This window comes from Rhinolophus hipposideros (genome assembly GCF_964194185.1).
Source record: "Rhinolophus hipposideros genome assembly, chromosome: 14".
Lineage (NCBI taxonomy): Eukaryota > Metazoa > Chordata > Mammalia > Chiroptera > Rhinolophidae > Rhinolophus > Rhinolophus hipposideros.
This window is the reverse complement of record NC_138060.1, coordinates 46,559,404-46,631,492: the sequence shown is the minus strand read 5'-3', so window position 1 is coordinate 46,631,492 and position 72,089 is coordinate 46,559,404. Positions and strand designations below refer to the sequence as shown.

Below are 72,089 nucleotides of genomic sequence, written 5' to 3'. Positions count from 1 at the left end.
TCAATCCCCTTAAACTGCTTAATTCTTCTTCCTGGCTATTATCGCCATCTGGTATTATTCTATATATTATTTTGTGTATTTGTTTGTTATATGTCTCCACTACTAGAATGTCATCTGTTTGGTTGATCTCTGTATCCCCCGAAATAGTGCCTGGCACATATTAAAGACTAACTATAGGCTGGCTTAAGTGTGAAGAGTTGCTGCCTCCTGTGCTTTTCTGCTGGATTAATACTCTTTTCAGATACCCAAATTCATCATAAGAGAGATTCTTACAACTTTTTCTCTCTAGTTTTGAACTAGGATTTCACCCTACGTACCTACTGCCTTCCTAGACTGGTAAATGGGGCTGATGCTATCAAATGCAACTCCAAAGACCCTGATGGCTCTCTGCCTTGTGCCCTAGGCCTTCAAACCAGCTGTAAGTCACCCAGCCTTCAGAGTCAGCTCTTCAGAGTCCTAGGAGTTTCCCAAGAATAAGACATGCTCATCCCTCAGGAGCCTCACCTTTCAAAAATGGAAGAAAAATGCCTTAAGTGGCTGAGAAGAGCCTTCTCATTAAAAGGACTATACAGTTGGGTCCTTGCAAAGACAAGAGACAGGAGAATGGGGGTCACTTCTACAGGAAATAGTGCTTTGCTTTTCTTTAACATATTCTAAACCCTCTCCAAGAAGGCTACACGAAGATGGAAAAAGGGATAGAGAAAGGCATACTGGGAACCAGGACAGTTGTTCTGTGACCATCAGGGCACATGCTCTGAAGAGTGGAATTCTGTGAGGTCACCAAATTATGGAGGCACTTGTCTTAGCATCTCAGTCGTTTGCCATGTCTTTCTTACCACGTTCACAGCTTTTGTCACATGTGGTTACTTCCTATGCTATCATTTATTATTACTTATTTTCTATAAGTGAATATAGTATTGAAATTATTACATTTATTTGAAAAGAAAATTTCAAACACAATAGCTAGGATCACTATATATAAATAGATATCAGTAACACACACACACTCAATGAAAACAAAATGTTATTAAATCCCAGATAGGTACTGTTGGCTGCCAAATTTCTTTGCCTAAAGCCTGTTCTCTTTGTGCTGATCTAAACGTTGTTTAGCAAGTGTCATTACTCATGAACTAACCAGAAGGGTTACAAGACAAGTGAAAAAGGAATAACTCTATGTGATATGATAATCAGTGTCACGACCTAAATTCATGGCCCATAGTTTACACAGGAAATCACAACTTTCAGGTGTAGAGATAGCCTGATACCAGAACTCACCTGCAGGTAAATATGGGATTTCCCAAGGCCAATCAAGCAGTTAGGTTTGGAATCTGTAACCGAAGTTTCTTACCGTGTTTCCTCAAAAATAAGACCTAGCCAGACCATCAGCTCTAATGCTCTTTTGGAGTAAAAATTAATATAAGACCTGTTCTTATTTTATTGTAATATAAGACCCAGTCTTACATAATATAATATAATATAATATAATATAATATAATATAATATAATATAATATAATATAATATAATTAATATAATATAACAAATACCCGGTCTAATATAATGTAATAATATATGACCCGATCTTATAATATAATAATAAATATAATATAATATAATATAATATAATATAATATAATGCCAGGTCTTACATTAATTTTTGCTCCAAAAGACGCGTTAGAGCTGATGGTCCGGCTAGGTCTTATTTTCGGGGAAACACAGTAGTAACTGCTGGTGAATGGGGCTAGAGCAGGCGAGCCTGCCAATATGGAAAGAAAATCTAGGGAGCTTTCTTGATCACTTTCACTGTAAATGTGTCTGTGGACCTTCCTACTGGCTGGGGCACCTCAGTTCTCCACATGTGGCCTCTCGTTCCCCAGTAAATTAGACTGGACTTTTTCATAGTTTAGTGATTGTAAGATTCCAACAGGGCAAGAGCAAAAGCTGCAAGGCCTCAGAAGAAGTAGGCCCTAGAATTTGAACAACACTATATCTGCGCGGTCCTGTTTGACAAAGCAAAGGATAGCTCAGATTTAAAGGGGAAGAAAAATGGATTCCATTTCTTAATGGAAGGAGTGGCAGCATCACATTGCAAAGGGGTGTAGATAAAACTTATTGTTATCTATTGAGGCTTACTGGGGGCCATTATTTTAAGTACCTACCTTCTGTGTATTTACTTCTGTGGGCCGCCAAAACTCTCAGATTCTTCTGGTCACACTGCCTTCTTTAAAAATGATTGGTACCATTGTCTTATGTATACATATAGTAAAATGAGGTGGAAGTTACTAAAAGAAGTTCAGTGTCGATTAAATTGAATTTAATATAAGCACTCTGACTCCCCATTCTGTTATCAGTAGAGTGAACGTATTTTTTTAAGGGTCGCACTGTTTTCTTTTGTGATAACATTTGAAGAGTCTGTCCCCTCCAGTTTGAAGCAGTATAACGTACCACAGTTATTCTCAAAGTGTGGTCCACCTGGAAACTTGTTAGAAATGCAAATTACCTACTGAATCAGAATCTCTGGGGGGTGGGGCCAAGCAATTTGGGTTTAACAAACTTTTCAGGTGGTTCTACTGCATATTAAATTTTGAAAACCACAGATATAGTGTAACGTACAACTAGATTCAAAATCCCATTTCTACTACTTTCCAACCTGCGTAACTTTGGGCCAGCTCCTTAATCTTTCTGTTCCTCAGTTTCTTCACCTAGAAAATGGTGATAATAACGAAACCTACCTGACAGAGCTGTTTAGAGGAGAAAATGATACTATTAATATATAATACTATAAAGCACTTAGAACCATTCCTGGCACGTTGTAAGTGTTGTGTGTTAGCAGCTGTCATTCTTGAGTTATAATTACTGAGTGTGCCTCTGGACCATGGCCTTTTAGAGGAGCAAACAGGATATGATACAACTAAGGACATTTTTGAAAGAAAAGAATATTGACCAAAGATCAAGGGACAGAGGGAACTGATGTAACCCAGTGCCTGGCACCTAATAAGTAATCAGAAACACTTATTGAGTAAATGAATGTTATTAATAACTTGCATCAAATGCTCCCTATCAAATTGAGAGAGAAAGTAAGACGATCTGGAGAACTGAGGTTTTTGACTTGGGGGACGGTGTCGGGGTTTGGAAGCTTAGGCCCTACAAGAAAGATACAGCCATTAGGCACCCAGGAAGTTCAGTTGGGTCTTGGGAAAGGAGTCATTGGGTGGAAGGGAAAGATGCAGACATTAATCTGCACCTTCTGTGTACCAGGCACAGTGGTAGACATTTTATATTTAATCTCTACCACAAGCCCATAAAATGGGATTCCTCATCTTTACAGATAAAGAAATCAAGGCTCAGAGACATGTAAGTAACTTGTCTAGGGTCACACAGTTCGGAAGTGGCAATGCAGAGATTAGATCTAAGATCTTTAACTCCAAGTTCAGCTTCTTTCTTTGTTGCCAATGCAGATGAATGCTCAGAAAGGTTTACTTGGAAGGCTAACTGAAAGTAAAAAATGGGCTCCACATTTTTCAGTTCTGTTCAGACCTACCCTAGTAATGATAATAATAGCAACAATAATAATTATTATTATTATTTAATTAGTTGGTACTTAGTATGTGAAGATACCTTACATGGATTATCTCACTTAATTCTCAAAATGACCCTGAGAAGACATTTTTTTTGTTATTTTATAACAGAGTTCACCTCTGTTATAAATGGAATTGGTGCTTAAAGATCTAAGGACTTACTTACCTAAGGTCCCACAACTACTGAGTGGTGAAGTCAGGATCCTTTATTAGCTATTTGAAATAATAGCATAAAAAAAAATAAACCTGCAAAGATTCATACTGGCAATGTAACCAGGTTACACTTAATCTCATCTGCCTATTGGTAAATCCAGCCCTAAATACATTGATATTTGTGAATCTCTGAATGCTTTTCTGATTTCCTATCATGATGCTTACTTTTCAGATTCTCTGAAAAGTAAGAAAAAACACACAGAGTTAGTGAGGAAGAATACTTCCATGACCATCATCTTCATTTATAGGCACGACACCTTCTTTGTTTCTTTAAAAATAGGAGGTAATTTCAAATCAGACCTAATGCTGAATTTCTAGTACTCTCCGCTTATTCTGCCATATCTTTAAGAATCTCCCTAACCACGAGGATAGAAAGAGAAACTTCCCATAATTCTCTGCCCACCGTACCCCCCTGCCTTAGTCCCCACTTGCCAAATCCTTTACGTTGGTTTTCTGATGTGAGCTATTATCCATGAGACTCCCATAGCTGAGACGTAAACTTCATGTCTTGGAGGACTCAATCAGAATTCCCCGAAGTGAGAGCTTGGTCTTTTACCCACCAACCTCCCTCTTTTTTGTAGCTAATCAACTGTCTAAATCCTCTGAAGTGAAAAAAAAAAAAAAAGAAAGAAAGAAAGAAAATGCACATTTTGTTGTCTGTGACTTACTGAGGCTGAATGCTTCTTCCAGTGGCAAAGTCTATGAAACGACTATGTATTAGGGCTGAGTGATTTCTCACACTTAATCTGTTTCTATCCAAGATTGCCAAGTTGGTCCACCGGGCCTGAGAACTGAAATATCACATTTCCCACATTCCTGCCTTCCCTTCTACTTGTGCTCCATTATTTATTAAGGTCTTGAGTGCACCTGGGGTTCATCCCCAGCTGGGGTCAGACTTTGCAGGCCCTCCCTCATTCTCAGGAGGTGGGATTTTATAAAGGCGTGAAAGACTCCTACCCTTGCAATTCTACAATCAGGCTGCTATTAACTGAAATGGAGACACAAAAGCTCAGCCGAGGAAAGATATTTCCAAGATTTGAGGTCCAAAGGGCAATACACAACTTCATAAGTTCAGTTTTGTTCCCACTCTGTGTTATGGCAAAGGCTGATCAATTGTGTGTCTTGATCAGGACATTTTTACTTACGAGTAACAAGAAGCTTAACTCAAAAAATTCTCCCCATCTCCACCAAGTAACTGCACAGTCCAGAGGTAAATTAGGGTTTCAGGAATACTAGACACCGGTGTTCAAAAGTTATCCTCAGATCTCATGTTTTTCCCATCTTTTTCCTTTGTTCCTTTCTCTACGACTTCTTTCTCTAGTAGTGTAGCAGAAAATGTTGGTTTTCTACACACGGCTCTCATATGCCTTTACCTTGTGTCCTTTCACTTCCAACAGACCTATGCTTTGATTTCTGGCTCTGATGCCAGCATTGCCTGCTGTTGCCCTGAGAGCTAGCCATACCTGGGAATGTAAATTCCCCAGGGTCAGACCTTCTCCATGACTCACAAGTGCAAAGATATAAATACCCCAACTCCCTCTCCCCGGCTGGGAATGACTTTGTAGTTGAGGTTGTCCACAGAGCTGCCCCACCTCCTGCAGAACTTAGTCAAAACTGCAGAACGTGGCTTGATTGCATCCTTGCCCGGCCTCTCTTTCTTCCCATTCCAGCTTTCAGACCCCTGTTAGGTTTTTCTGGGAACAAAATCCTTGTATCAAGGCATCCCACCAAACAGATTCTTTTCTACGCTAGTCCACACATTCCAGGCATACATTTTTCTAGACTTAAATGCAGAGCTGTCCAGGCAAAAGTCCCTTAATTTAATTAGACTGTAACTGCTTTGGCTCAGGTATCCACCCGTCAGTCTTAGTACACATGCTGCACACGGTGTTTGGCCAGACCTGAGTCACCTGTCCACCCCTGGATCAAAAGTGTGCCTTCAACTACTTGAACCACGTGGACTGGGAGTAGAGCTGGGGGTGGGGGGGGGGGTTCTGAAGGAAAACTAGGGCCTTTCATTGGAAAACAAAAACAAAAAAAACAGGGAATGGATGCTTCAGCACAGTGTGGCAGGGGTCAGCACACTCTGGTCCACGGCCAACAGCCTGTTTGTCAATAAAATTTTACTGGAGTACAGCCATACCCATTTGTTGATGTATGATCCATGCTACTGCTTTCCAGCTGGAATAGCAGAGCTGGGTAGCTACCACGTGTACCGTGTGGCCTGCCAACCCTAAAATGTTTACTATCCAGCCCTTTAGAGGAAAAGTTTGCTGCCTCTAAAATAAGTGTAGCTTTGGGATATACGCTGATGTCGGTGTGGGCACATCCCAAGGAAACGCCATGAAGTAATTAATTAATTGGTGTCATCACACTTTTAGGCAGTTTTGAACTGTTTTCTGCAGACCTCCAAGTTACGGATGTGTTAGATGTGCTGCAGTGGCTGGCAAACTGCGTATCCTGAAACCCTGGGTTTCCTGGGAAGGTCTTAGGGACCAGAGGACGGCAGAGGGAAGGCCAGCATCCTACCTTGTTTCACGTTTATCTGTTTACCCAGTGTGTCAAGCATGTGGGACTCATAGGTTGTGATCACAGAAACTTTGTTTTAGTCTCTCAGTCTTGCCAAATGGGAATAGTCCTTTCCCACCTCTGAATGAAAAGTAAGGCAGTCCGTGACTTTTCTATTAATGCTTAGGTACCAGGAAATCCTACAGTCACTTTAAGTGACAGTCTTAATTCAGAGAGTGCACTGTAGAATAACAAGTCACATTTTAACAAAACAAATCGTCTCTCAAAGATTAGGCTTCTAACCCTCTCCCCAACTCCCACCGCTCCATTACTGCCTTCAGAGATGTGTTCAGCCTCCTCCCCTTTCCTCACTCTCTACCTGCCCTTCCTTAGCTCTTTCTGATTCTTTCCCTATTCCATTCTTCTGATTGGAGGGTGGAGAATTAAGGGGCAGTGATATTTTTACTTGCCTGCTCCTGTCAAAACTGCTATTCAAAACTGACTCTCAAGAGGCACTTTTCTTGGCTTTGGAGATTCCCCAATATCAGGAAACTTTTCAGATTATGTTCCAGACAAGGACCCACAACTATAAATACAAGAGGAATGTAGAACACGTGATATATATAAGGTATTAAGAAAGCATCTTACTTCTCGTCCTTTACTATTCCTTTAAAATTTATTCAGAGGAGAATATTCTTTCTCTGCCACTGGATGAAAACTAACCAGACTCTGCCTTTTATCATTGCTTGAAGTTAATAGAAAATTTTGTAGTCATTTTATATAGCAGTCTCAATTCAATAATTAAAAATATCTAGTCCTTTATCAAAATTCCAAATTTGCTTTAAAAATCTTTAAACTTTTGCCACTCTTTTTCGGTTTTATAATTTCTGTTTCTGGCCTTTCCAAAGCTGCAGTTTGGGAAGAAAAGAGGTAAAAGGAAAGCAGAAATTATTTTATTCAACTAGTATAAACAAAAATGGTTAGACATTTAAAGCGGACTCTCTCATGGGCAAATTCATAGGTTCTTTTTAGGTTCCTCTGATTGCCTTTTTTTAATTTTTAACCAGGGACTGGCTGTCAAACTATGGCCAGTGGGCCCAATTCTGCTCATTGACTGTTTTTATAAATAAAGTTTTATTAGAACACAGCCATGCCCATTCATTTACATAATGTTTATGGCTGCTTTTGTGCAACAAAGGCAGAATTGAATAATTGCAACAGAGACTGTATGACTTCCAGAAGTTAAAATATTTACTGTTTGGCCCTGTAGAGGAAAGTTTCCAACTTCTATCCTAAACCCTATTTTCCCTTTGGCTGGCTGTTCCTAAAGCCCCATCAGTCCACCTTAACCTGCTGGGGTCTCCTTCCTTAGCAGACAACCCTCTAGGGCATAACTCCTTTTAAAAAACCACATCCCTCCCATGAGTTCCATATCTGGTCCCTGATATTCACACTCCTTGAATGCCATCAAAGGGGAATGCAGCTGTTTCCCAATTTTAGTCATTGACCCTGCTGTTGTTCCACTGTGGCCTCAGCTGCAGAGATAGGTGTGAAGGGCTCCTAGCAGTCCTGCTCAAGGCCCTCTGTCTATCTAGCTTGGGATCAGAAAATGGCACACCTGATGTATGTGGAAGTGTGGAGGAAATTACCAAGGATTTTCTTCTACACCGTCCTTTTAATTTACACAACTGGTTAGTTTTTTTATATTTGGTGTGGATGAGAAGTTTTGTGGGTTAGGATACCTAGAAGCAGTCTTAAATAGAAATTCTTATCGAGGTAGCCTGATAAAGATGCCCAGTTAAATTGGAATTTCTGATGAATAATTTTTAAGTAAAAGTTGTTCCAAATATTGTATGAGATACACTTATCCTAAAATATTATACTTTGTTTAACTGAAGTTCAAATTTAACTGAGCATCTCATGTGTTTGTTTGTTTGTTTGTTTGTTTGTTTGTTTTTCCTAAATCTGGCACCTCCCGTTCTTGTTCAAGTGATTTATTGAAGGAATGCTTTCAGGAAAAAGGGAATGAGGAAAGAAAATGGGATAAGGAGAAGCTTAGCAAGGATGTGGTCTCAGCTGGAGTTACACTTTGACCAGATCCCACAGGGAGCTCTAGAACATGAATTGTACCACAAGGTGGGACCTACCATGAGATCCACCTTTGGATCTCCATGTGTATCAGTTATGCTTCCCAGCTGAGATGTGTTCCATTGGGGTTCAGGAAACGGCAAACCTCCAGATAAGGAAGCAGCTGTGAGTCCTTAGGAGTCGATATTCATAGCAGTTGGGGGAGGCCTGCGCCAGCCCGGTAAAGGGGACTGTGGTTGTGCACCAAGAGCATCTATCCCAGATCTCCAGCAGGTTAGTGCCTACCTTGAAAGTTCCATCTGACAATCTGCAATATTATCTGTATCCTTGCACTTGGGCCATAATTTGCAATTTAACATTCTGTTACAGCTGTTAGTTTATGCAATGGGTATTATACTTTCTAATAAGTAGGCTGCAGAAGAGATTAGAAAGCACTCTGGTCTAAGTGGAGGGTAACCTGGGTTTGGACTTTACTTATGCTATTTAATAGCTATAATCTTAAACAAGTATTTTAATTTCTCAGTGTCAGTTCACTCATCTATAAAGTGGGATTTTCGAAAATGTCTCTCACAAGGTTATTGTGTTTTATTTTTGGCTCCTGTTCACAGCATCAAAATCTGGTTTTCCCTTTTCCTTTACGTGGAGATGTCTAGTCATCATCTTCCTCCCCTCTGTCTAGGGATTTAAGCATTTCTTGGTAGCTGATGCATGTTTTAGGTGGTGAGTGAAGAGGGCAGATGCTGGACCTCCAATCTGCTTCCTAGAGCAACCTACTCAGTGCAATGTTATGGAGCTCACCTGTTGCCAAAAAGAATAAAGCTTGTTTTTTTATAATTGGGCACATTATTTTAGTGAAAAGGGACAAGACAGCTGATCGTGCTTTTTTTTAAAATTGCATGCCCCTTCCAGTGAACTCTTAGAGAATATCTTAGAGTAGTTTTTAATCTGGAGAACGACCGCCATGTTACATGATGTTAAAGGGTTCTTCAACAGTAACTATACTGGTAGCAGTCAGAGAGCTCCTACATAAGAGTCTAATCGAGGCCTCCCCCACCTCCCTGTCCACCTCCACCACAGACCATGAGAGTCATTTTACTTCTCAGAGGCTTCGTTTCTCCCTCTATTAAATTATGGTATTTAGACTATGATTTTCAATATGGAATGTTTGCGAAGGACGAGGGTTACATTTAATATAGCTTTCAATAATATTTCTTTTTATAACCTTTTCCGATTCCAAAAGATTGGATATAATTTAGATAACACAGATAAGCAGAAAGAAGCAGATAAAACTATGTCCTGTATTCATCCCTAGAGAGAGCAATGACTATCATATTGGTAATTTCTTTCAATCTTCTTTTCCAGTGTATGTGTATTTGTGTGTTTATGTGTGTGTTTTCCAAAATTGAGGACCTATTGTACATACAGTATTTGACCTTCCCTTGATATTAAGCAGTGTTTGAAAACACTTCCAAATTATTATTTGATGTTGAATTGTTCCAATAGCTACCCTTTTTTCTGGCCTGTGAACTTGTGCAGTGGAAGTGTTTTCTTTGGCAAAATCCTCCCAACCTGGAGGTTTTGTGAAGAACTGAGTTAAGTCTTGGGAAATGCTATAAATGATTTAACAGCTTGGGTGTCAAAGTAGCAGAGTAGGTAAGTGCTTCAGAAATCTTGACAGCCCAGAGATAAGCAGTGCTTCCTGTTTCTTTTCTAACATCAAGATGGTGGTTTCCTGTAGGTTGTTGATATGTAATGATTAGAATTTCTTTGATAGCACCGTTGAGAAAGTATTCTAATTAGACCAAAGTACCACACATTGGATGAATAAGGAGGTGAAAGCGTCCTGTACAACTCTGCAATTGAGTAGGCAAATATTATTTTCCCTGAAAAAGAAGAAAAAGGGAAAACAAATTAGAACAAATCATGAACTCAAAAGAAATTTTTTAAGCATCAAAAATATCTATTAGAATTCACATCTATCGGTTCCTTCATCAGATGGAATGGGAAATACTTGCATTTGAATTTCCAAGTTCTCTAACAATGTACTGGAAATTCATCATTAATAAGTGACTTATGAGCTAATTGGCATTTATTGTGTGATTGTGTGTTTTCAAACAGATGCGTGTATCATCTAGCTATAATTTTTTTCTACCCTGAACATGATTTCCTTGATACTGTTTCTTCAAAAGATATGCTTATTATAGACAAGGAGAAAAAGGCTCAAAGAAGTTAAATAAGTTATTCCAGTTTTAGGCAAAGCAAATGCCAAAACCAGAGCCTTTAGACTCCCAATCCATCATTGTTCCTCACTCCCTATTACATTGTAGCCAGGGGAATGTCTTCTGGGCTCTTCCAGATGTTCTAATTTCTATACATGGCTCCATAATATGGAATTCCCCATCTCACTCCATTCCTATAACAAAATAAGGATGGATTTGATTTTTGGATATACATAATAAAGTTATAGAAGTCAAAATAAACAAGTCAGGAGTAGGCCTCTTCAAAACTAGGCAAGATGGCAGCACCTATAGAGGTATTACTTTGTTGTGGGCCTTTCATAAAATTAGATGTAGCTTTAATTTACTCTATATTGGAACCACCAACTTGAAATATTAACCAGTCTCTAAGAATCAAGCTAGTCAGGGCTCAGTTTATTAGAGCATGGTGCTAATAACAACAAGGTTGCCGGTTTGATCCCCACATGGGCCATTGTGAGCTGTGCCCTTCTTCAAAAAAAACAACCTAGTCATATAATAAATAACTGCTGAATTCCATAAAGTCTAACTTGATATTTTAAGCTCCGGGAAGACATTCAAGTCTATGATTGTTTATTGAGCACAGACTAGACCCATATTCTGTACTACACTCTGGGGACATTATAGACAGGCACAGTTCTTTCCTTACCTCATTCACTTATTCATTTATTTATTAACCAGATATTTATATAGTCCCTACTATGTCCCAGGCACGGTGAGAGGAACTGGAGATTTAATGGTGGGCAAAAACAGAAGTGATTCTCCTCAGAGCTTGAAGTCCAGTGGGAGGAAAAAAAGAGGGCTAAATGATCAGGTATGATGTGAATCCAATTCTTATTTCTCTTTTTTCTGAGTCCAGGCACCAAGGTTCTGTACCACCTTATAGAAGAGCCTGGGAGACTTGATAAAATGGATGCCTGACATCTGTATTACTAATACAGAACCTTTAGTGATTGCATAACCATCAGTACTTACTGTAAAAGTCAGCATCTCAAATTGTGGGGAAAGATGAAATTCTGAAAAACTATAGGTGGGAAGTGTAAATAGCGTGTTTTTAAACAATCCATGAAGCATACGCGTGAGCTGTTTGAAATGGCTAAAGGAGGAGAATAATTAGATGAACTACAAGTATGTATCCACACCAATACTTTCTCCTGCAAGTCAGCAACAAAATACTCCCATTTTCAGTACTTCAATCACGTCTATAAATTGCTAGCACTGGCAGAATCCCCAAAAGAATATTTAACATTAGGATGTTAAAAATTAAATAAAAGTCCTTCAAAATCTGCCAGTTCTTGTAGGCGGAGAAATAATGAAGTGAGGTGGGCTGTAGTCTCCACCTTCCCTTTCTTCTCTGCTTAGTGACACAGTTATAGAAAGTATAACACCGTATGTAGTAGGATGGTTCTTTCTCTCCCTTAATCTCCACACACATAGTTGCAATTTTTTTTCTGAAGAAACTGAAGAGTAGTTATCAAACTAAAGAGTTACTGAATTTTAGATATACTTGTACAAGCCAGTTGTCTTTTCGTACCTCTGCAAGTTGCTGAGGTTTAGGTTTTTTTAAATCTATATTGCAGCTTTCAGCATCTCGTAATTGCCCTGTTCTAAGACTATCCAGTAAGTACCATGATGAACCTGCTTTTCAGAAGAAGCTCCTGAAATCTAATCTGTTCAAGCAGAGAACATGACCCCAGGACAGGACTCAAAGGCTCACTCGCCTGCCTTGAGTTGTCACTTCATATTCCTTTAATGTGAATCAAAGAAGAGCTAGAAGATGATTCAGTTCTTTGGTGCAATTAAGATTCTAATATATGCCATGGCCTGGAGCCTCTGCAAAGGTTTTGAGTTTTCTTCAGTGTTCATTTTTAAGTGGTTTAATTCTGCCTCTGATTGCCAGGTGCTAAAATATGAGCCTTCACACTTGTGAGTCACCCGATTTAACCAAGCTGTGGCTTTACCCTCAGAGAGTTTCCTAGGTGTGAACCTAACTGTGCCCTGGACCCACAAAAACATTTTAGTCAAGATTTCCAGGGTAAATTCTAGCCCACCATTGTCAAAACCACACAGACCCCCACCCCCACCTCCCCACAGAGAATTACTCCTACTACCCTGGGCTTAGCAAGAAGACCCTTTCAGAAAAAAAGTGGGGGAGTTAAAAGGCATGATTTGCCTTCAAGAGACTCTCTCTCTGTTTTCTTTTTCTATTCCTGGCAGCTCCAACATACTCAAGGCATCCCAAACCATTTGAACCAAAGAGAGAAAGTAGAAACCAAAGTTGTTCCCATGCCAACTAGATTGCTCTATAAAAAAAGGACACCAGAGATGTCATTCACTCAATTGACAAGAATTTCTTGAACACCTACAATGTGTATAAAATAAGAAGCTGTATGGGAAATCCAAAAGTGAACTAAGGCATGATCTATGACTTTGAGAGAGCAGATGCAGTGATGGCACAGTTGAAAGAGAAAGGACACTCGAGTCAGACAGATTAAAGCGTAGGTCCTGATTCCAGTACTAAATTGGCTGTAGCGATCTTTGGCAAGTAACCTCACCTTCTTGAGCCTCAATGACCTTGTTGGTAAAATGAAAATAATCTATCACACAGAGTTCTTGAAATAACTCAGAATAAAATAGTATATATAAAGTGCCTGGCACCACTAGGGACTCTTGTCTCGAAGAATTTACAATTCTAATTCAAAAAACAAAATATAGACATAGGAAGCACCTGAAAACATGATTGAAACATATATAAGACAATTAGCAAAAGAAGTATGGCTTTAGTTATGGGGTGCTTGATTACCATATTTCATTTATCTAGGATGTCATTTTTTGTAAAGACGAGTTTTAATTTCAAAGGTATAAAATATAGAGGAAATATGGGTATTAGAAAAAAATAAGTTATATACGTGGTAAGATTGAAAAACAACTTTCTGGAAGATAAATTCAAGAAAATAGGAAGCTATTTACAAGCTGTAGACCCACAAAGCTAACTTTATTTTTCCTTCTCTTGTGTTTCTCACCTGCTTTTCTTTTTCAGTATTGGTACAATTCATATATTTTTATAAGACTCCTTAAAACTTTCTTGGAATAAGGTGGGAAATAGATTTCTAGATGGAGAAATGGTCTAACTTACGGAACCAACTTCAGCCTTGCTTTTGGCATTAGGAACCCACAGACTGGTTTCCTAAGTCCCAAATGGTCTATGATTTGTAGTTTTCCAAAATCTCAGGCAAAAGAAAACACATGTAAATTTTTTGCCAAAATCAATTTCCACCTAATAAACTTGTGGCTGAAAGGAAGCATAAAGCTTACAGAATTCTTTTAGATCCACCTATTTTTCCCTTAGTTCATATGTATTATTACCACCAGACCTTTAGCATAGTCATACTACCAAACCTTTAATTTCTCCTTAAGGCAACCATACTTGTTGCATGCACTGAGTACCATATTGTGTATTAAGGTAGTGCCTCTGTGTTCTCCATCTGATAATATCCTATCGTCCCATGACCTAAATCTTATTAAATGAACCAGAAATACTTCCTTTCTCAGCTCAGAGACTATAATGTCATTGGGCATTTTGAATAAATCCCTTTATCAGAAATAAAGGGTCAGGGACTGTGGTTTTGAATGGGAAACTAGACTGTGAGCTCCAAAAGGAAAAGGACCAGGGTCTAGTCCTGAGCCTGACCTGTGCAAGGTGCCTAACAAGTATTTGTTGAATGCATGAATAAGGTCAAAGACAGCTGGTGAAACAGAAGAAGATTGTGAGCAATGGTTTAGTAGAGATTTGGATTTCAAGTAAGCCTATCAGAAAAATGTAGTCAAAATTTATCCCAAGCACCAAAGTATGACAAAGTTAACTGTAGCGAACTTTGTGAAGTGTGTTTTCAAAAATGTTTGCCTTTTGGTGAATATTCTGAAACCCTTGGTCAGGCATGTTATCTGTCTTATAGGACTTATCAAGATCTATTTTCGGGAAAACCTGCTAATTTTACGCACACTAGGGAGTTAATAACTGAGGGGTCCTTCAACTTGTTCTCAGGTATTTACAACTTCAGAAGATCTCACCACACTTTGGTTTCTCAAATGAATGAAATTTTGAATGTGAATATCCTCAGAAATGGCTGAAGGGGGATAGTAATGATAATGGAAAGATGGATGGATGGATGATAGATAAATGGTTGGAAGTTATGTCTCTGTTTAAGGTTGTGGGGCTATACACTGTGCTACTCCAGAGGTTCTCATTTACATAGTCTCAGATGTGAATCATGGTGACTCCAAGAATGGAGGAAACAAAATCAGAGAACAGAGAATCTACGTCATCTAGAACTTTGTAGGCTACTAAAAGAACTTTGGTTTTTCCTCTGAGTGAGATGGGAAGCCACTGGAAGATTTTGAGCAGAGTCACTCTTCCTCTCTTCAGGAGGCCCTACCCCCAGCCCCAGAACTCTACTGCATGGCCCCCCCTGGCCCAGCCCCGAAGCCTGCAAAAGCACAGAAACAGCTGCTGAGTGACAAGCCCACAAGGGCCAAGCAGGACCCACAGCCCTGGCTCTTCTGGCATTCATCCCTGGCCTCCCAGTTCAACCTGCCCCAGGCCTTCTTGAACCTCACGGCGAAGTAGGTCAAACAGGAGCAGAGGCTCAGGTCTAAGGTAGTGCAGCGCCTGGAGGGCCTAGGCCATGTGGGGAAGGAGGAGCAGAGATGGTTTTGCTGTTGCACATCCACTTCTGGATGATAGCTCCTCCCAGGCTCTTGTATGATTCGTCCCTTGAGGCCTTGCAAAGCCACTGTCAGCCTTTTGAGCTGATAGTCTGGGGAGGGCAGTAATTGTCAGAGGACAAGAACCTGGCCTTCAGGAGTGAGTGCTGGCTGAATATAATATATAATATATATTCCTGACTTATGCAGGAGACTACACACGTAGAATTAAAAGGCAGAACATAATAGCCTTTATTTAATAAGTCAACACATCTTTACTGAGTGCCTACTATGTGCCAGACACTGTGACACTGTGATGCAGCTGAGTGTAAGTGATACAGAGTGGAGAAGGAAGTCATTATGAGATGGCATTATAGGCTAAGAGGAGGTAGAGTGGACCCTGCTCTTGAAGGAATAATAAGGAGAGCTATTTCATCCCAGTGTCAGAGCTGCCTTCGCTTTAGCCCAGGAGGCAGTCATGCCAAGGTGAAAATGTAACAGGTAGGTGGAGAGTCCATACTGAGGAACCTTTGCTGAATCATAATCAAGACTAACCATGGTATTCGTTTCCTTTTCATCTGTTCACCCACTGTGTTAAACATACGTGTGAAGAAAATCATTTCTTTCATGGTTGCTGAAATCTGGCATTGGATTGAGTTTATTTCAGCAACTTATTAACTGCTTTCTTTTCTGATTCGAATTACTGAAGCAACTGAGAGATTGCTGGTTTCCTTTGATGCTTGCAAGAAAGCTATTTGAAACCTGAGGACCCCATAAAGCTTGGCCCACCTTACGTTGATGCATTCACTAATCAGGGTCAAAAACTGGGTTTGGAGGATCCTATAAGAATTCTGAAATGTGTAGGAGCAGAAAATCCATTTCTTTTCCTCTCTTTCTACTCCCCTTCTGATGTGGAGAAAATGCTAAAATGGTGACATTAGGGTTTATCCTGCAGAATCTGAAGTGGTTTGAGCTTTCAGCTACTATCATCAATCCCAAATTCTTCCTGTAGTAAGGAGAAGGCCATGGGAGACACCTAGATGAGGAAACAGCACGAGGAAATTAGTCATCTTGCATCTACATCCAGGGAATTTTGTTGTTAGAGTTATTTGGATCTTTTAGGTTTTTAATGAAAAACAGAATTGATTATTGATATTGGAAATAAAAGGAGGAAAGTGCTGAACTTTTTTTTTTATTTTCCTCAGCTTTATTGAGATACAATTGACATACAATGTTGTTGTTAAATTTAAGGTGTACAACGCATTGATATGATGTGTTGTGAAATGATTACCACCAAAGCCTTGGCTAACACCCCCATTAAAAGGGTTATAAATCTTTTTCAGAGTACGAATGATATTCAGTGGGTCTCCAGAGTAATGAGTGCTTTCACAGTGGATGACCTACAATTGTAAAAGGGGAGGACTTTCTCTGTATGTTAGGGAGATCTCAGGGTATATTGTTAACTGAAAAAATAAAAAATAAAAAAAGTGAAAATTAGTATATATAACATGCTAAATTTTATGAAAAAAAGGATAGCTATAAGAATGTAAATTTATGTTTGCTTGTATTTCATACATATATAACAGAAAAGTAAACAAGAAACTCCTAAGCTGAATAATATTGTATGTCAACTATAATTTTATATATATATATATATATATATATATATATATATATATATATATAGTCACGTGATAGACGGTACAGAATAGGGAATAGAGTCAATGGAATTGTAACAGCTGTATAGAATGCCAGAGGAGCAATAGATTGGGGGAGAGGGGATATCACTTTGTGAGGGATGAAATGTCTAACTATTACATTGTTGTATACACCTGAAACTTAGTAAAAAATGTAAAAATAAAAAATAAACTCCTAAAGTGTTCGCCTTTAAGAGTCAGGGTAGAAATGGGACTAGGTAGAGGGTATAGGTGTGGGATCAAGGCACTTCTCTCAATGTGTCTTTTCATATTTGACTCTTTTTGTGGTAAAATTCACATAATATAAAATTTCCTATTTGAACATATGTAATTCAATGACATTAAGTACCTTCGTGTCACAGCTGTCTAATTCCAGAATTTTTTCATCACCCCACTAAGAAGCCATACCTACTATGCGGCAGTCACTCCAACTTCTCCCCTCCACCAACCCCTGGACACCACAAATCCATTTTCTGTCCCTATGAATTTATTCTGTACATTTCATATAAATAAAATCATACAATATGTGGCCTTTCGTGTCTGGCTTTCACAATGTTTTCAAGGTTCACCTGCATCACATTATGTATCAGTACTTCACTTCTTTTTATGGCTAAATAATGTTCAACTGTATGAATATAGCACATTTTGTTTGTTCATCTGTTGATAGATATTTGCATTGTTTCTATCTTTTGTCTATTGTGAACAGTGCTGCTATAAATGTTTGTGTATAAGTTCTTGTTTGCATACCTATTTTCAGTTCTTTTGCATGTATACCTCAGAGTGGGATATCTAGGTTATATGGTAATTCTGTGTTTAACTTGTTGAGAACCATGTGTGTGTTTGTGTGTGTGTGTGTGATTCCTTCATTCTATTGATATAATGTATTATAATGATTGATTTTCATATAACCACCCTTGTATTACTGGTATAAATCCCATTTGGTCATGGTATATAATGCTTTTAGTATGCTACTGGATTCAATTTGCTAGTATCTTTTTGAGGATTTTTTTGCACCTATTTTGTGTTCCCTTTTCTTGTGATGTCTTTGTCTGGCTTTGGTATCAGGCTAATGTTAGCCTCGTAGAATGAGTTAGGTCATAGTCATTCCTCTTCTATTTTTTAGAAAAGTTTGAGAAGGATTGTTGTTAGAATTCACCAGTGAAGCCATCTGGTACTGAGGTTTTCTTGTTGGAATGTTTTTGACTACTTGTATAGGTTTACTAGATTTCCTACTTCTTCTTGAGTCAGTTTTGGTAGTTTGTGTGTTTTTAGGAATACATCCATTTCTACGATGTTATCTAATTTGTTGGTTTACACTATTCATATTATTCTCTTTTAATGACTTTTATCTCTCTAAGGTAGGTAGTATTGTCCCCATTTTCATTTTATTTTAGCAATTTGAGTGTTCTCTCTCTTTCCTAGTCAGTCTAGCTAAAAGTTTGTCATAGTGGTTACTTTGGGGATTACAATTAACGACTTATACTTATAACAATCTAGTTTGAATTAAAACAAACTTTGCTTCAATAGTATACAAAATTCTTAATCCTATATATCTTCATCCTTCCCCTTTATGTTATTATTGTCACAAATTACACCTTTATACATGTGTACCCATTACATAGATTTATAATTATTGTTTTATACCTTTGATTTTAAGTCATATAGATAAAACAGAGTAGTTACCAATAAAAACACAATAATATTGGGCATTATGTTTACCTATATAGTTACCTTTACCAATGTCTAGTGTCCTTTCATTTCAGTTAAAGGATTCCTTTTAGCATTTCTTGTGGGACAGGTCTATTAGCAATGAACTGCTTTATCTTTTGTTTATCTGGGAATGTCTAAAATTTTCCTTCGTTTTTGAAGGGTGGTTTTGCCAGATATAAAATTCTTGGTTGACAGTTTTTTCCTCTCAGTATTTTAAGTATGTGATCCCATTGATTCCATGGTTTGTGATGAGAAAATGGCTGATAATCTTATTGAGATCCGTTACATATGATGAATCACTTCTCTTTTGCTGCTTTTAGGATTGTCTCTTTGTCTTTATCTTTCAACAGTTTAATTATCATGTCTCAGTGTGAATCTTTTTGTGCTTATACTGTGTAGTTTGGAATTTGTTGAGTTTCTTGGATGTGTTGATTCATGTCTTTCATCAAATTTGAGAAGTTTTGGTGCATAATATCTTAAAATATGCCTTCTGCTCCTTCCTCTCTCCTCTCTTTCTCTGGGACTCTCATTATGCATATGTTGATTCATTTGAACCACAGGTTCTTTAAGCTCTGTTTGGGTTTGTTGTTGTTGTTCTTGTTGTTGTTGTTGTTTTTCTGCTCCACAGACTAGATAAGGTCATTTGACTAATCTTCAAATTCACTGATTCTTTCCATCTACTCAAAAATTCTATTGTTAAACCCCTCAAATGATTTTTTATTTCATTCTTGTACTTTTCAGTTCCAATATTTTTATTGGGGTTTTCTTTACAATTTTCATCTCTTTATTGATATTCTCTATTTTGTGAGACTTCATTGTACTGGTTTCCCTTAATTCTTTGTCGTTGGTTTCCTTTAACTCTTTGAGCATATTTAAGGCATTTGATTAAAATCTTTGTCTAGTAAGTCCAATGTGTATGCTTCCTCATGGGCAATTTCTGTTAATTTATGCTGTGTTTGTTTGTTTTTTTTCCCTTTGATTGGGATATACTTTCTTGTTTCCATGTATGTTTCATCATTTTTATTGAAAACTGACCATTTTAAGCATTATGATGTCATAATTCAGGAAATCAAATTCTCTACCCTCCCTAGATTTTTTTAAGATTGCTGGTTATAGGCTGCAGTAGATTGTTTGCTCCATGACTTTTCTGAACTGTTTTTGTAAAGACTATATTCCTTGTCATGGGAAGACTCTGAAGTCTCTATTCCTTTAGCTTAGTGTTCAGCTAATGGTTTAACGGAGATTTCCTTAAATGCCTAAAGCCAAGAAGAGGAAGGGTTGGAAAAGTAAAGAAAAACAATTATCCAGGCCTTTGCAGATTGGCTACATGTTGGGTCTCTTCATCCTTAGCCAGGTCATTTTACAACTCTGTGGTAACCTTCATTTCCTGCTCACACAGAGCCTAAAAATCAGCCAGAGATCAAAGTGTATGGTTTCCTCAGGTCTTTTCTGAGTATGTGTCTTGCCCTGGGCATACACATGTCTTTCTAGACCCCCTAGTATATATGGGCACTTTTTAAAGCCTTTATTCTCCTCAAAAATCTTATTCCTCACTTTTTCCTCCTCTTGGTGTATCTATTGTTTGCCCCAACTGTTACTTTTTGCACCAGACAACAGTGGCTCGCTCTTTGTCATTCAATGTTTTAGGGGAATGTCCTCCTTAAAATCACTCAACCCTGATAGAGTTCCAAGTGGGGTAAAAAAAAAAAAGGAAGCCCTTTGCATTAGTTATTTTGGAGAAACCCTAGTCAGGTCAAAACAGATAAATCCACTTTTTGGGAATAAGATTGTTGCTCTCTCTGTAATCTGGTACCTGCACTGGAACTGTGGGCTGCTGCTATCTTTAAGACCACTGCCACATAGGGGATAATCATGGTACTAGAGTAAGGGAAAATGCTACAAAAATGTCCTACCACGTTTAGTGGCCTTTTCTTAGTTAAGCATTCATTTGGTTCCTATAAACCTTTGATTATCTGCCAGTGTTCAGTAAGGTTGATATTGGTAGTTTTTGCCAGGTTTTTCTATATTTTTGGTAAAGGACAGATCCTAAGGGTCCCTATTCCACCATTTTCACTGATTTCCCATATTTATCTTTTGTACCAGGTGACTGTGTTACTTATACAAAAGAATTTATTTTAAAATATTTTCTTAAATGTGTGTTTTAGTAATTAGTTTCTTTTTTAAATGTCTTTAATTATTTTTTATTTATTTATTTTTCAATTTATTGGGGTGACAATTGTTAGTAAAATTACATAGATTTCAGGTGTACGATTCTGTATTATATCATCTATAAATCCCACTGTGTGTTCACCACCCAGAGTCAGTTCTCTTTCCATCACCATATATTTGATCCCCCTTACCCTCATCTCCCACCCTTCACCCACCCTTACCCTCTGAGTAATTAGTTTCTTATCATCTAACATCCTGGCATGCTGAAAGTTGGGTCCCACCAAATAAATTTTGCCAACAAACTCTCTCATTTGCTCTCATTTTAGACGAATACATGAAGAATACTCAACTGAGAGCCAGGATTAATTTGTTAGTTGAGGGCTTACACTAGTTGAAACTTTGAAGTATCAACTCGACCTCCCTAGAGATATCTTCTTTGCCATTCCTCTCTATCTTTATTCTTTTCTATTCCCAAATCTAAGCTCCTATTTCAACCTCTCTCTCACCACTCTCCTTGATGCAACACTACTTACTGGTTAAAACCTGTTAACTCTTTAAGGGGGTGAACAATTTTCTATTCTATAATTTGTCTTAAAATTCTAGTATTCCAAGAGTAAGTAGTACACAGGTGGCAATTCATTCACAAATATGAGTGATGCTAGTGAGTCAGTGCTCCATGAATTGTTATCTCCAGATGTACTGACTTAAAATCTGAGTGGGACCCAGGAGAGCACATGTATTAATAGCTCTCCAGAGTCCTGATACATGCTCAAGTTTGAGTCCCACTGGTCAAATTTACACTTACTGGATTTTTCTTACTTATGTAATAAAAATAATAATATTCCTTTGCATTTCTATAGCAATGTACTATTTACAAAGGTGTTTGGTTTTGTTTTTACAGACAATAACCTTACCTGTTATCACAAAAGCCTTAGGATCAGTTTCCTCTTTTAATAAATAATAAAACTGAGTTTCAGAGAGCTTATCTGACTTTTCCACTGTGGACATTCAAACAGAAGTCTCTTAACTTCAAATCCATAGATCCTCCAATTTTGCCTATATGCAAAAATAGTAAAAATAAATAAAAGCAGAAAGGGTGCACCTTTCCTGATACAACTATATCATAATTGCTCAGCTGTGTCATTCTTTTGTTCATTCATTGTTTCCTCCACGGTTCAGTCCCTTTATATATTCAACAAATATTTATTACACACTATATTAAGCTATGCTCTGTGTATATCCAGGGCTACCTGAAGTCATACTCACAGATGGTGAAAATTTCTATTTATTGGCTTGGCTAGAGCAATATACTTTTGACCATGTAAATTCTAACATACATTTTCTGTAGTAATTTAGTCACTAGTCTCTTTAGGAGCTTTTAACTTAGTGATTCTCTAACACTTCTGTCTATTAGAGTCATCAGGATCTTTCAAAAATTCCCAAGTCCAAGCCTTCCTACAGACCAATCACATCAGAATTTCTGGTGGTAGTCTCTGAATGACTGCTTAGGGAAATGACTTCAGGGCCAGGAAAAACTAAGTTTGAAACTGGTTCTCTCAATTACTGGTGGTGGAACCTTGATCTTATTACTGCATCTCTCTGAGCCTCAATTTCCTGTTTATAACATAAGGGTAGTAAAGCTTTGCAAGGTCACTGTGAGCACCAGAGGGAAAATATGTAAACTACCCAATGCCTGGCACATTGGCCCCCAACAAATGCAGTTATATTGATGATGCTTCCTCTGTCCCACTGATCTTAAGTTCCTTTATCCTTTTTCAAAGCATCTTTGCCTTCATTATCTCATGTAATCTTCCCCACAAGGGAGCTAGGCTAGAAGTTATCTCTAGGTCACAGAAGAGCAACTGAAGTGCCAGACAGTTAATGGGATGGATTAAAGAGACAATTATGCATTCTCTTCATAAAAAATGCTTATAAAGGGAAAAATCCTAAGCAGCAATCTAATTGGGGAAGAAAAGAAACACAAGGCTAAATGCAATCATCTACTTTGGTAGATCTGAAAATGAATACCAGTGTGAGCAAAGTCAACAGGAGGAAAATATGCATTTAGTGTTTAAAACTTGCATTGTCAGTTGAAGGGTGCTATTGTATTTGGATGGCAGGATGGTGAGCGATGGGTCTTTCTCTTTTCTCTAGTTTTTAAATTTAGTCTTTTTGTCTCATCCCTTTCCTTATTAAATAAAACTTGTGATGCCAGAAATGAGATGGCATATGAGTATATTCATATTTATTCATAAATATATATGATTGTTCTATGCATCTAATGCTGTTTGTTTTTTTTTTAAATAGCAATTCCAAACTATCTTGATTTGGACATTCCCCATGGAAAAGAAACAGGAAACCCAATCCTAGTTTGATGACTCAGTTTCTCCCAATTCAAAACATTTGGAGAACAATTGGTATCTAGAACAATTGACATAGTTTTCATATTTAGCTGCACATTAAAATCACCTGGGGAGACTTTAAAATCCTAGTGTCCAGTACTCACACCAGACCAAATGAATCAGCATCTCTAGAGATGAAATCCTTTTATTAATATTTTTTTAAAGCTTCCCAAGTGATTCTGACGTGCAGCCGAGGTTGAAAAGCATAGCATAGAACAGCTTCTGCTGTAATAGGTCTGGGATGGTGACTGGGATTCTGTATTTCTAACACTCTTCTTTCCCAATGATGCTGGTTCTGTTGAACCTTGGACCACATTGACTGAGTACAAGGCTATAGAGGAATTTGTTTGCCTTTGTTTTGGTAGTATTAACACATGGGTTATACAATCTCTTTAGTGGCCTGATTCATTAATTATAAAAATGAGCATTTGGGCTGGATCATCTGTGAGCTGACTTTGCCACTCCAAACTTGTATGCTTCGTTTCTAGCCAGGCCAGGAGTTTTTTGTGTTTCTCAAGGGGTCAGAAGACTACTGCTTCCACTCAGCATCTACTGAGCATGTGGTTTTTAGGCTGAGGAAGACGGATTCCTGATCTTATGATCAGCAGAGCTGATTCCTGTTCTTAAGGGGCAGCCCTGAGGCAGGGCTGTCCAAACCTCTGTGTGCGTCAGAATCACACAGAATGCTTGTTTTAAATGTTCCAGGGCCTGACAGGCAGAGATTGATTAATAGGTCTGGGCTGAAGCCTAGAAAATTGTGGTATTGATAATAATAATTATCAACATTTATTGAATGTTGGCTATATGCCAGGTGCTTTTCTGCTAATTTCATAACCTACATCCATTGAATCTTTACAGTGATTCAATGAGACAGGGACTAGTATTATCCCCAATTTACAGACTAGAAAATTGGTTTTTAAAACAGGCAAGTAATTGACTAAAGTCATATAGTTAGAAAATTGCAGACATGGGATTCTAGTGTGAGGACATTCAACGCAGTTAGATATTGAGGTCCTTTTCTCAAGGAGTTTCTGACAAGAAAATAAGAGAAAAGGACAAAAAGCAAGCAGTTACCAGAATAGTAGGCAGTAGAGTCAGGATTCACAGCCCAAAAGGCTGGCTTCAGATCCCAGACTTTCATCCAGGTGTTTCCGGTGCAGGCGGTTCCCAGATCACATCTTAAGTTCCCATTTACAGGTCTGCTGAGCCCCCAGACTAGCTGCATAGGACTTTCTCAGAAGCTTTTTAAAGTACAGTTTCCCAGATTCCCTTCCCCGTATTTTGACTCCTTAGGTCCAGCATGAGGCCCAGGAATGTGCGTTTTAGCAGGCAGACCCCACCCCCAGGTGATTCTTCTGCACAGCCAAGTTTGAGAACCACTGGAAGAATAGGAGTTTGAGGCTGGAGACTAGACCTGTATCCTCACTCTGCCAGTTAACATCATCATTTATTCATTCATTCATTCAATAATTAAAGTTTGTTGGAGTATTTACTATATGCCAATACTAAACTCTGGGAATTTCATAGCAAACAAAACAGACAAAAGTCCCTTTCTTTCTGGAGCTTACATTCTGCTTTATCAGAAGGTAATAAATGCAAAAGGGGAGCAGTACAGGGGTTTGGGAGGATTACAGCTTTAAATAGAACAGCCAGAGAAGACCTCATGGGGCAAATGACACTTGAGTAAAGATTTAAGGAAGGAGGAGTTTATGTGGAGACTGTGGGAAGGGTATTCCTGACAAAGGGAACAGCAAGTGCAAAGGCCCTGAGGCGGGGCTGTGCTTGGCGTGTTCTAAAACTAGTGAGAAGGCAAGCGTAGAAGAAACAGAGCAAGTGGGGTTGAGGGGGGAGTAGAGGAAATGAAATCAGAGAAGTAACAGAGGCTACATACTCTAGAACTTTGTAGGCTACTGAAAGAACGTTGTTTTTTGCTCTGAGTGAGATGGGAAGCCACTGGAAGATTTTGAATGGAATCACCTGAATCTTCTCTTTTTAAGCTTTTTCCCTGTAAATTCATTTTATTTTCTATTACATAAACATCTTTCTCAGGTAATATTACTAGAAAAACCTGTTTTGGGTGTTTTATAGTTGGGGTAAATATATTATTTAAAAATGTATCTGTATTATACAGAGTGGTGATATAAAAATGATTTATAGGCTATAGTTTTCAGAAAACAGTTAGCTAGACTAATCCTGCTGAAGAAACTTTCCTAGTTAAGTCTATAATATGGAATGAAAAGATATGATTTAAAAAATCTTCTGATCCAAAAGCTTGAGATCATCAAAGGAAAGTTCACTGTCTTCCACAGAGAGCCACCAGAATTTTTTTCATAAACTCCTTTCTTTGTTTTCATTCAGGATGGCTTGGCAGAGAGCGATACCACACAACTTCTGATAGCATGCTTTGGCATCATTCATGTCGCTTTCAGAAGGGGAAACCATAATTTTGACAGATGTCCTATGCTGAGTTCCAGCACCCCTGGTTTGTTTGTGGCACACTTCACAGTCGTTGTAAAGCTTTCTCAACGTCACCTTTCATCTCCAGCTCCAGAACTTCGTTACTGTCATGGTGATTGGACGTGTACTTCTGAAACACTCTGCAAAGACAGGGATAGCTTCTGGTCGTAGGAATAGTACTGAACACATTCACATCTGTCCCTTTTCTCCTTTCTCCTGCTTCATACAATGCCCTGGCCTCTGAGTCAGCAAAGTTCTCCTTTATGCCAAGATCCTCAGACCAGTCACCCTTAACAAAAGAAAGAAAAGCCTTCTGATAACTCCAGATGTGTCTGAGGTGATGTCTTTAGCCAGATCACACTTCAGTTCTTCTCTGCAGACTCTGTTAGTGCTTGATGCCAAAATTTCATTCAGAGTGTCTTCATCAGTCCAAGGGCCTTCATGGCAGCACAGAGTTCTTCAGAATCCAACTAGACTGGAGTTTTTAATAAAGTCAAAACAACTTCCTCCAGGTGACCTATAAGGGCTTTCTTCAGAGCTTCATCCAGCAGCTTTACATTTTCCTGGAGTTATGCTGCTTTGATCTGTGGATGCTGTGCATTGTTTCTCTTAGTTATTGCTTTATGCAAGGCAGCAACCTCCAAGGATGGATTGAAGCTAAGATAGGGGCTGAACGGGACCACCTTTGTATACTTTCACAGTTGTAGTGTATCCTGCTCTTCTTGTTCAATAAACCAGGTCTGTCTGCTTGAGGGATTCTGATACCACTGCCATTTTTAAAGAAGTTGCTTTCTTTCCACCTTCTTCCCAGGAACTAAAGAGAGATTCTGTTCTAATCATTTCACACTCTGTATCTTCTTGAAGGATCCCCTGGTTGCTGGGTTGGTAACAGATCATAGTAGGATGAGGGCAAAAGCATGGAGACTGTTTCAGAGACTATAGCAATTACCCAGGTGAGAGATCACACTGGCCTGGATCAGGTGGTAGTGATAAAGATAGTGAGAAATAAATGTATTCTGGATATATTTAAAAAGGAGAGAAAACAGGATTTGCTGAAAATTTGGGTTTGGGTTATGAAAGAGAAAAATCAAAGATCATCAATAAAATGGATTCAATCATTGATTCAGTTTACAGAATATTTACTGGGCAGTGTGCTCTGCACAATTATATGCTGGCCACTGGGCAAAGCCTTGGGGGTCCATTGGTTAACTAAACATACGGTACCTGCCTTCATGGAACTTACATTCTTGTAATATAAGGACAACATACCTAACTCTCTGGGTTGCTATGACACCATAAAGTACATGATGCAGAGCCTGACACAGAGTAGAGTTCATGGTGGGTGTTACTATTATACAGACTGCTTTGCAAAGCAGTAATGTATTTAGGTATAGAAAACATAGATTGGTGCTAATGAAATACAGATGAAGGGAGTACTCAAGATAAAGTGGGATGAAGAATTAAATTGGTTCATATCTTGTGATTTCCTAAGTAACCCAACATTCTTGGTATTTAACTTTCATTTCAATATGGTAGATGGTCCAGTAGACTTGTACCAAGAAGTTCAGGAAGTCAAAACCCAGGGACCTGGGCCCAACTCTGGGAAAGGCTTTGGGTGCCTTTGGGCTTAGAATGGCACCACTTTTTGGTGACTTGCTTGTCGGGGCTAGACCTCAATCAGGAACACTTGGTACTCTCTAGAGATATTTTTAGTTGTCATAAATGGGGAGCATGGGGGAGGAATGTGCTACTGGCATCTAGTGGGTAGAAGCCGGGAATGCTGCTAAATGTCCTATAATACACAGGACCCTCTGCCACCACCAAAGAATTATCCAGTCCAAAATGTCAACAGTGCCCCCAATTGAGAAACCATGAGATGAAGAAAAGAAAGGTAAAGTTAACATTTAAAAACTATGGCCATATGGTCATACACAAAATCAGTGATTTGAGAGGAAAAGTGTCCACATTAATAAATATAATGGACTCTGGAAGACTGTCATCATGTCAGTAATAAAAGAGGATACTCTGAAGAACAGTGTTTACTGCTTTAGCTTTATTTCCTGACATGGCCCTCTTTGGAGGCAATTATCCATTCTCCCTGCTGTCTTCACCAAAGGATGTAGAAGTACCTTTTCTTCTCTTTAAAGGTCCTGTTTGCCTAGACTGAGATGCAGCACATTCTAGGAGCAGGGAAAGTCTGTTTGAAGATGTTTTTTATTCTGGGACAATTAATGGGGCAGGCAACGCAAAAGAAAAGAGACAAATTGTTCTTTAGTTCCAAATAAATGCTTGTTTTCTGACACTGCCTGAATTTAAATGGTCCTCAGTTTGACTGTGAAATTAACATCTCTTTGAGGATAATTGTGGGGGTGGGGTGCCATTCACACCACTTCCAGAGCTATTGTCTGTCTGGAATGCAGAGGGAGCAGCACCACCCGTGGTGTACTCGCTTAACCAACACTTGCTTCTGTGTCTCTTAAACTTTCATCCAAATATCTAACCCAGAGAGTCAGGCATGATTCACATTGCTGACCCATTTCCCACACTGGTCTCCCATTACTTCATCCAGGAAGTAATTAAGGCAAGTCCACTGACTTTGAGTCAGATCATTTCATCTCTCTGCCCCTCATTTTCTCCTCTTTAAAATGGGGGAATTGAACGAGCTCCTAAGATCCTTTCAACAAGACTCTGCCTCAACCAACAACTCACTTCTGACCCTGGAGGTATTCCTGGGTCTTCCTGGGTCAGAAATTCCAAGCACCCTGGGTCATTACTGAGTGCTTGGGTTTTGTGTGAAAGATGCATAATTCATAATTACAGAACCATCAACTGTAAACCTGGCCTCTTTAGTTACTACCTGGGAGATCATAGGTAAATCTTTTAAATTATTTATGGCCATCTGATTATATTTTTCGGGTTTTTTCTATTTCTAAAATTCTGTAATTTTATGGATCCTAGATTCAGTAACTCAAAGCTGGAAGGAGTCTTGAACTCTATTTTGTAGTGCAGTTACTCTGAAGTTACATCATGAAAGGATAGTAAACAAATGGTCTTTTGATAATTTTTGTACAGATCCTCTTTTTCTTTCTTTGGAGAGTGAAAACTCTTTTTGATCATGCTTACGTATTGTTAGGACTCTTTCCATAAATACTGAATCAGTTTTAAGTGCCATCATCAATGGGTACTTTTGCCAGTTTTTCCATGTCCCATAAACCAGACAGCATTTTATTATTTTTAATAGCAATGGTTAGTTTGCTATACTAGTAATTGTAGATTTATTTAAATTTGAGTATCTTCAGCTGTTAAGGAACACATCCCATGCAACCATCTTCACTTTATGTGCAACGTAAGTTGGACATTTTGAAGTTGATAAGAAGCTCATAATAAATAAAGCTTTTTGCATCGACCATGTAGTTTTTCCCCCTTACAGTGAAGGTTGAAAGAAGAGATGTTGAAGCTGCAAAGAGGATGTTATTTAACAGGAGATTTTGGTCTCCTCCAAAGTAAATTAAAATTGAAGAGTCATTAAATACCTTTCTTAAATTTATTATCAAGGAAGGCTATCAAATCCACCTCATAGGTCTTCACTGGAAGCATAAATTCTCCATAGACAGTGAAGAAGTAATAGCAGAAGTCTTTTAAAAACAAAAAGAAAACTGGATTATTCACTGCAGATCTCTAGATATTTGTGCTTTTAAGTTGGAGAACAAGGGTAAAGAAAATGCACCCAAAAATTTCAAAATTGTTCCCAGATAAGTGTTATATTAAACTTATTCCCCCATCTTGTCTTACTCCTCAATTCTCTTACTCATCTCCCAATGTTTATTCTTAACGCAAAATCATGACCCAAGTAAACAAAACCCAGGCACATTTCTTTGTAATTATTTTTGTTGCAAAAATAATGTGTTCATTGTATAAAAATTAGAAAGATAGATGACAGAAGAAACAAGAATCCACCCATAATTCCACATCCAAGAGATAACCACTGTTAATGCCTTGGTTATGTCCTTCCAGATATGTTTCCATGAATGTATTTTTAAAACAAGCTATACTCTTTAAACTATATTTCACCTCACTTTTTTTTCTTTTAACAGCATGTTATGTGTACTTTCTGGGAAGAATTTTGTTTTCATAGAAACCCACTCTGATTTACTTAGCAAATCAGGTTACTTCTATTGTAAAATCCTGATGATGTTCCTTACTTTCTACTGTTATATATACACTTAGCTGCAGTTAATATCTTGTCACTTCATTTCTGTGCACATAATTACTTTCTTACAGTAAATTCCTAGATGTGGCATTATTGAAACAAATGGGGATGCCCACTCAGGCCCTTGACACATTCTGCCATGTCTTTAAAATTCACACTGATGTTGTTTCATTTCTCCAACTCTAGACAAATGAGTCTGAAAGGGCCTTTTGTGGCCTTCCAAGCACAGAAAGTCTTTGGAAATAAGTGGTGATTTAGGTAGTGTAGGTGGTTCTGTTGACCCGTAGCCCACAAACCATCACAAAAGTTTCAAAGGTGACAGAGAGTGACTTTATCACTGTCGTATTATGATTTCTGATAAAGAAGTGGGTGAAAGGCAAAGCAGAAAGGGGTTTCCTTTGAGGAAGAAAAAAAAAATCTTCACACAATAACAAATCCAGATTTCACCCATAACACTAAAAGCACCACTAAATACAAATTTAACGAAATTAAAGAAACAATAAAAATTGAAAATGTAGATACAATACAACCTAATTATCCACTCCTAAATTCAGAGTATTAAATTAAATTCTAAATATTAGAGAATTCTTGCTTATAATAATATAAAGCTGAAAAAATGAATTGGAATCAACCTAAATGTCCATCAGTAGGGGAATGGATAAATTAATTATGGTATATTCATACAATGGAATATTATATATGAGATAAAGTAAATACCTCTATATAAATCATGGGTCAATTAAAAAATATAATTGTAAGTGAAAAGGTAGATGCAAAATGATATATGTAGAACAATAGCACAGAGACCAATACTACATATTAAGAAAATAAACAGGGCCGGCCCGGTGGCGCAAGCGGTTAGAGCTCCGTGCTCCTAACTTCGAAGGCTGCGGGTTCGATTCCCACATGGGCCAGTGGGCTCTCAACAAAAAAAATAAAATAAAAATAAACAACAAATGCAGAACCTTTAAAAAAAAATAAATAAAAAAAATAAACAAATGCATGCATATATGTAATCACAACTTGAAAGATATACACCAAAGTTATAATAGTTTTTGCCTCTGGGGAGTGAAGAAATAATGAGACTGGCAAGGGTGAAGATGAGGGGTAGGGGAGAAGAAATTTCTTTCGATTTATCTGTAATGTTATTTTAATAGTAAAAAAAATGCTGCTGTATCAAATATCAGAGGTCATTGATAATAAAACTCACTATTATTTTATGTATCACCCAGGAAGAAAGTTGCCACAATATGCCATTAATTTTTCAAGGCACCCAATTTCAGAGATAAGATGTGGAGGAGGGGGGAATGTGTGACATTCTCTCTACATAAGGCAAAAATGCAAAAGGTTAAGATCTGCTAATTTCCAAAGCAGTTGAGGCACAGTTATTGGTTATTTAAATCTGTGAACTTTTAAAAACTTTTCAAAGGGGGAAAAATACCTCAACTATTATAGGAACTCCTCCATAATATGTAGCATTGTAAACATATAGTGCTCATGTAACCAACACACTGCTCTAAAGCTTAGCTACTTTTTATGTGTGCTCCCCCCCCTCCCTCCGATGAATTAGAATGTGGTGAAAGTGGGAGACACATCCTTAAAGGTTTGTAACCAGAGAAGCATCTGGCTCAGGACTGACATACTTAACATTTACTCAAGAAATACTTGTTCACTGAATTGAAGTTCTCCCAGTTTAAAAGAACAATCTCAAAAAATGAAACCTCTGTCTGTTCAATAACCCATGTGCTAGGAATTTGACACTGCTGATTTAGGCATCTAGTTTCACAGCTCTGCACATCTGTGCAGAAAACGGTGAGTGTCCATTATAAGGTTGTTTCCTGGGAGAAGAGGCAAACTTAAAACAAGTGTACTCACCCTACCATTTTTAAACTGCAAACTGAAACCATTCTAGCTGTTCGGTTCAATATGAATTCATCGTAGAAGGTCATAGTATGGGAACTAACTTGCCTGTACTCCTTTATTTCTCCCCTTGATTTAAAGAAAGCCTTTCTCTAGAAAATGTTCAGAAGACGAGAGGAAAAAAGATCTAGAGGGTAGCATTTCCAGATCAACTATGAACTCCCATTTGAATTTGAATTTCAGACAAACAATGAATAATATTTTAGAGGGCTTGTCCCATGGAATTTCAGAAAAATAACAAATAACCTTTTGCTATAAATATGTGCAAATATTACATGAGATGTATTTATACGAAACATTCATTGTTTATCTGAAATTTAAATTTAACTGTGTTTTATTTTCTGAACATGGCAAACCTACCTAGAGGACAAACCTGATGAAAAGAAAAGGAGAAAAATAGGACTAGAAGCTAAATGGGGGAACAGAAAATAGAGAATTGGTTAGAAGTGGCTACTAGAAAAAGAAAGAAAAAAAAACTCAGGAGCTACCCAGATGGGGCATATATTTAATTTGTCAGCCATGTACATTTTTTCTATTTTCTATTTGCATAGGAAGTTCCATTCCAAATTATGTACATTTTAGGACCACTGAGCAATGACTGTGGTCTCAGCCGCCTCAGCCATCAGTTTGTCCCTGCCTAATCAATGTGTCCCCATGAAGCTGCTTCCAGGAGACCTGGATGGATCTGGCAGTTTGGCTTAGGGGTCACTCTCTCAAACCTGAGCTCTGCTGCAACCTTCTTTTTCTGATAAGTTATAGAGTCTTAGAGTCTTGTTTGTTAACTTTGGGTTGAAAACCATATGCATGTGAACTAGAGCTCTCTGTGCCAGGGAGAGGAGATGACAAATGTCCCCCAACCTGGTTAGCCAGCCTTTCCTTTGACAACTTGGAGAACCTGAAGTGATTGCTTGCTCCAGGTAAGAATCATTTTCTGTAGCAACCTCACGACCTTATCAACTTCTAGAGCACAGGCCGACCCTGAGTGCTGAAAAACATTAAAAAAAAAAAATACCCCTTCCTGTTCCTTTCTAAGTTATAAAAATAGAAGGAAGTGGGGTGTGGGGAGGCAGAAAGAGAGGTGTCAAGCAGACATTCCCTGGGTCTGAAGGAAGCAGCAGACTCCACCGTGTCTCACACCTTCCCTGGGTTTGTGTAGAGAATTGCTGCTTGCTTACCCTGTTGCCCTCACGTCCTTGGTCTAGAGAGGTTAATATCTTCTCTCTCCCCTTTGGTTTTACTTGCAATATTTGTGGAGGTGAGAATTTAGTTATTGGGTGTTTTTCACCTTATGTTTTGATCTCAAGGGGTTTAAAATTACTTTCACTTCTGCGAACACTGTAGCCCTGCTGGGAAAAAGTGCAAACCCTCACCATAGGCCCCTGGTAAAGGAGGCCCCAGGAGAAGGTGTTTCCATTGTGTTTCTCGTTTGCAGAGCTGCCTGAGGCAGAGCTGCCCATGAAGTGGCCGACTCTGACCAGTGGCTTTCCGATTGACCGCATTTAACTTCCTGCTCCCAGTGGGGCTGTGAACGAGGCAGTATTATTCCCATGTTACAGAGCAGGAGACTGAGGCAGAAAAAAAGACAGGGTCATCTGGTTATCTACATTTAAAAGACACTCAAGTCTCTGGAAAGGTAACGAGATAGAGGAAATACTATTTTCCAAAACTGCTTTCAGAGAAAGACTTGCAAGTGGATGAGAGGGTTGCTTTGATAAGCTGCTGAAGGAAGGAAGAAGGAAAGGAAAGGAGTGATAGATACCCCCAGGGGCTTGCAATAGATGGGGCTCAAGCTGTCTTCTAAGGAGAGATGGGACGTTTGAGGACAGGGCTTCTCTTGTGCTGAGTGGGGTTTGTAAGTCTGGGACTGGACCAGAATTGTTCTGCCCAAGAATACCCCTTCTTTACTGTCCTCCTGCCGTACCACTGCTCTGCCTCTGCTCTAAATAGCATATATCAACAAGAAGAGGCAGAAAGAAAATTTATCTCTCTTCTCATTGACAGAAGTCTCTTGTCGAAGAATCTCTCCTTTCTTGGTAGTGATGAAATTTTGGAAGCTGGAAAACAGAAAGACAAGTATTATCTGACTTAAACGTAAGAAAGCTGGATTCTTAAATATGAGCACCGTATTTGGTGAGGACCATCTGACATCTGGGGAACACCAAAACATGAAAGTCAGAAGTCTAAGCAAGGAGATGACAATTAAAAAAAAAAAAAAGAAAGAAAGAAAAAGAAAAAAAACAACTATGATTTATATTCTCTGAGAGAAAACATAATGTGTTCATGAAATAAAAATGTTTAAAAAAAAGAAGATGCAGATAACAAGAGTGAGCTTGGAAAAAAATAAAAATCTTAAAGCAAAACTGAACATCTCAGTAGAAGGGCTGGAAAATAATTTTAAGGAAATTTCTCAAAAAGTAGAGCAAAAAGACCCAGAGATGGAAAAAAAGAGAGAAAAGATTTGCAAATCAATAGGTACGCAGAAGGCTAAACATCCAAATGAAAGAAATTCTGGAAAGACAAAACATATCAATGAAATAGCTAAGAAAACTTTTCCAGAATTTTTTTTTTTAAAAAGTCTCTTTGAAGTTCACCAAAATAAATTACCAAATAAATACATTTTCACCAACGCTATGTAATTTCAGAACACTGGGGTCAAAGAGAAAACCAAAAACGCTTTCAGGAAACAAAAGTTTACTTACAAAGACTCAAGATTCAGAATGCCTTCAGACTTCTCAATAGAACAGTTAAAACTAAAAGACAATGGAGGGATTCTGAGGGAAATGATTTTCCATTTAGAATGCAATGACCATGACAATTAATTTCCGTATTGACAATTAATTTTCCGTATTGATTAGAGACATTTTTAGATATACAATTTCTTAAAATTTTTATATCCCATATACTTCTTTCTCAGGAAGTAATCACAGGAGGTGCCATCAAAACTAGGGATTAAACCAAAAGGACAGACACAGTGTACCCAACTCCCAAGAGATGGCGAGACCCAAATCCTAGACCATTATCTCAGTTTTAGGGCACCTTTTATTTTATTTTTATTGTTTATCAAATTGTCATGCACATAATTTAACAACAACCAACAAGATTTCTTATGATAGTTACCAACCCCCTAGGCCATCTTCTTTTTCTTATTACTTCCAACTTCCAGAAGCAAATAAATGCATCTGTTTTGGGTATCTTTCATGGCATTTCCCTTCAGATTATTAAATAACATTCTAATAGTCCTATTTCTTGAGTTATCCTCTTCAGTCATTTCCTATATATTCTCTATTCTGAAAGTTAAAAATGTACTCCACTTTCATCATCACCACCCCACACTTTTTTGGATGGGTCTGCTTATTCTGAAAGTTGTTTCTTGACTTGATTTCCACACTGTGCTGAAGCTTTGGCTGTGTGTGTGTTTGTGTGTGTGACCTGATAATTGAATCTATAGATTTGAAGTAAAGCAAAGACAAGGAATAAATAAAAATAAAAATTTCCATAATCGAGACAATTACACAAATGTATGAATACAATTTGCAACAGAGACATAACAGAGACTATGCAGGATATAGGGCAAAATAGAGAAAGTGATAATAAATAGATTTTATCAGGGCAACACATGTGTGAAAGAAAAGTAAATTCAAGATAAAAGAAAACATTCAGGCTTCTTACTTTAGATACAAATTGTCAGTTAGCCTGAACTCCTTACATTGAAGGGTTGGGGATCCAAACAGGAAGTATCAGCCTCAGAAATCCGAAAAGCCCCTGATGCAAACTTTTACTCTTTAATCTATAGATTAAAGAGACTGGCCCAATGCCAGTCTCTCCTAGGGACAGACCCTCTTCTTTTGTAGAACTGCTCTTTTCTCCAGGCTAACTATAGGGTTCTCATAGAAACTATTTGTCCTAAACATCTTATTTTCCAGCCATGTCAATGGATCCACAGATGAACACATGACCCAAGGCCAGGAAAATTTGAATCCTTCCCTGGGATATTTCAAGACTCTTACCAGGGACAGAAGTGCCACATGCCACCTAAAAACCAGACCTTCTAAAATATATAAGAAAAGGAAAACGGATGTTGAGGGACAAGTAGTAGCCTCTGCCATAACTGCCCACTAAGACAATGCAACAGGACATTGTATCTGGTACTTCCCCTGCCTCTTGTTTGACTGAGACACTGTCAAGGAATAACTCTGAGACTTTTCATGGCTATGCTATTTGTTGCTATTGGTTATTATGCACACAAATTGTTACTTCACACGTGAGGAAACTGAATAAATGATGGAGTTAAAGTACAGGCAAAAGCAGGATTTTAGAGAGAAGAGGGGGAAGGAAAACCTGTAGAAATGTAGAAACAGGGAATCTTGTTTGCATGTTTGGGTAAACTTATTAGCTGACAGTTAGCTAAGAGGTTAGAATGGGCATTTTGTGTTAGAATAAGTCCATTAGAGGTATTGAAGGGAACAATTTTAATTATTTATGGATTCTTCAGAAAACATTGAGAGTTTAGCTGTGGTGCACACACAACAGATATCTCTGGGTAAGGTCTGCCTATACTTCCCAAATGCCTCAGCATTAGGTAGGGGAGGTCTGCACCCTTTTTTGCTTTAGAATTTCTCAGCACTAATAGGATGGATTTCAGATATGCAGCTTTACAAAAAATGAATTTGAAAACTCATTCCATGGCATTTGAATCCCTTAGGTGGTTCAAGGATGTAACAAGAGAAAAGAGAAAGAAGTTGGAAGGATTTGGGGAGGTGGCTGCCACTGAAGAAAGCTCTGCTGTGAGCTCTGTGGGGCCCTCCCCACCAGGGGTGTGTGTGTTGGGAGGTGGTGGTGGAAGGGGACAAGCAGTAACGCCATCTTCACCTCAAGTCCAGTGAGGAGGCTTCCTTGGAATGGTGTGAATGCAACACTGGGTAAGAGCTTTGTGGAGACAAAGCTGGTGTCATTTTCAGTGCCCTTCTCCACTGTCCTGTTTTGGTCAAGTGTTGGAGGAAGGTTGCTCCTGTGTAATCACAAAAGCATGATGGAGTCTTCCAAAGAACCCCTTGGAGAGCCTTAAATTAGGTGATGGAGGAGATAGAGAGGACTAGTGCTTGACTTGAAAGGTTGAAAGCCGCCCGTGGACTGCGGTCTGACTCCCTTTCAGAAAATCTAGGGTGAGAAGGGTTGATCTAACACTTTGGTGGCTGCTCTCAGGAGTGGCTGCTGGGTTGAGACAGGTCTGCATTCTATTGCAGCAAGAGATGTGGGCTGTGGGGAGGAGACAATCTTCATGAAGTCACCTTGAATGCCCTGCAGGAATCAGCTATAGTCAGAGGTATCAAAAGAAACCCGCCCTGGGTTCAATACATGGTAAGATAACAAATATGATGATCGCTCTGTGAAGCTTACTGGAATCCTAGGTCTTCTCATTGGGCAAGTGACACCTGTCTATGCCTCAGACTCGTCATCCATAAAATGAGAATACTGATGCCTACCTCATGTAGTGAGACACAAAGCAGAGCCCCTGGAGCAAGAGGGCAGGTCAAGATGTAGTAGTAGCTTAAAAACTGTAGCGTTCTCATGTTTTCTGGCTCTGAGGATACGGAATCTCAAGATCAAGAAGGAATCTTTTGCCTTCAGTCTCCCATGTCTCTACAACAATATGCCCACCTGCTATGAAAGAAAGAAGTTTTAGTGTAGGCTTTATTGTTAGTTGAGTGGTTATCTCAACACAGATTGCCTTACCAGTTTGTGCATGGGTTGGCTTCTTCATCTGACTTTTTCTTCCTAAAATGTGTATAATACTGATGAGTAAGATGTTTTTAAAAAGCAAAATTTCTCCCATTATTTCATCTAATTGCTATTAGGGTAATTTTTCTAGATAAGTTCTTCTGCCACCCCTTTAATTTTTTCTTGCTTTAAAAGGCTACACTTATCTCAGTCTCATTTATTCATTTAGAACAGTGGTTCTTAACTTGGGTGATTTTGCCCATCGGGGGCATTCGGCAATATCTATAGACTGTTTTATTGTCACAACTGAGTAAGGGGGTACTACTGGCCTCTGATGGGTAGAGATCAGGATGCTTCTAAATATTCCATCATGCACAGAAAAGCCCCCACAGCAAAGAATTATCTGGCGACACATGTCAATAATGCTAAGGTTGAGAAACCCTGATTTAGAGGGAAGCCGTTCAGCTCCATTCTAAATCTGCTCAGCTTGTCAGAATCAAAAGAAACTTGGCTTGAATTTGGCAGGTCAGCAGCTTCAGTTCTAAGACAGGCACCTCCCATTAAACTTCTTTGTTTCCCTCCCTCCTCTCCAGTTCTGACAAACAGCTGCTTCAAAATAATAACATGCAAAGTCTATCTTAAACACACGGAGTCAAGAAATTCAGAGTTAAAGTTTAAAAATTCTAGGCTGGCACTCTGCTGTTAAAAAAAGACAAAGCCTGAAGGTGCCAGGGTGTGAGTTGGAGACAAAGTGTCAAGCCAAGCTTTCAACTCCAACCCTGCTACTTTTGGCTTTTGTGGCCTTGGGTCAGACTCCCTGCTCTCCTGGGGTGGTTCTGTGGTTTCCTTCTGAATTCTATAGAACTTAAACAAACAAACACTGACAATATTGAGAGCAGGCATCCAGAGATAGAGGCATGTGCTATTTAAAGTTTGGAATCTAAATTTGTAAACAGTATTTCTTTGATAAAATCACTAAGATGTGATACTTTCTAGATTCTTCACACTTAAAACACACTATTGTTCATGCCCTTTGTCTGTTTGATAGATCAATTACCTATTAATTTTGTAAGATGCAAAAGCTGAGATGGCATAGCCAAAAAGCATGGTACTGAGAGATAGAACAAAAGTGGATTTCAGCCCCACCTCTACCTCTACTGTTTACACTTGGAACACATTATATAACTTCTGAGTCTCACCTTCACCTTTTATAAAATGGGGGAAATAATCTCTGCTTCACAGATAGACATTATATATAAAGTACCAATCAGAGTTTTAGAATCACTTAATAAGCATTAACGTCTAACCAAAATGCAAGGGCTGTCTCTGCAGTTATGCAACCATATTATGCACATATGAGAAGGTAAACTAAAAAAACTTGAGATCATGAATGGCATGAAAGCCTGCCTTGTGAGTCAAGAGGATTACAGAAAGATTACCCATAGTTTAGCCCAGTGCCAATACCTATTAGCTGTGTGTATATTTATCTGAAGACAGAAAGAAGGAGCAGGATACCAAAAGTAGAAAAGCCATGGATATATTCAAAAACCATCAAGTTGTCTTAATTAGCTGGACTATAGCATATTCACTAGACGAAAAAAGTAGTTGGTCTGTACTAGTCAGATATCACCATAATTATGAAATGTATAGTAAACGACTCCAAAAGTCACTGTACACATCAGCAATCATTTATGCTCATGCTCATGGGTGTACAGGTCAGCTCAGGTTTGGCTGATCTCGACTGGGCTGGCTGGGTAGCCCTGATTCTTCTGTGTGTCAGGTGGCTTGGATCCAGGCTGTGGGTTGAGCTCAGATCTTCATGAGTATTCACTCTGGGGCAAAGGCTAACGGGTCAGCAGGAATCCAGGATATGTTCTTCTAATGGCAGATCCAGAGCCAAAGAGCCAAGCCAACCCAAAAATATATGTAAGACTTTTGCTCTTGCAACATCTACTCACATTCCATCGCCAAAGCTAGTCACATGAAATAGGAAAGTATACTCCACCTGCAGTGGGAGGGCATAACAAAGTTACAAGGCAAATGTATGAATGGATAAGCCTATTACACAGGAATGAAGAATTGGGACCAATAATTGAATCTATCACAGATCCATGAGGGCAGATTTTAAATGTGGAAGTAATGAGCTGTTAAGAAAAAAACTGGTTGCAATAGGAAATCTTTGTAAGGAGTGCTATGTTCAGAGCTGTAGCTGGCAGCAGAGTAAGGAATGGATTGGAGAAAAAAGAAAGAATACCAGAGGCGATTATAAAACACTTCTGTAGCCGAGAAGGAAGGGCATAATGAGTTGCATTTCAGAGGAGACATTGGAAAAGGAGATGAGAAGGATTGGGAACATGGCATTTAAATGATTGAGCTATTGATTGGCCATTGGGTGGGGATAGTGATAAAAGAAAGGAGTCATCACAGATAAATTTGGAATTGGAAGGTGTGGGCCTTATAATCTAGGGGAATGGTAAGACTACTTATAATAATAGCATATATAATTTACTCAACACATAGTGTTTACCAGACATGATGTTAAAAATTGTATAGACATTATTTCATTTAATCTTCACAATAACCCAGTGAGATAATACAGTTTTTATCTCCATTTTGAAAATGAGGTCAATGAGGTTAAGTAACCCACCCAAAATTTCATAGCTAGGGAGTGACAGAATCAAGATTGAGAGTCCAGGGGTCACCTCCAGAATCTGTACTACGTTATCATTCATTTGTTTCTCATTTCCTACCCTGTTATATAACTGAAATGTTCGTATTTTGTGTCATATTTAATTACATTCCAAACTATTTCTCTGTGACCAAGAAAAGTCTGAATGGCAAGTGGAATTCACTGAAATGTTGCAGATTTTTAGGACTGAAAAATGTAAGGCAATGGGGTGGGCAGTCATAACGGATGTTCTGATCAACTGAAATGGTCATGTGTGACTTAAGAGTCACATCTACAATTATTATGTGGAAAAACCTTTTACTAATCACTCTGGCTCGGTAGTCCTACTTCTTACTCCCCCCTAGCCTAACTACCTCCCACGTAGGAATAAAAAAAAGAGAGAGAGAAATTCCCAGTAGAATTAAATACCACTGACTTTAAAACATCCCTCCATGTGTTCTCAACACTGAACAGTTATTCTTTGGGCAAGTGCTTCCTGCCTGGGGGAGCTTCTGGACACTGGAAAGAGGACTCTAGTCTAATGAGTTATGCAAAGAGCTTTCACATCTTGTTATCTCCAGATTACTACTATCCTCTCCACATTCCCACTTCACAATTTTGGGGGTTGAGCCTCCATACATTGAAAGGCTCTTTGAGTTTATGGTCAAGTTATCAGCATGACAGTGCTTTCAACTCTGCCCGTTTCTTCCCAAACTTTTTAGCTACTCTTTGAATCACATTGATTTTCCACATGGAGCAGTAAAAATAGAAAAGTGGAAAAATTTTTTAAAATATCTCCTTTAATTACTCTACAAAATACTTCTTTTCAATCGAGAGTTTGCTCATTATTCCCTTTTAGAAATGCCTCTTTCAGTGACTGAGATCCAAGGAGAGCATTCTGGGTATCATGCAGGGTGTTAGGCGGGGTCTCTGGTCCCGCTCCCCACATAAGAACGCAGGACATGGTGAGTCCAAAAAGGAACACCCACGGAGCCATAGATAGGGGAGTCATACCACTATAGTCTTGCTGGAGGCTGGGCTGGAGACACAGGAAGCAGGATCCACACGATCTTCAACCTGCCATCCTAACTGCAATCCGCGCTTGCTCGCTCATCCATCATCTTCTTGCTAACCCCATTTGCTTCTAGCGTAGCCACGGCAGTTATATGAGTGGCCAATCGCTCACTGGTTACAGCTGATGGCCAACTAGCCACAGCTGATGGCCATCCAATCACAGTTGATGGCCTTTTACTACCTGAGCCAGCACCTTTCCATGTGAGGCCAACAGCCTGGAAACTGCACTCCTGGCTCTGTCCCCACACTGGGTTTTGATACTGAAGGTTCTAGGAGAATGCCAATGCTGGATACAATGCAGGAGGTGCTTTCTACCAGTGGACTTGAAAAACAATGTATAAATGGCAGATCTTTCTGACTGTTTTAGCAAGGAATAAAAAAGGCCATTTTTCTTTTTTTTTTTTTCAAAGATTTGTAAACTTCTCATTTTTTTGTCTTCTTTGATGAAGATGCAAGCCCAAGGGCTCTCTTGAGGAAGTTTGCAGATATCAAGGGTCAATCTCAGCCAGACAGTTAGCACCTGCCAGGTAGCCCAGCAGGTAACACTCCTGACATCCACACACCTCAATTATTTTCAAAGCAAGTTTTTGTTTTTGTTTTTCTAATATACTGCCAATTTAAAAGGTGTCAATTTTTACAACCTTCTTCCTCTTTTTAAAAGAAGGCTGAGATTGGGGGTTAGACAAAAAGGGAGATTCACTTGTGGTTTGTAGAGATGATCTCATTTGGGTTCCACAAATGTCAATGAACTAACCTCTCAATTACAGATGGAAGCAACTTTGGTTCAGGGTTCACCATAAATGCCTTAGAAAGAAAACCCAGGACAACATGTGAAGCATGTGAAAGAAGAAAAATAATGAGTTAAATTTAAAAACATGACAGGATATGTGTCAGTATGACCATAACTATAAGGTGCAAAGAGTTTTAAGAAGCAATCTAGGGCCAGACCGGTGGCCCAGGTGGTTGGAGCACCATGCTCCTAACGCCAAGGTTGCCAGTTCGATTCCCACATGGGCCAGTGAGCTGAGACCTCTACAGCTAAGGTTGTGAACAACGAGCTGGGCTGCCGTGAGCAGGCAGAGTCTACTGAGCTGCCGTGGCTGCCGTGGCTGCCGTGGGCTGCCGTGGGCTGCCACGGGATGCTATGAGCGGCCGACTGACTGCCTCAGCTGGGGGGAGCGCAAGGCTCATAACACCAGAATGGGCCAAGGAGCTGTGTGTGTCCTACACAACTAGACTGAGAAACAACAGTTTGAACCAGAGTATTGTTGGGGGAGGCAGAAGAAGGGGAGGAAAAAAAAAAAAGAAGTAATCTACTCTAGTGATGAGCAAACAGGGAATCAGAAGAATTTAGGCAAATAATTTAAATTTCTTGTCCCTCAGTTTCCTTCTCCAGTACAGAACAGGTAGTAATAATTTCCCTGTTAATTTCTTGGTTTTTCTTTTTATATTTTATATTAGTTTCAGATAAATAGCAGAGTGCTTAGACATTTTTATAATTTAAGAAATGATCCCCTTGACTAGTCAAGAACCCACCTAGCACTATGCATAGTTATTACCATTATTATTGATTATATTCCCTATGCTTTACTTTACATCCCCATGACTATTTTGTAACTACCATTTTTTAAATTTCTTAATCCCTTCACCTTTTTAACTCTGTGCCCAAACCCCTCCCATCTATCACTCCCATTGATCTAATACCCATCTGACATCATACATAGTTATTACAATATTATTGACTATTCCTAATGCTATATCCTGCATCTCCATGACTACTTTCTAACAATCAATTTGTATTTCCTAATCCCTTCCAATTTTTCACCTACTTCCAGGCCCCTTCCCATTTGGCAATCATCAAAATGTTTCTGTATCTATGAGTTTGTTTCTGTTTTGTTTGTTTATTTTGTTCTTTAGATTTCACATATAAGCAAAATCACATTGCATCTGTCTTTGTCTGTCTGATACAGTCCACTCAGCACAATACCCTTCAGACTAATCTGTGCTGCCATAGATAGCAAGAACCCCTTCCCTTCCCTGGCTGAGCAAAGTTCCATTGTATATATGTACCCCCTCCTCTTTATCCATTCTTCCATTGATGGACACCCAGGCTGCCTTCACATCTTGGCCATTGTATGCAATGCTACAATGAACATATGGATGTTTGGGATTCCTTTGGATAAATACCCAGAAGTGGGATTACTGGGTCCTTCTTTGTCTCTTATTATAACCTTTGTTTTAAAGTCTATTTTGTCTGGTATAAGTATTGCTATCACAGCTTTTTTTTTCTTTCAATGTGAAGTGAGTCTCTTGTAGGCAGCATATGTAAGGATTTTATTTTCCTATCCATTCAGCCACCTTATGTCTGGGAGCATTTAATCCATTTACATTTAAAGTAATTGTTGATATATATGTAGCTATTGCCATTTTATTATTCATATTTTTGATGCTTCTTTTCCTTCTCCTTCTCGTTCTTCTTCTCATTCTCCTTCTTCTTCTTCTCCTTCTTCTTCTTCAGAAGTCCCTTTAACATTCCTTGTAATACTGGTTTGGAAGTGATAAACTCCTTTAGCTTTTTCATGTCTGGGAAGCTCTTTATCTGACCTTCAATACTAAATGCTAGCCTTGCTGGGTAGAGTACTCCTGGCTGTAGGTCCTTGCTTTTTATCATTGACTTTTGTGCAAATCACTTCCAGCCTGCAAAACTTCTGTTGAGAAATCAATCTCATAGGAGCTCCCTCATAAGTAATTAATTGCCTTTCTCTTACTGCTTTTAGGATTCTCTCTTTGTTTTTAACCTTTGCCATTTTAATTATAATGTGTCTTGGTATGGGTCTGTTCTCATTCATCTTCTTTGGGAATCTCTGCACTTTCTGGGCTTGTATGAGGTGTTATCAAAAAGTACAGTGAATGTTTAATTTTTTTTTAAAAGTATTACAGTAAAAGACACATTGCCATTAATTCCCCTCAGAATACTCCCTCTCTCTTTGAATGCACTTATCCCATCATTCTTGCTACTTTCTGAAGCAGTTCTGGAAGTCTTCTTTTGTGAGTGTCTTTAATTGTGCTATTATGGGGGCCTCGATATCCTGAATCGATTCAAAACGTTTACTTTTCATGGTCACTTTGACTTTTTGGAAAAGCCAGAAGTTGCCCAGTGCTAGATATCATGAGTAACATGGATGAGAACACATTGTAATGTTTTTATTTGAGAGAAATTGCCATATACCAGGAGCGATGTGTGACACGGAGCATTGTCATGATGGAGAATGAGTTATGGCACACTTTAAAACACACCTTCTCTCAACATTTGCTCACACTTGATTGACTGCACTGAACAAGTTGAAACATGTCACACACTGTTACTAAGGTTCAACTTGCCACTTCCCGTATTGAAGATCCTGTTCTTTCTGTTGGATGGCACTTAGCAGCAGCATTCACAATATTTTGTGATCACAATGGAAAGGCTCCATGTCACACATCACCACTGGTATGGAAATTTCTGTCAAATAAAAACATTACAGTGTGTCTTCATCAACCTTATTCACTGGATCTGGTACCGTGCAACTTCTGGTTCTTCCCCAAAGTCAAAACGACCCTGAAAGATAAACATTTTGAATGGATTCAAGACATCGAGGCAGCCATGACAGAGCAACTAAAGACATACAATGAAAGAGGACTTCCAGAACTGCTTCAGAAAGTGGCAAGAATGATGATCCCATTATTCTTTGATGTTCAAAGTGAGGGGGAGTATTTTGAGGGGAGTTAATGGCAATATGTCTTTTACTGTAATATATATATTTTTTAATTTAAACATTCACCGTATTGTTTGATCACACCTTGTATCTTTATTTCCTTCACCAGGTTAAAAAAGTTTTCAGTCATTATTTCTTCAAATAGGTTATCAGTCCCTTGTTTTCTCTCTTCTCTTTCTGGTATCCCTGTAATATGAATGGTGTTTCACTTGATCTTATCCCAGAGGTCTCTTAAACTATCCCCTTTTTTTATTATTCTTTTTCCTTTTTGCTGTTCCAACTGGGTGTTTTCTGCTACCTTGTCTTCCAAATTGCTGATTCAGTCCTCTGCTTCATAAAGTCTGCTGATGATTCCTTCTAATGCATTCTGCATTTCAGTTATTATATTCTTCACTCCTGACTGGTTCTTTTTTATGGTTTCTATGTCCTTTTTCATGCTTGCTGTATCTTTGTTGAAGTTTTCACTATGTTCTTTGAGCATCTTGCAATCATTGTTTTGAACTCTGCCTCTGGTAGGTTGCTTGCCTCCATTTAGTTTAGTTTTTTTTCTGGATTTTTCTCCTGTTCTTTCATTTGGAATGTATGTCTTTGTTTCCTCATTTTCTCTGCCTCTCTGTGTATGTTTCTATGTATTAGGTAGATCTGGTACATCTCCCAGTCTTGGCTGGGTGGCCTTCTGTTGTAGGTGCCCTGTGGGGACAAGTGGTAGAATCTCCCTGGTGACCTGAACCAGGTGCTCCAGGAGTGTCCTTTGTGTGGGTTGTGTGTGCCCTACTGTTATAGTTGAGCCTTAATTGCTCTTGGCATGTCTGTGGGTAGAATTGACCCTAAAGCTGATTGGCAGTGGGGTTTGGCCATGTTCACAGCTTACCCTACAAAGTGGGACTTGCCCAAGTGGGCTCTCGTGTCTGCTGAGACTGCCCTTTGTGTGTGCTGCTTGTGGGGCTAATTAGATAGTGCTCTGCTGTGGTCTGAAGCCAACTTCTAAGTATGTTGGTGTGGGGCCTCTTGGAAGGAGCTTCAGGGCAAGCCCAGGTCAGCCACTGCCTGTGACTGACAGGGGACTACCTCGTAGGAGCTACAAGCTATCCACAGTTGGTCATTAACTGTACTAAACCTGGAGTCACCTGGGAGAAGCCATGTTGCAAACTGAGGGCAGCTGCCACCAGTACCGGGCCTATAGTACCTCCACAGCTGAGGTGTCCCTCCTGATTCTCAACCACCACACAGAGGTTTGGGGCCTGTTCCACGTCTCCACACTTCCTACCAGTTTCCACGTGGCTTCATCTTTATATCCTTAGTTATAAAACTTCTGTTCAGCCAAACTTCAGATGATCCTCCAGGTTGATTTTTCTATAATTTGGTTGTAATTTTAATGCATTCATGGGAGGAGGAATGTACAGTATTTATCTACTCTACTGTCTTGAATCATTCTCTATCCCTGTTAATTTCTTAAGGTTATTTAAAATTTGAAAGTGTTTTGAAAATTGTGTAGTGCATTAATACAGAGTATCATTATTCATAATGTGAAAATTACAGAAATTGGCTTAGCCTAGTGTTGCATTTCAGCTGAATTTATAAAACTTAATGTACACTATCTTTTTGTGAAAAACTATTTTAATAAGCAAGAGTTGGTAGAAAGAGCAGTGATCTTAATGTTAGAAGACTTGTTTTATGTATTAGTCCCTTCAATTTTTAGTTGTGTTACTCTTGGAAATATTTCTGTTTCCTCTGAGGTTCAGTTTGCTTCTGTCAAAATGGAAGTAATGCATGCTCTGTCAACCTTGTCAAAATGTCGTGAGTGAGAAATATGTATGGGGAAGTCTTTGAAAAGGATCGTGTTCCACAGAAGTGTAAAACTCTTTATTTTCATTTTTATGTTGAGAATATAAATTATCTGTGAGTTGGATGACAAAATTTTTACTAAAAAGAAAACCAGAAGTGCCAAAATCTCTATACACTATTCCATCAACTTTTTCCTTACACCACTACATTTTAACTAACAATAGACATGGATATATTAAGTATATATTATCATAGAAAATGTTATTCTCAAAAGATAGGGTAACAAATGTTTGCTGGTTCTTTCTTTCCACTCTTCTCCATAGCAGCTCTTGCTAATACATATTGCAAGTCCTATAAAATCCTTTCCTGTGTTACTGCAAACCTAACAGCATTCCCCCATGAGCTCAGTTACTATATAAAATCTGTAGGCTGCCTTTTTCCCAGCTACTGTCCTTTTGTTTAGCAACATCACACTCTCCAGGCACTGTTGCCTCTTCTGTTGGGTACCACAGCCCTCACTGGCCACAGTTCTGGACAGCACTGCCCCATATGAGATGTCTGCTGAGTCTGAGTTTTCTGCTGCCATTCATATGCTGGCCTTCAAGCATCCAACAGTGCAGGATATTCTGTGTCAACTGGGGTACGAGTGGTAGGATTCAATACCCCATTTTAGACGTTGTACAGCGAGTACAACTTAGAGAAAATTCCATCCCAGAAAGTTTAAATAATGTGGATCTTTACTAGGTTCACACTATGACACATTTAAATTAAAGATACCACACTAAACTCTGGATGATATGCCCCCAGAAAATCAATATAAGGTAGATCCTTCCCATGGACCCAGCATTGGTTCCTGCAAAGATCCCAACCGTAAACAATAACCCAAAATGCTGACTCGTCAAAAAGGTCAAGACAGCATAAGAGAAACCAGCTTCAAGCTTAAAGTTCTTTTATACATCTAAGACTTCATTCCATCTCCTTAGTTTCTTTTAAGCAAAGTCTTGCATTTTACCCTCTATGTTTTACATGAAAGATACAACTAAATCTCCACCTATTCTAATAAACAAAATATGACAGACGACCAAAAGTGTGAAAGCCAAAATCATGTGAAAAACTGCCTCAAAAGATGATAAGCCCATTTGGAGGGAAACTATGTGGGTTGCTAGTGGGAGTTTCTCACTATTCAAAGTTTTACAAAGGCTTTTGCAAAAGGGAAAAGGTTAAGAGGAGGTGAAGTGTGGAGATCTAGTTAAGATTTCTTTAAAACATTTTAAAAGTCATATTGCTATTAATCTATGGAAATATCACTTGCAAATATTAAAAATCCCCTCAAAAATAACCTCCAATTCAATCTTGTTGGAAAACATGATATACAAAAGGAAATCAGTCATACATAATGAAAAATGGTAGACCCCAATGGCCTGAAGAGTGAAAAAGAAAAGAACGAAGATGGTGACCCAGAGGTAGAAGCAGGAATGTTGTTTGGAATTTTGTTACTCATTGAGAGAGCATTAATAACAATTATATTGGAGTCTTCAGAGTACATAACTAAAGCTTTGAAATCGTGATTTCTTGGCAGTCCTAACAGATTCTTTCGTGTGCAAAATACTGAAAGTCATTGTCATCATAAATACAATCTTATGATCTTTGATGTTTGATGTTGCAAAACAGAAATAGAATTAGTTTAAGATTTTCAGTGAACAGATTCCTACATGGTATTTTTAATAGGTTTTATTGGTTCCAAATTTTTTTAGGATTTAGCAATGAGTTCACCAGAGGTAATAATGAACTTATGACAGAATGCAAAACTGGATACAAAACCTACTCCTATAAGTTTTAAGGAATAATTTATAGAATTCAAAGCTGCCCTTAGTTCATTCTTCAGGAATTATGGAATAGAAGCCCACTTTTGCTTTGTTGGTTTTCTGAAAGAGATCCATAATTGAGACTGACAGCCCATGTACTATGTTGCTAAAGGTAACATTTTTAAACAAGAAAAAAGCATCTCAGGGAAAAACCTTTACCAAAAACGTTTCTTTAATCAAGAACAAAAGTCAACAACTTCTAAGGTATAATGGCAGAGTAAAGCCAGATAATATACCAAAAATCTAGTCTAATAAGTTGAATAAAGTAAAAGAAAAAACAAGATAAGCGTATATGTATATATGATGATATATATGTGTATATATGTATATACATATATGCCATTATACACACACACACGCACAAACACACACACCCTATTGGCACTTAGACAACATATAACTTCGTATCATGCTTTGAGAACAAGGAGCCATACTTCCTTATGATTTACACATCCAAAAATCCAAGAAAACACACTGAGGACAAAAACATCATCATTTAAAACATGTAGTAAAAAAAAAATGATTTGGTTTAAGACAAAATCTCAGTCATGGAGAAAAATATTCAAATGATTAAAGATAATGCAGAAAAAAATGACAAAAAGCTTAAAAACTCTTGGAAAAATGAAAGATAATAGATATGGAAGGTAGATTAAACATATATATAATGATTAAACATACATACAATTTGTTATATGAAAACAAGAATACAACTAATGGGATTGAAAAAATAATTATAAAAGAAGTTATCCCATAAACAATGGAAGACTTAAATCTATACATCAATAAGGGACAAGAAATTTCAGAAACTTAATACCCCCCCCAAAAAAAAAACACCCTAAAAACAAGGAGCCAGGGAGGAAGAGAAAAACAGACTGCTGAAGTCATTTTTATTGAAAAAAAAGAGGGGTGGAAGATGAGGGTAAGGGGGATCAAATATATGGTGATGGAAGGAGAACTGATTCTGGGTGGTGAACACACAGTGGGATTTATAGTTGATGTAATACAGAATTGTACACCTGAAATCTATGTAATTTTACTAACAAATGTCACGCCAATAAATTTTAAAAAAAGAGAAAAAACTGTCATGAATGCATTATAAAAACAAATGATGGGATATAGAAAAGAAAAATCAAATTGCTCTCAGTATTCTCCATAACAAGGCTGTTATTCAAAATTAAAGCAAGAGAAATAACCTCTCAAGTGCACAAAAACTATTTGATCACGAAATTCAGCTAACAAAGAGATGAATCAAATTAACAAAACCAGGAAGGGGAAAACTTGATTCAAAGAATTAGTCACAATTTTGAATCTAGTAAAACAAGGATAAATCTCACTATGGGAATAAATATTGCAGAATAGAATGAAATTAGTTATAGTGCAGCCATCAATCAAAATGAGGAAGACTTTTTATGGAAAAATGTGCATAATAGATTAAGTTCAAAAACATATGTGAAAATAATTTTATAGTGCAACTAAGTTAGAGAGAGCAATAAATTGTGCCTGACATATAGTAAACACAAAATATTTAATAAACAATTAAATCTTTAAATCTGTCTAAAACTTGTCAGAAGAATACACAGACATTTATTCATTTTATAATCTTCTATTTAATTTCTTCCAAGTGCATGTGATACTTTTGTTTGAGGTGAACCCTTGGAGGTGATCAAATTGAATCTTAATTATCATAAATGATGTCAACAAACTATTCAGGAACATTATTTCTAGGATCTGGTAGATAATTTCTGAGAAATTAAAAACTTTATGTGTTTTAGGAATTGCATTTAAAATACTACAGCTATCGATCATTGTCTTGACAGCAAGATATGACCAGGAGCTCAGAGTTTACTGAACTCAATGCCCGAAAGCCTTTCTGATCAGAAATGGTAAAGGATACCCCACTGTGATATCTCTCTCTATTCTGTGGGTGACTGGTGTGGGATGGTTCTTCTCCTTGGGTGAGTGATCTGACTGGATGATGAAAGAGACTGTGCCTTAGATTGAGTTTCCCAAAAGCAGACCCTGAGATGAGGATTTTATGTGCAAGTGATTTCTTGATAAAGGGTGTCTGGAGAAAACCTGTCAGGGAGTTGGGGAACAGGACAAGGAAAGGGAGGGAAGGTGGCAGAGTGAAAAGTCTTGAGGCAAGGACCGTATTTTGCCATGTATAATGTGCTCTTCTTTACAATGCACACCTATGTTTTTGGCCCAAACTTTCAGAGAAAAAAAATCTTTTGTTTTAATTTGGTAATTCAAATATATATTTGTTTACATTTAGGTACTTGTCTTTTGTATTATAAAGGAATTTTAACAGTAATTCTTTAATATATTATGATACAAGAAATTTTATGCAACAAATAACTACAAAACACAAGAACAGATAGAAGGTACAAGAAATTTTATGTACTGGTAACAAATTTATGATATTTATGCATCATAGAAGGCCAAGACCTCTTCATCATTGTAAGTTCATCATAAGTTCAACAAAACCAATTGTTGTGTTCCAGGGTATTATTTTACATATGGATATAGTTACTGATTTCTAGAGTTACACTTTTAACTCATAAGTATAAATAAAAGAATTAAAAACATTTATATAGACATGGAATTAGTAGTACCCATGTATAATGTGCATCCTTATTTTCCCTCACAAATTTGGACAAAAAAGTATGCATTATACATGGCAAAATATGGTAGCTTCAGGCTGATAGGGCTGGGTCTATCAGTTAAAGCTCAGAGTTGTCCTTATCCCTTCTGTAAGGCGAGAGAAGTGCATTTTCACATATTCTCACCTGTCAGTCACTGGTTAAGGGGGGAGGAGCACCTCTGGGTCTCCCTAGGTGAAGTCACCCCCCCAAAAAGAACGGAAAGTGTAGGATGAAAAAGCTAAAACTCAGAAGTCCCTCACTGCAAAGTACTCTGAAACGAGTCACCAAGTGTGTGTGTGCATGCACTCATGCATATTTCTGGGGAGAGAGTTAATGACTATAGTCATATGCGTGTAACTCCAAAGAAGTTAAAAACCACTGATCTCAAAGAATCTCGGAAGTAATCATTAAAAAAGACCACACTGGACTATGTATAGTTATTAATACTGTACTGTGTATTTGAAAGTTGCTAAGTGAGTAAATCTGAAAAGTTTTCATCACAAGAAAAAGAAAAACTTGTAGCTATGTATGGTGATGGATGTTAACTAGACTTACTGTGGTGGTCATTTTCAATATATACATATATCGAATCAATATGCTGTACACCTGAAACTAATACAATGTTTTATGTCAATTATAAAAGAAGACCATACTTATATTAGACTCATTTTTATTTTAATTAAAAAAAATAAAAACAATGAAACATTTCAAACATATATAATGGTATAACTAAAGAAAAACATACTCTGAAACAAATAGTGAAAAAGGACCCAAGGGGACCCAGGAGGAGAACTGATGTTATTTGCTACAAATTTCACCTTTTAAAAATCAGAAGTTAAAATGCCTTACCAATGCAAGAATAGTTAAATATATCAATGGACTAGAGGAAAGAATTCCTTAAGAAACTCATACATTGATGAGAATGACATAAAAATGCATGTCAAATCAGTAGGGAATCTAATAGCCAAGAGATAGAGGGTCAATTTGGGATTGGGGTATAGTTGTATTTTGTGACTCACACCATTTGCAAAAACAAATTTCAGATGCATTAAAGATTTCAATGTTTAAAATAAATCAGAAAACTAATAGAAAATTCCACAGGAGCATATTTGTATAATCTTTGAACGGCAAAGCTCTTTAATACAATCCTACAAACAAAAATTTTAAAAAGGGAATTAAAGTGAATGTGCAGCTAAAGGATCACAAGCAAAGTTAATTGACAAATAATTTAAAAGCTCACTTACCACGGGTACTACAATTGGAATCATTCAGAAGGAGACAATGCAAAACTTTTCAAAGCCTCCCTGGTGCATGTCAGTGGGAGCAAAGCCTTAACTGGGTAATCTCGCATAGCAACTACACCTAATTCTTGTCTCAACAACATATTCAGAATCGTAGGATAACAGACTGAGATGAGACCTCAGAAGTTCTATAATCTAAGTTCGTTATTTCACACAGAATGGACTGAAGCCAAGAGAAGCTGTGACTGTCCCAGGCCAAACATCTTGTTAGTGGACGAACATGAGTTGGACGCCACTGGTTTTAGTTTCTGATTTTGCCCATGAACTTTTGTAAAAGCCAAGACAGTACTGGAAGCCATTCTTTTTCCTCTGCCACTGCTTCAGATGGGACACAAATCAGGAGATGCAGGCTTTTGATTCAATTTCTTTAAAAAATTAGTCATGCCAAGAATTAAAGTATGACTGGTAACCTGTTGTACCTTCTTGAAGACCTTAGAATCGGCACTTTCACCAACAGCATCTCACTGAAAAAGCAAAGGACTAACTTTATGAGCTCCAATCACCCCTAAGACACACGTGGAATCCCAGGGACCAAGGTCAGTAGGAGGCTATCTCCTCATAGGAGTCAGTAGGACTCCAAACACTCAGACGGTTTTGTTTTCCAGCTGCCTGTACTCCATCTCTCGGTGCCTTATGATTTGATCAATCGGCCTCCTCTCCCTATTGACAAGAACAGCAGCATTTTCCTTTCCCATCCTACCTTGTGTCCTCCTTACAAATGTGTAATCAGATTTTTCATTACAAAGCAGTGAGAAGACAGCCTGCAGCCTAACAGCCTATCAGGGTAAGCTGTCAATTATAGTGGTGGTTTAGAAGAAACCACATCAGTGAGGACCTCTGGTCTGTTTTTGTTCTAGCCAGCAGAGCTAGAGGAGAAAGTGGTCAAGCCAGCACCCTGGTCCCCTCTCAGGCAACCCAGGCAGCAACACTTACTGAGGACTCACAACAAGAGGCACTGGAACTCCAAAAGTGAGCAGGACACCATTTGTGCCTTGAAGGGGCTTCCAGTCTTGACCCTTCTATAAAATCAGACATTGTCGGGCACCATTGCTACTCCTGAAAAATGTCTTGTACTGCTTACCTTTGCTGATACTACGGTACAGTCCCAATGATTTTGCCCATGAACTTTTGTAAAAGCCAAGACAGTTCTGGGAGCCATTCTTTTTCCTCTGCCACTGCTTCAAATAGGACACGAATCAAGAGATACAGGCTTTTGATTCAATTTCTTAAGAAAATTAGTCTTGCCAAGAATTAAAGTATGACTGGTAACCTGTTGTACTTTCTTTAAGACCTTAAATTTAGCACTTTCACCAAGAGTTTCTCTGAAAAAAATGAAAGGACTAACTTTATGATTTCCGATCACCATGGTCTGCCACTGCTTACTGTTAATGCCAATACCCCCTGTGGGATCTGACCTCTTTCACTCTACCTACAGAATCTGCCTGTCCCTTCAAAGAGCCAAATTTCTAACCCTTCCTGCCAAGTTTGTTTTAAGAGGGCTCTTACCATCAGATTGTAAGTATCCTTAATTCTGGCTAGGTGTTAGGCCTGTATCAGTTCTCTTGAAAATATGGGAAGTTCTATTTACTGGCCCATGGGTGAAGTCTCACTTCTTATGCCACTGGTTCAACAAAAGTGAACACCTTGGATACACACGTTCCCTGGCTTTGTCATTGCTCTTTGCCCTGTTCCTCGTCATCTAGTGTCATTGTTGTTGTTGTGGAAGCCCTTTGGCCTCTGCCTCGAGTCCTCCTCAAAATTCCACCTCAAAGATTAATAATGCACAAGTATTTTGTGACTACCAATGACACTGACTAAAGGAGTTGCATATTTACAACAGGCCAAACACTGTGCTAAATGTTATATTTGCATTTTCTCACTCATAGAAACCCCATGTGCACAGTTTTTCTAAACACTGTAGGTAATTGTCTTCGTTTGAGTTCTACTGAAAGCAGCCCCTAACATAAGGATATGGGTACAACATGTTTCCCCGAAAATGAGATCTAGCTGGACCATCAGCTCTAATGCGTCTTTTGGAGCAAAAATTAGTATAAAACCCAGCATTACATTATATTATATTATATTACATTACATTACATTATATTATATTATATACTGTTATATTATATATTATTATATTAGACCTAGTCTTATATTATTAGAATAAGACCAAGTTTTATATTAATTTTTGCTCCAAAAGACACATTAGAGCTGATTATCTGGCTAGGTCTTATTTTCAGGGAAACACCAAAGTAGTTTATTTACGATTTAGGAGGTGGTCCCAGGAAATGGAGTAAGAGAGTGCTGATGTTGACCTGAGATCGGGAAGGTAAGAAAGCCATAAAGGATGAATGGACAGAAACCACTGCCAGCACCTGGACTTGACGCCCTGCAGGCTTCTGAGAGACTCTAGAATGTACCACAGAATTATTCCACCAAGAAGCAAGGAATCTGGAATAGTTTTCTACCAATTCCCATTCTTCATTGACAGAGGATCGCCCTGGGTGATTTAACTCCCTGGAGAACTTCCTCAGCATGGGAAGAGAGCCAGCAGAAGCACCACTCTGGACAGGAACCATCGGTTGCTGACTTCAGAATGGACCACGGTCATCTGTGCAAGCCACTGAATGTGTCTGCTACAGTAATGTGGAAGAGAAATAAGAAAAGAAAGAAAGATTATGAGAAATAAGGTCTGATCTCATCCTCACTAAACATATAAAAATATATATGTACCCCTAAAGGAATTTAAAATTAATAACTGTTGAGTGATTACCTACTGTGTTCCACACACAAGTGAGCATAGGAGTGAGCAAAAGAGTCATTGGCCTCATGAAGTTTACATTCTAGAACAATTAAGTGCTAAATGAATAGTGCTATCCAGAGGTCCAAAATGGCCAGAGAAGAGAGATAAGTGTGAGCTGAGATGGTCGGGAGGGTTTCCTGGAAAAGGTAGGCCTTATGCTTGAAAATGCCTGGACAGTGGTGTTCCCCTAACTGAGAACCTGGAACAATGGCCACCATGTCACCCCATGACAAATCTAGCCCCTCATGTACCCCTATGTCTTTGATTCTCTCTATGAGGTTCTTTTGTGATGCTCTCCAAGTGGGGTCAGTGAGTCAGGCTCTGAAGGCAATTAGTGCTGTGCCCAGCATCCTGTTCCCTCCCGCACTTCCTTCTTGATAGCTCATTGATCTGGTTTGTGAATAGAGGGCTGGACTTGAGATTTTGAACCTACTTTATTTCTCTTTTTTATTCAAAAGTGGCATTTCAGATATGAAAGAAAACTTCCAACTAGTTTGTACCTGGCAAGTGAAACACACAGCAGCCTGTCAAGCTGCTTCTTGCTATCATTTGTAGATTTCCAGGTACCTCATGCAGAGATTAAATATGAAGTGATTTGGTACACACACGCATTTGTGTCTGCCACTTCTTTTTTAGGCTGATGCCTCTACTTTGCTTTTTCTCTAGAGTTACCAGCATGTTCTTTTCCACCCTGTAAGTGCTAGACTAAGTCTTCTGACTTGTGAGGGTGACACCCACTACTCCTGCCTTGTCATTGTTAGGTATTTTGATTGCCTGTCACACAGACTCTTTAGCACCCAACAGACCTCATAAGACACCTAACTCTACATCTACCTTTGATCTGTCCACAGAAGTAAAGAAATTGGGTCATACTGGAGATTGTCTGTGGCCTCAGCGTGGCAGAACAGGGCAGGCCTATCTGGGAGAAATGGCTTATAGCCATGTATACTGTGGACCACTCTGTTGGACCATTGCAATAGCTTCCTACTGATCTCTCATCTTCCTCTCTGAGCTCCTTCTGAATAAATCTGATGTCCTCCCTAGCCGTGACCTATAAACTTGTACATGAACTGGCCCCTACACTTCTCTGATCTCAACTTCTACAACTGTTCCCATCCCTCATTCTGTTCCAGCCACTCCTCGATCAAAACAGGCACACTCCTGCCTCAGGAACTTTGTGCTTTCTGTTGCCTCTTTCTGGAGCACTCTTCCTTAGACAACTGCATGTCTCACTCCCTATTTCATCTAGGTCTCTACTCACGTATCATCTCATCAAAGAAGTCTTCCTTGATGCCTGAATAATAGAAAACACCTCCCTTTCCACTCCATCACTCTGTAACCCATGTACTCTGTTCTTTCTTCTGCCATTATCGCACATTATCGCACATTCTTCTGTTTGCTTATTTCTCCCCAATAGAAAGTACGCACCAGGGACTTGGTCAATTTTGCTCACTGTTCTATCACCAGCACCCAGAATGGGGCTTGTCACATAGTAGATCATCAATAAATACTCGTTAATGAATAAGAAGAGGGATTTAGTGAGTATACATGTGTTAAAGGGACTGAGGCTAGAGATATTGTGACTTGAATATGAAATATTTACATATGAAAACCCTTTCACCCATGCAGATGCCACTCCCATTGCTTCACAGCTATAGATTTTAAAGGATCCTGCAAAGGCCAGTGAATCTTTTAGGAGAAAAATTATCAACCTTATTAGTAATTAGAGCTGCCAATGGACAGTAATGAGATACCACTGCTGACCAAATTTTCCAAATATTATGATCACCAATGTGGGGAAAGCTGGCACGGGAGTAGGGAGGGGACTGGGCACTATTGCCCTGCACCAGCAACTGACTTCATGTAGAAGATGAGCTAAGTGAGATGTGTAGAGTTTTTGTTTCAGACATTCTACTAGAATTTATTGTGGAAGTATATACAGTTACTAACACATAAGCAGACTTCTCTCATATTTACTTCATAAGTTCTGGTGTTTTAATACTATTTTAAAGAAAGAAACAACAACATTCTTTCATCTCTTCCCCAAAAAAGCTTAAAAACCCAGAACTTTTAAAACTATGCCTCCATTACTTTTGTACAATATACTGTGAAGCATTATCATAAATAATTTAAATCAACTCTACCAATTTGTCAAAATAAATTAGCAACCATAGATTCCTCAAGTGGCAATCTGGATTTTGAACTGGTCTCTTGTGAGTGTGTGTGTGTGTGTGTGTGTTTCAGTAAATGATAGATCTTAGCTTTCTCTAAATTTACCAATGTCCAGGGAATTTAGGTAATTGAGGATTTCATTTTTGTATACTTAGCAAACATTTTGTATTTTGCTATCTGGAGCCAAATATCTCTTTTTCTGAGTTATTTTTTAAACAAACTGAACAGTGTGTTGCCATATATGTACATATCTCCTTTGTGGTACAAGAAGGAGGACACATCTCTCATCCAAATTGGCGGTTGGGCAAGGCTTGTTGCCAGGAGCCCGTCACACCTGGGTCATGATCTATACAATAAGTAGTAGGGTTCTTTCTTTGGATCCAGTGGTTACCCTGAGACTGAGAATTATAAGTGAGTTGCTGAAGGGTAAGAAACATAGTTGCATTGAGATTGTAAATCAGGAAGTTTCCTAGAATAAAAGGTGTTTATGTCGGAGCTGGAATATAGTCAAAGCTAGAGGGAGAGCACAGAGGTGAGGCCAGGGCAGTGAGAGGGGTGAGGAGTGGGGGGATGAAGACCTGGAAAGACTTTATATATAACTTGGAGCTTTCTCCTAAGGACTTCCAGGACTTTGAAAGTCTCTAAGCAAGAGAGTGACACACCCAAATTTACATTGCATTGGTTTGTTTCCATCTAAAGTGTAAAAACCATCTTTATCCAGACCCCTGGGTGAGGTGTATAATTAAGGTTGTTAGAAATATAATCATCAGGTTTACTTGTTTGGAATGACATAATACCTTTCTTTCCTCTGAAAGAAAAAATACACTTTAATCCTTCCTGTGTTATGATTTGTTTGAGGCCAACTACCCATGTCATAAAGGGCAATTATGCTAGCATAATTCCTGATACATAAAACAGGAAGTTTCTACAATTTTCTGGAAAGAAATCTTTTTAAAATGGATTCCAGAGTATTTTAATCTCCACCACACTTAAGATGGAGAAAAACATACAAGGCACAGCAACTGAAAAATACTGTAACAAGTTTGTGTATATACGAGTATCACTTCACAAACTTTTAGTTATACAAGACCATAGAAATTATCCTGTTCAGCAATTCTCAAACTTTTTGGTCGCAAGAGCCCTTATACTCTTAAAAATCATTAATGACCCTAAAGAGCTTTTGCTTATGTGAGTTATATCTATTAATATTATATTTATTAGAAATTAAACAAAAGACATTTTTAAAACATAAAATGAGCAAGTAGATGTTTTATCAATCATCAGAGCCATAACATCATCCCACATTAGGTAGCCTCTAGAAAACTACTCCATACACTCGAGAGAATGAAAATACCTGGAATTACTATGAAAATATTTTTACCTACGTACGTACCCTGAATGGATCTTGGGGAACCCTATGTATCTAATCACCACACTTTGAGAACCACTAATCTACTCCAACTAGAAAATTAAACTCAAAACATGCTTCAGATCACAGAGCTAATGAGGATGAGAGTCAGGGTGGTGGTGGTGGGGGATGAGAAAATGGGGGGGTTCTTACAGTATGACACTTTTTCATTTAACAAATTGAAGATGTTCTTGTTAATAAAAAAAATGGAAAAAGCTGCTTGAAAACTGCAAATCACTATATACACAGAAGACATTGTAATTGGAGGATATAATGACATTAAAAAAGACAAAAGTTAGAAATTCCTTAGAGTGAACAGAGAAATGAATTAGTATAAATTTAAATTCTATTTCTACAAAGTTTCCAAATTATAAATAACTACATAATACATCCCAGAACATATAATCACAGTTATTTGCTTTTGTTGCTAACATTTTCTGTTAGTTTTAGAGTTTAGCAAGAAAAGTTTTTCTTGATTTTTACAATAATTAATCTTCCTTGACCTCATATTTTCCCTCCTTGAATAAATTACAATTTGCTCCCAAACAAAAGCAAACTGTACAAGAGTTTAAATATTGTAAAAGTATAGTCATCCTAAACTAAGTGAATTTCCCTAAAATAAGGTCGAACCCTTTTTTTAACTAATTGGTAGCTGCCAAATGTAGAATTTTGCTGTATTAACAAGAAAACCACAGGCCCCAAAATGTCATCACTTGTGCCAAAGCCCAGAATACCAAACCTTGATTTAATACCTGACCTAACTGCTGTTTCAACCGTCCCTAAAACATAATCTTAATCATCCAGTTTGGAATTTTCTGGTCAACATCAAAGAGGTAATCTGTCACGTGGGCCCTGTCCATTCACTGCCCCCTCCCCCATAAGAAAAGGCAATCTGCATTATGAAACCCTGACCATTTCCTTCTCCCCCTCAAAAAAAGATGTCCAGTTTAAAAATAATCCTTTCTTTTCTTTTGTTAATAACTTCCTTGCCTCACCTTTTCTCTTATAAAAACTTACGATTTTGTACAAACCCTGCAATACCCTTCTCCTTGCTAGATGAAATGCTGCCCAATTCATGAACTGCTTAATAAAGACAATTAGGTCTTCACATTTACTCACTGAATTTTGTTAACAGCTGAAAGTAAATGTAAACATTGAGATATGAAGGCTTATCTGAGTCATATGATTGTAATTTCGCTAAAATAAAATATGATTTTTACTAAAAATTGATCTGGCTTGTGTAATATTAACATACTACTAAGCAAAATACAAAATATATTTCATATTTACATGGTATTTTCTCTAAGAATCAGTAATTAGAAGCATAATATTAAATGTTACAAATACTTAAGATGTACATTTTTATATTACTGTGTACATTTCTAGGTTGTGTTTTGCTTTTCATAGTATATCTTGTCTGAAGGAATTAGTTGCTTACAAAGAACCTTTTTAAAAATTCTTTGGTTCTGAGATGAAGCACTTTACTTGAAATATAACTTGCCCAAAGCATGTAAATAGAAATAGTGGCAGTTCTTTCCATATGATTTGCCACAGGGGTGTTAAAAAATTTCTCTGTTTTTTTTCCTATATGTGTGATTTGAAAAGAAGTGCTAAATTGCTAAAGGAAATTAAAATGGAGGGAAAAATGGAATTCTACACTTTGCAGTCTTTGATTTCTAAGCCTTATATCTCCAGTTAAGCTGAAAATCCAATTGTTGATAAAGGAAAGACTTGATGGGAATAGATAAAAAATGAAAATGAAACAACAATTAAATTAAAACTATTGAGTTTAGTATTTTCAGCTGAAGTGGAAATGCTTATCATATAATGAAGGGAGAATCCTAAAAGCAGAAAAATTAAAGGGTAGAATAAGTAGTTATTTGAGGCACTTTTCATTTGGAGGAGTGAGTTTCAATTTTCTTTCCTTTTGTTCTTATATGATAAACGCCATAATAGAATATTCAGAAAGCATAGAAAAGCAGAAAAAAAAATAACATTGTTTACAGGCCCAGGTCCCAAACAACAACTACTATTATAATATGGGTGTCTTTCCTTCCAGTTACAAAACACTTCTAATAAGATGGCCTCTTTAAAAAAAAAAAAAAAAAAAAAAAAACTGTTTCCTAAAGCTTTTTGAGGATTCTGAGTTGTGGGTAGAGCTTTGGTCTTGAAGAGCAATTGGTATTCATTTATTTTGTTTTTAAAATTCAGGGAAGAATCACCTTTTTGATATGCAATCAGAACAACAGGTAAAAGAAGGAAAGCTTAGACTGCCCAATTAAAGCCTGATAGACCTTTGTCAGCATTTAAAAGTCGTCCCCCCCCCCCCCCAGGCAGTCCCAGTCTTCTCAAATGGAGATTGCTCAACTCCAATACTAAATCTGGCTTCCTTCTTCCTAATCCTCACTAGAGATCATCACCAAGATCACATAGTCATTTCACTTAGCCTTCCACTTTGGTTTTCTGATCTGACCATGCATACTTTAGTCCCTTTTCCCCAAGAGAAAAGAAATCATAGGCCGAATCTGAACGCATCTCCTAATCCCCATGATACGATCTGTGGACACGTGCCAAGTGTTCTTCCCAAATCCAGATGACCCCAATACTCTGGGCCTTGCAACTTGAGGGTTACTGTCCTGATGTCTTTGAAAAGTCCAGTTGCCTGGTCTTATCTCTGTGATGAAAAGGGGACACAGAGAGACCAATACAGCTCAGAGTGTTGAAAGCTTGAATCACAACCCCACAGGTATGGCCAAAAAGTGAGTTCTTGGTTTACCCCGCAGGAAATAATTCAGGGACTCACCAAATAAGCCAAGCAAACAGAGGATTTATTTTTTAAAAAAGGAAGCGATTACGCTCCCCAAATAGTGAGAGTGGGCAGGCCAGGCGATAAACAACTGCACTGAAGAACAAAGAGCCTTAGGATTTTATTAGAATGAGGGCGTGGAATATTTAAGATTTAAGGGTGGTATTATGGGTGTTCCTAGGCTGGTCTCACTGACTTCTCCTTCCCATTGGAAGGTAGGATTTTCTTGTCCTTATTTGGCTCTTGTCGGAACTGTCATGGTGACACTGGGTGGAGATTTTTCCCACCCACAATGCTAATAGTATTCTAATCAATTACAATTAGCTACAGGTCACCTTGAGGGGCAAGATGGCATCCTGGATCTTTCTCAGTCATCAAAATCTAGTTCTGGCTGGTCTGGTAGCTGCATCTTTTCTTAAGGTTGAGCTCCTCTCTTCCCTCTTTTGTCTCCCCTTACATCCTTCTTCCTTTCCTTACCCTCCCTCCCCTGGGCCCTGTTCTTTCTGCCTATGGTAACATAGGGATGGGGGAAACTTAGAAAACAAAATTAACCTCTTAAAAATCTTGTTATAAACGAATTCAAAACAACATTACATCTCTCTTCAAAATAGCCTTATGAGGTTGTTGAGAATCAGAATTGAGAAAATTGAGGTTTGTTGAGGTCCAAACATTAGAACGTTGACTCCTAAATCTGATGAAACAATGTGTTTTTGGATTACCTATTGTCAATAGGCTTTCAACAAGACAATGCCAGTGTGGTTTACAAATTCTTTTTCCTCAAATATTCTATATAACCTGACAAGAAAGAAAAGGTATTTGACACGTAAAATGTTACTACAATTTTAGGTGTATGTATGCCCAATCACTAAGACAATGTTACTAAGAATTTACAGAGCTGCGTGAGCACTGATTGCCAGGTAGATTTTGGAACTGGGTAGGGTTTTGGAAAACTAGACTCTGGATTGAGGGATGCAAGAATTTGTAATCTTTACACGTTAATAGGAACACAAAAAAAAACAAAAACAAAAAGTACCTCAAAGTAGCCCAATGTTAAATGAGAGACTGAGAAAGGCAAGAGAAGAAAAAACATAGTCCTAAAAGGACAGCTTTTATAACGGTCTCAAACTATTTCAAGTCTGTCATTTTGGCTCATCCCTGAAAGAGGGATGAAATTTGTGTTATAGAACTTCCAACCAAAAGGAGGATATTTTAGTGAAAGAAATGGTAGTTCATCTGTAAGCATTCCACAATGGAGATTGGTCATACTTAGAGATATTTCAGAAAGCAGATATTGAGAGGTAGTTTACAGGGGATGACCCTTTGTTTGCAAAGTTCACTAAACCCGTAGTTCATTTCATGAGGAAGTCCTCAGAGTATCTACAGAGGTATAATTATTATGCCTGATGCTGACCCTCCACTAGGGAGAAAAGGAAATGCCACATATCTGTGCCGTTGGGCAACCGAAACCTGGACTCAGCTGCCTTTGTCCTGGGATACCCAAAGTGATTTGCCATTTTGCTGTTGAAAACTTTCTCCTTGTAGAGGAAAAGAGGCAAAGACCATACTTGGCCAAAAGAAGGCAAGTGGGTGTGAAGGCAGCTGCTGGAAGACACAGCCCTTCCTCATGATAAACATATAGCGATTGTATCTAAGGAATTCCAGAGATTTCTCGCATTCTAGAATTGGAGATACCATCTTATGAACTTATCTGGTCTAGGGTCCCTTCTCTAAGACAGGGAAATTCTATAGCTGTCACTAAGTGGTCCTTCTCTCTGTTCAGCTCCTTAACAGAGAGTTTTATTTAATGTCTGGTCTCTTTATCTTTTCATTAATTCACTTAGTTAGCAAAATTTGTAGGACAGCTACTTCATTCCAGGCTCGATGCTACCAGTGAGGATAGAATGGGGAGCAAAAAATATTGGGCCTCATGAAAATTATAAGCAAATCAGAGAGAGATATAGGCATTAATAAAATAATCATACAAATAAAAATATGAGTAAGAATATGTTATAATTTTATGAGGGAAAAATCACAGGATAATAGGAAAGAGTGTTTGACAAGTCTGACCAAATTTAAGATAATCAAGAAAGACTTCCTGGAGGAAACAATATACTGGCTCAAAGCTGGAGGGAATGTACTGTGAAAACTGGAGATGGGCAAGGAAGAGAGATCAGCATGCTTAAAGACCTGGAACACAAAGGAATATGATGCATAATGCATTGTTGGGACTGAAAGGAGGGCCAGGTGGCTGGAGAAAAAAATATGAAGGGGCAGCCTGTGAGAGACAAGTTTCCAGAAGTTGGTGAGTGGCCGTTCAGTAGCCTTTTCACTTAAGCAAGAGAAGAAACAGTTAAGGAGGTGATGATAGGTGGGGCCGGGGAGTATGTGGTAGTGATGCCACAGGGCTGGGCTGGAGAAATTTTCGATTATAAAATCAAGTTTTTGGTGATGATTAAAACTTGGGAGTAGAGGAAGAGAGGGTATTAAGAACAACTCCCCGCTTTCTCATTATGCAGTTGGATGAATGGTGTTGGTGTTCCCTGTGATGGGAAACTTTAAAGACCATATTTGGGGGAAGATCATAAATTTTATTTGGGCATGTTCGTTTGAGGTTGTTTTGAGACACCCAAATGGAGACATGGGTTCATTGTTGGATACTTATGTGATTAGAATGCTTAGCCAATACATGAATTAAATATCTGAAACTCTTCAAAATAGCTCAAATGATTTGGTAAAGAGAACCTCAGTATAATCTTTTCTCCTGAAAAAACAGCCAACAAGCGTGTGATAATAGTTTGAAAGGCATTGGGCAATCAGGCCTCTTTCTGCAATTGCATTTATTCACTGATTCATATATATTCATTCAACTACCATATAATCAACAAATAGCTACTCTAATTGTAGTCTAAAAAATATTACTCAATTGACCGGTAAAAGCTATCTTGACTTTTGAGATGACATGTGAAAGTATATGTGTGTGTAGTGTGTGTGTGTGTGTGTGTGTGTGTGTGTGTGAATGTGTGTGTGTGTAATTCTACTCACTAAAATATGCACTCGTGAAGCATTCTGAATAGAGTATATTTAACACATTAATATTTGAATAAATATCTATGAAACATAAGTCCTTATTTAGTAATCAATGTATTTACTTGACAGGAAAAATCAACTCTAGAGCTTCAGATATCTCTGCTTTAGTTGTTTCCTCTAACTTAGAAGTGAACATATAATTTAGTTACTGCTGGGTTGTTCACAGCTGCCCTCCTCAAGACGCAGTATCAAAACAGCCACACTCAACAAAGCACTTGTACACCCTTTTGTATCAGGTCACTATTTGCTAACAAACTGAATGGTTTTCATGGGTAACGAGTTGACATATTATCCTTGACACGTGGCACATAGGGAACATGCTTGACTCGGTCTTGCAGCCCTTCAGGCAGTGCAGGATTGCAGAAGTCCACAGCCATGACCGCTAAGCTGTGCAGGTGCCCTCTGGAGCCAGCAGTGATATTGTCTGTGGAGTTGGAATCTAGAGGCTCTTAAAGTGGAGTAAATATGAACATTAAACAAAAGTTTATAAACTTGTGATGCACACATTGCTCCCTGTTACATGTGGATGAGTTAGCTATGGTCTCTAATGAAGCAACCATGGAGGGTCCTGGGGACAGTGTGTGGGAAAATGAACTGGGCTTGGATCTTGTAAAGGAAACCATGTGTGTTGAGACGTAGAAGTATGAGGTCAGACAATTAAGTTCGCGACCTCGTCCTACAAAAAGTGCTACCTACCTCATTGCTGAATATCACTACAGTCACCTTCAAAGTCTTCCCCTTGGGAAGCTATGCACCGACGCCAGTGCCTTGTCCACCCTTGAAAGCAATTTTAGAACTCTTTTTTCTGGAATGGCCATCAGAGCTGTCATTGTACTATCCTTGATGTCCTGAATGTCATCACAATGTCTTTCTTTCAATATTTCCTTTATCTTCGGGTAAAGAAAGAAGTCAGTTGGGGGCCAGATCAGGTGAGTAGGGAGGGTGTTCCAATACACTTGTTTGTTTACTGGCTAGAAACCTCCCTCACAGACAGTGCCCCGTGAGCTGGTATATTGTTGTGATGCAAGAGCCATGCATTGTTGGCAAAAAGTTCAGGTCATTTTCGTCTAACTTTTTCAGGCAACCTTTTCATCATTTCCGAATAGTAAAATTAGTTAACTGTTTGTCCAGTTGGTATAAATTCATAATGAATAATCTCTCTGATATAAGAAAAGGTTAGCAATATCATTGCAACAAGTTCAGAAACTGAATTGGCAGACCTCATATATCTACATTTGACCTTTTGATTTTACCAAAACACGTTGAAAGTGTTTCAGATAGACCAACTATATTTCGGCAGGATGGCTCCACATATTAGGGATACATGTGACACAATTGCCATAATCCTTTGGAGATACCCAGACTTGGAGGAAAAAACATCCTCATCACACAGCAAACATTTGTAAATATTCACAGCCTCTTCCCCTGCCTCTGAGAAGTCTAGATCCTTCTAGACTGGTCACCAGGTGTGGGACTTGGTGTAAGAGAAGGGGATGGGAGAGAGTTACAGAACTGGGGTGCTGGAAAAAGCTGGAAGGTTGATTTGCATTTAAAAAGGCCATGGAGCCATTTCCTAGGAGAAAGGTCTAGAAGAGCCAAGTTGGATTTTCAGGGAGAGAGACACAAAAATAGAAGGAGTCCCGCTCGAGGCTGGGGGAACTTCAAGGAAGAGAAATATCTCAGGAGAATTTTTTTTTTCTTAATTTGCTATGAGTTGCCAGGCAGATTTCTCACTTTCTTGCCTCTTATGGGGAATTTAGGATTTTAAACTCTGGGGATTGGCATCCGTGCTGCTTTTGATGAAGCCAATTATAGAGGGAATAAAACACCTAGGATCATTCGAGATTCACCTCCCATTCTTGGGGGTTAAGAGCAGCACTACAAAAATTGCAATTACTCCATTTGAAAGGGTACCGAAGGCACTTGCTAATTATGAACACACAGAAGATGGAGCTGCACAGACATGCACATGTCCCATACTGCAAGGGTAACTCCATCTTTTTTCTTCCACTCAAGAAGGCAAATTACAGTGTCCGTGACTGACGGAGACAAGAATTTAGGAAAAGCACTGACTCTGCTCTTGTTTATAAAAATAGCATCTTATTTACAAACGTCAATATTTTAACCACTTTGTGCAATATGTAACACAGTGTAGCACTTTACATATTGGCTTAGAATTGGGCTTTGGGGATAGGTTGGCTGAGCCTGAATCCCCACTCTAGCCCTTCCCAGTCAGGTGACATACGGTGGTTACTTAACGTCTCAGAGTCTACTTTTCCTCATCTCTAAAATAGCTGCTATAAGGTTTAAATAAACTCACGCATATGTTTGATCCTTAGCACTACACATGTTACACAGTAAAAAGTAATAAATGTTTTCTAAAATTATTTTTAGCAATAAATTACTTGGGAAACATCTCACAATTGATAATAAGTCAGAAGTCATAGCATCCTACTGCAGGCAGGCCTTTTTTTCAATCACGGTTTACTTTTATTATTTTGCTCAGAATTTAATTGTATTATTTCATCATTAACTAGAATTTATTATGCATCCACCTCACTTTATTCTGTGGTGAGCACTTTATTATATAAGCTGAGCAGATCAGGTGCTTAGCCTTAGTAATATTTTATGCAGTACTGAAAGAAACATTTTAAGCAACAGTGAAAAATATGAAGAAATTTGACAGTGAGGTTTTCTTTTTATTGTTATTTTAATATTTTATTAAAAATGTAGTTAGCATACAATATTATATTAGTTTCCGGGGTACACTATAGTTATGCAACATGTATAGACCTAAAGAAGTGATCACCGTGATAAGTCCAGCAACCATCTGACCCCATACCACACTATCACAATATTATTGACTATATTCCTCATGCTGCACATTACATCCCCATATCTTATTTGTCTGATACCTGGAAATTTGGGCCTCTTATTACCATTTCCCTTTCCTCCCTTTTTATATTTATAAATTACCATTGATATTCAATATTATTTTATATTAATTTCAGCTGTATAACAAGTTATTAAACATTTATGTAATTTAAGAAGTGATACCCCTGGCTAGTCAAGGACTGACCTGGCACTATACAGTTGTTACTGTATTATTGACTATATTTCCTGTGCTTAACTTACGATCCCCATGACTATTTTGTAAGTCCTAATTTGTACTTCTTAATCCCTTGACCTTTTTCACTCTGCCCCTCAACCCCTTCCTATCTATCACCCCCCGTAAATCTAGTACCCATCTGACACCATACATAGTTATTACAGTATTATTAACTATATTCCTAATGCTATAACCTGCATGCTCATAACTACTTTGTAACAACCAATTTGTACTTCTTAATTCCTTCCCCTTTTTTCACCCCACTCCCATCTGGCAACCATCAAAATATTTTTTGTATCTATGACTTTGTTTCTGTTTTGTTTGTTTATTTTGTTGTTTAGATTCCACGTATAAGCGAAGTCATGTTGCATTGGTCTTTCTCTGTCTGACATACTACTCAGCACAACACCCTCCAGGTCCATCCATGCTGCCACAGATGGCAAGAACCCATTCACTTCCATGGCCAAGCAATATTCTATTGTATATATGTACCACCTCCTTTTTATCCATTCTTCCATTGACAGACACCCAGGCTGCCTCCACATCTTGGCCGTTGTTTAATGCTGTGCTTCAATGAACATTTGGATGCACACATCCCCTCGAAGTAGCGTTTTGGGTTTCTTTGGGTAAATAATCAGAAGAGGGATTACTGGATCCTTTTTTGTCTCTTGTTATAGCCTTTGTTTTAAAGTGTGTTTGTCTGGTGTAAGTATTGCTACACCAGCTTTGTTTTGTTTTGTTTTTTCATTTTCATTTTCATGAAATATTTGCATCCCTTTACATTCCATCTGTGTGTGTCTTTCAATCTGAAGTGAGTCTTTTGGAGGCAACATATGTAAGAGTCTCATTTTCTTATCCATTCAACCCTTCTATGCCTTTTGATTGGAGCTTTTAATCCATTTACATTGAAAGTAATTGTTGATAGTTATGTACTATTGCCATTTTATTTTTTTATTTTTTATTTTTTTTAATTTGTTTTTTTAATTGGGGAACAATGTGTTTTCCAGGGCCGAGGAGCTCCAAGTCATTGTCCTTCAATCTAGTTGTGGAGGGCCCAGCTCAGCTCCAAGTCCAGTTGCCGTTTTCAATCTTTAGTTGCAGGGGGCGCAGCCCACCATCCCATGTGGGAACTGAACCAGCAACCTTGTTGTTGAGAGCTCGCACTCTAACCAACTGAGCCATCCAGCCACCTGCTATTGTCATTTTATTATTCATAATTTTTATTTTATTTTTCTGTCTTAAAGAAGTCCTTCTAACATTCCCTGTAATAACTGGTTTGTTGGTGATAAACTCCTTTAGTTTTTCCTTGTATGGGAAGCTCTTTATTTGTTCTTCGATTTTAAGTGATAGCCTTGCTGGGTACAGTAGTCTTAATGGCAGATCCTTGCTTTTCATGACATTGATCGTTTGTTGCCAATTCCTTCTGGCCTGCAAAGTTTCTGTTGAGAAATCATCTGATGGTCTTATGGGACCTGCTTTATAAGTTCCTAGTTGCCTTTCTCTTGCTGCTTTTAGGAGTCTCTCTTTGTCTTTAACCTTTGCCATTTTACTTATGATGTGTCTTGGAGTGGGCTTGTTTGGGTTCATTTTTGGGACTCTGTACTTCCCGGGATTATATGTCTATTTCCTTCTACAGGTTAGAAAAGTTTTCAGTCATTATTTCTTAAAATAGGTTGTCAATCCCTTGCTTTCTCTCTTCTCCTTCTGATATCCCTATGATGCAAATGTTGTTATACTTCATGTTGTCCAAGAGGTCTTTTAAACTATTCTCATATTTTTTTTTATTCTTTTTTCTTTCTGCTGTTCTGATTGGGTGTTTTCTGCTATTTTCTCTTCCAAAGTGCTGATAAGATCCTCTGATGCTTCCTTCTAGTTCATTCTTCATTTCAGTTGTTGTATTCTTTACTTCTGACTGATTGTTCTTTATGGTTCCTATGTCCTTCTTTATGCTTGCTATCTCTTTGTTGAAGTTCTCACTAAGTTCCTTGGAGCCATTGTTTTGAATTTTGTCTCTGGTAGGTTGCTTGCCTTTGTTTCATTAAGTTTTTTTTCTGGATTTTTCTCCTGCTGTTTCATTTGAGATGCATTTCTTTGTTTCCTCATTTTGGCTGCCTCTCTGTCTTTATTTCTATGTATTAGGTAGATCTGCTATGTCTCCCAGTCTTGGCTGGGGAGCCTTGTATAGTAGGTGTCCTGTGGGGCCCAGTGGCATAGTCTCTGTAGTCACCTGACCTAGGTGCTCCAGGATTGTCCCTTGTGTGGATTGTGTGTGCCGTCCTGTTATAGTTGAGCCCTGATTGCTATTAGCATGTCAGAGGGTGGGATTGACCCTCAGGCTGACTGGCTCTGGGGTTTGGCCACATCCACAGCTTATGGTCTGCTGTGCAGGAGACTTACCCCACTGAGAAGGATTTACCCCACTGGGCTCTGGTGCCTGTTGAGACCATCCTTTGTGCGTGCCACTTGTGGGGTAATTGGGTGGTACTCTGCTGTGGTCTGAAGCCAACCTCAAAGTATATTCATTCTGGGTCCTCTTAGGAGGGGCTCTGGTGCAGGCCCAGGTCACCCATTGCCTGTTACCAGCTGGGGACTATCTGGTAGGAGCTACAAAGTGATCTGCAATTGTTCTCTGCCTGTTCTAAACTAGGAAGCACATGGGAGAGGCCTAACTGTGAACCGAGGTCAGTTGCCACCAGTACCAGGCCTGGGGTAATTCCACAAAACACCAGGACACCCAGCAACCTGCTGCTACCTGTGCCAGCTCACTTAAGTTTCAGCCACTGATACAGCCTCATGCTGTACACAAGTTGGGTGAGGCAGCATCTCAGGGAGCCACTAGAGTAGGAAGTATTTTGGTCATCAGGTTAATGTAGATTATGGTTTGGTGCTAGTGCTAAGTCTGCAGCAACTCAGCAAATGCCTCAGAGCACAATGAGTCCAGTCATTGCCCACCTGGGGTCTGGGGCAGAAAGAGTGTGATATGTGCGGAGCTAGCTGTTTGAGAGAAAGTGCCTCCAGCAGTACAGGAGTTGGGTGGATTGGATCCTAGCTGAGTCAGCAGGGTGGAGCTGAAGAGCTCACCAGACTAATCAGACTCAGATTTGGCCATAAGATTAGGGGGCAGGCTCAACACAGGAAATATGGTGCCTGACTGCCGACTGCATGGCTGTATGGAAGAAGGACGCGCACACAGGGAAAATGCCAACTGTCCTCCAGTCAACCCCCTGAAGCCACACACCTCAATGTGCCCACTGTATGTTTCTGATGCCCCCCGAGTCACTGTCCCTTCGTTGGAGCCCAAGGTGAGTGGTGCGAATGAGTGAGTCTGTGCATAGGCCATTTAAGAAGACATCTGAGTTTCCCGCATCCTTCCATCCCACCCTATTGGTCAAATCCCCACAGTTTTTCATGGCCAGATGTGGGGGCTCCTCTTCCCTGCACCATACCCTGGGCTGGGGAGCTTCGTGTGGGGGGCTGGCATTCCTCGCTCCTCCGGGGGAAACCTCTGTGGCCGAGATATCCCTACTGATTCTCATTCACCACATGCCCGTGTGGGGCCGGTCGCGCGTCTCCTACCATTCTCAACATGGCTTCTTCTTTATATTCATAGTTATAAAACTTACATTCAACCAGACTTCAGATGGTTCTCCAGGTTAATTATTCTATGATTTAGTTGTAATTTTAATGTGTTCATGGAAGGAAGCAGGCACAATGTTTATCTACTCTGCCATCTTGGATCTCTGACAGTGAGGATTTCAATTGCAAAAATTATACATTCTTTCTTGATCTTGGCTCTGGTCATCTGTCTATTCCTTTAAGTGTTGCACATCTGTGAGAGCCTGTTATGTGCCAGGTACTGGTCAAAGCAGCTGAGATATAGCAGTAAAGGTGAGAAACATCCCAGCCTTCACAGGGCTTATATTCTGTTGAAGGTTGAATATCATCACTTTATTTTCAATGAATCAAAAATGGCAGCATTAAGG

At 38.6% G+C, this 72,089-nt stretch overlaps 1 pseudogene across 1 annotated transcript; it reads right to left on the bottom strand.

Annotated features, from left to right (window-relative positions):
* Positions 1 to 25,616: 25,616 nt before the first annotated feature.
* On the bottom strand, positions 25,617 to 55,300 carry LOC308507631 (annexin A1-like; annotated as a pseudogene). The gene is made up of 3 exons: positions 54,987 to 55,300; positions 36,780 to 36,918; positions 25,617 to 26,547 (listed from the first exon to the last, which is right to left on the bottom strand). The product of its transcript is annotated as an annexin A1-like (transcript).
* Positions 55,301 to 72,089: the final 16,789 nt, after the last annotated feature.